Source organism: Trachypithecus francoisi, unplaced genomic scaffold (assembly GCF_009764315.1).
Source record: "Trachypithecus francoisi isolate TF-2019V2 unplaced genomic scaffold, Tfra_2.0 Lachesis_group5, whole genome shotgun sequence".
Lineage (NCBI taxonomy): Eukaryota > Metazoa > Chordata > Mammalia > Primates > Cercopithecidae > Trachypithecus > Trachypithecus francoisi.
This window is the reverse complement of record NW_022681470.1, coordinates 132708882-132769829: the sequence shown is the minus strand read 5'-3', so window position 1 is coordinate 132769829 and position 60948 is coordinate 132708882. Positions and strand designations below refer to the sequence as shown.

Genomic DNA, 60948 nt, shown 5'->3' with positions numbered 1-60948 from the left:
CAGCCTGGTCAACATGGTGAAAACCCGTCTCTACCAAAAATACATAATGAGCTAGGCATGGTGGTATATGCCTGTAATCCCAGCTCCTGGGGAGCCTGAGGCAGGAATCGCGTGGACCCGGGAGGCGGAGGTTGCAGTGAGCCAAGATTGAGACACTGCACTCCAGCCTGTGTCACAGAGCAAGACTCCATCTCAAAACAAACTGGTAAGATGGAGGGGGAAAACGGAGGAAAGGAAAAAAGAGGAAGCAGGGAAGAGAGGAGGAGGGCAGGGAGGAGGAGAGAAAAGGGCAGAAAGAAGAGAAGGAGGGAGAAAGAGAAGGAGGAAGTGGGATAAGAGAAGAGAGAATCAGAGCACAAGAAAGGTGGAGGGGAAGTTTAGGGAAGAAACAGTGGGAGGAGGAGGGACAGGGAACACTCAACTGACATTTATGAATGAATGAATCTCAACTCCAAGTTAGCATGATAGCTCCAGTCCTCAGTCTCTTTCTTTCTTCCTTTCTTTCTCTTTCTCTCTTTCTTTCCTCCCTCCCTCCCTCCCTCCCTCCCTCCCTCCCTCCCTCCTTCCTTCCTTCCTTCCTTCTTTCCTTCCTTCTTTTTTTAAGACATGGTCTTGCTTTGTCACCCAGGCTGGAGTATACTGATGTGATCTTGGCTCACTGGATCCTCTGCCTTCCAGGTTCAAGCAATTCTGCTCCCTCAGCCTCCTGAGTGTAAAGGTAAACTGAGGCTGGAGCCAAACCGGGAATGAAGACACAAGGCAAATGGCAGTGAGAATAGCCTTTTATTAGGGCTTGTGGGCGAGGTTCCTTGGTCCAAAGGCGTGGGCCGAGGAAGTCGCATTGAGGGAGGAGGGTACGGGCTTTTTATAGCCCGAGAGGTAGGGAAGCTGGTTGTGCAAACAGGGCCTGGGGGGTCTTGAAACTACTAGGGCAGGAGTTGAGTAAGGGTCATGAGGAAGGGGTCTTTGGAAACTGTTAACCGAAACTGCTGTTTACGAACTTGTGGAATGCAGGTGAGCTGCAGGTCATGGGGGAGTGTGGTTGCCCAGCCGGAACTCTGACGCATGTAAGTCTGCGGGTGTGTACAAGGGTGAAGGGAGTCTTTAACAAAAGGCCTGCTATGCTGGGTTACGCCGCCATGTTGGGTCTAGATTCCTGCCTAACATTCTGACCTCTTTCTAATAAGAAAATGGGGCGACGTGTTCATCTGGCTGCTTCCTGCTGGTATGGGTCGTCGTGGGGTTCTTCAGAGGTCGGAACTCGGGTATGGGGTGGAGCAGCATCTGATTGAAAGTGACCTGGAAGACTTCTTTCATGTGGTCCTGGATGAAGCGGACAACACAGGGAGCTATGAGTAGCAAGAAGCCAATGATTAGTAAGGGGCTTAGAAAGGGTAGGATTTAACTGGCCACAGACGACTGCCACCACCTAAGTGAGGGCCTTGATCCAAGGTTTTTCTGGTGGAGTCTTTCCCGAATCTTTTCTAGAGTGAGGAGATTGGTTTCTACTAGTCCTGACTCATTGATGTAGTGTTCAGCCGGGAAGGGGAAAGGAGGGGGTTAGGTTAGAGGAGTTAAAAGGGCTGGGTAAAGGTACCGCAACCAGTGGGGGCTATCTCGGAACCCTTGAGGCAAGACAGTCCAGGTCAGCTGGGAAGAAATATGAGTGTCTGGATCTTCCTATGTAAAAGCAAACAGAAAGTAACAGTCAGATGTAAGGGAATGGTGAAGAAGGCATCTTTTAGGTCAAGGACAATAAAGTGAGTGGTATCGGAGGGAATGTGCGAGAAAAGTGTATATGGGTTAGGAACAACTGGAAAGGTAGGGACTACTGCCTCATTGATGAGGCATAGGTCCTGCAAGAGGCGATAGGCTCCAGAGCTTTTCCGTACAGGCAGGATAGGAGTATTGCATGGTGAGTTGGCAGGGACTACAATGTATTGCTGGGGCAGGTGCATGATGATGGGTTTTAGTCCCTGTCAGTGTTCAAGGGAGATAGGGAACTGGGACCTAGAGGGAAACTTAGAAGGGTCTTTTAGCCGGATGCGGACCGGAGTGTGGTGCTGGGCAATGATCAGGGTGGAGGTGTCCCACACCTTAGGGTTAATGGGGACTGGAAACAGGAGTGGGGGGTCAGCCGGGCGGGGTTCGTCAGGTGAGAGGAGGGGGAAGAGGAATGTGAAGTGTGGGGAGGGGTTCGGCCGGAAATGAACTGAGGCCCTTAGCTTGGAGAGGAGATCTCGTCCTAACAAGGGGACTGGGCATGAAGGAATGATAAGAAATGAGTGCGAGAAGAGGGAGCCATCCAGGCAACAGGACAGAGGAGGAGTCTGGCGGTAGGTGGAGGGAGTACCGTCAATTCCCATGACTATGACAGTGGGGGGGTGGCTGGGGCCACTGAAGGAAGGCAAAACAGAGTAGGTAGCCCCTGTGTCCATAAGGAAGCATATGGACTTACCCGCTACCTGGAGCATGACCCTGGGCTCAGCGAGAGTGAGAGGGGTCCCCGAGTCTGGGCCTCTTCAATCTTCATCAGTGTCGACGAGCTGGAAGCCGCCTCCAGTACCCGGAGGAGGGTCGTCACGTGGAGGCGCAGCGACCGTCCTTAGTTCGGGGCAGTCTGACTTCCAGTGGCCTATCTGCCGACAGTTCGGACAGGGGTGAGTTGGCTCCTTTGGGTTAGGGCACTGACTCGCCCAGTGGCCGTCGTTGCCTCACTTGAAGCAGGCACCAGATGGCGTTCGGGGAGTACCTCCTTTCTGGGAGCTCCTGGAGCCAGCTGGCCTCAGGGCTGCTACCAAGGCCTGGATTTGGAGTTGTACCTTCTGTTTTAGCCTGGCCTGTCATTGAGCCTCAGCTGCTTCCTCCCTGGAGTTGTAGACCTTGAAGGCCAGTTTGACTAAGTCCTGGATGGGAGTTTGAAGGCCTTCCTCCGCCTTAAAAAAATTTTTTTTTTGGATATCAGGGGCTGACTGAGAAATGAAATATGAGGCCAAGACGGTTCCTCCTGCAGGGGAGGCAGGGTCAAGGCGGGTGTACTGAATAAGTGCCTCAGTCAGCCGGTTAAGAAAAACAGCCGGATTTTCATCTGCGCCTTGGACTACCTCCTTTAGTTTGTTAAAGTTGACTGATTTGTTAGAGGCTACCTGCATGCCGGCAAGAAGGCACTGAACCATCATGTCTCGGCAGCGGCGGCCTGCCCGCCCTACCTGATAGTCCCAGTTGGGCTCAGTCGAGGGCACTGCCTCGGTGCCGACTGGCATGGCAGGGTCAGTTAAATGAACCCGATTAGCATGCTGCCTGGCTGCCACTAGGATGTGTTCCTGCTCCTCAGGAGACAGGGTTGAGGTCATAACGACATGAAGGTCGTGCCAGGTGAGATCATATGCCTGGCATAGATACCTAAACTCCTTGATATAACGAGTAGGATTGGCCGAAAAGGAGCCTGCACGCTCCTCAACCTTAGACAAGTCTGCCAATGAAAACGGCACATGGACCCGGACTACTCCTTCGGCACCTGCCACCTCTCGTAAGGGACACAGGAGGTCAGTTCTGGACCGAGTATGGGCTGAGACAGGCAAGGAAGGGGAGGAGGTGGAGGTAGGGGAGACAGAATCTGTCAGGTTTGGTAAGGGCACAGGAGGGGGAGAAGGGTGGGGAGGCATTGGTGAGGACGGAGATAACGGTGGGTCAGGGTAAGGAGGAGGTTGGGCAGGAGACCAGAGGGGTGGCCGGGATAGGGTGTCAGGAGGCTCAGAAAAAGAGGAGGAATCATCCTTCTCCTTGCTCGAGGGAAGAGACTTTGCGAGCAGAACTTGAGCTAACGAGCATTGGGCGCAGAGATCTGGGCGAGAACTCAAGTCCCAAAAGGCCTGAACATACGGTATCTCGGACCATTTGCCTAGTCTCTTGCAGCAGTTGGTCAGATCCGTGAGGATGTTAAAGTCTAGAGTGCCTTCTGCAGGCCACTGAGACTGATTATCCAATTTATATTGCGGCCATGCTATTGTGCAGAAGAAAATGAGCTACTTTCGTTTTATGTCTTGGCTGAGACTTAAAGTCTGGAGATTCGTCAAGAGGCACCCCAGTGGAGGTTCTCAGTTTGGTTTGGACTGGGTAGTTCCCATGGTCTTAGGCGGGCAGTCCAGAGGCAATGGGAGCGTCCTCTCACTGCCACGCAGAGTGCGGGGTACGGTGGCTTCTGGGGAGGTTGGACGTCTCCTAGTCCCCAGTGCCGAGGTCACAGCTGACCGGAGAGAGCCCCTGACGTAGCCGCACGTTTCGGACAGGGACTCCTGGAGGGAGCCGTCAGGACCGGGGGAAAACTTACCCAGCAGTGATCGAATTGAGTCTTAAATTTGGTGAGATGGCTCCAGGCTTGAGGAGGGGATCCTGGCTCGGGGAGAGGAGAGAGCCTGCCCGACCTAGCAGGGGTCCAAAGAGGGGTCTCCTCCCGGGTTTCGGCACTAAATGTAAAGGTAAACTGAGGCTGGAGCCAAACCGGGAATGAAGACACAAGGCAACTGGCAGTGAGAATAGCCTTTTATTAGGGCTTGCGGGTGAGGATCCTCAGTCCAAAGGCGTGGGCCGAGGAAGTCGCGCTGAGGGAGGAGGGTAGGGGCTTTTTATAGCCCGAGAGGTAGGGAAGCTGGTTGTGCAAACAGGGCCTGGGGGGTCTTGAAACTACTAGGGCAGGAGTTGAGTAAGGGTCATGAAGAAGGGGTCTTTGGAAACTGTTAACCGAAACTGCTACTTACGAACTTGTGGAATGCAGGTGAGCTGCAGGTCATGGGGGAGTGTGGTTGCCCAGCTGGAACTCTGATGCATATAAGTCTGCGGGTGTGTACAAGGGTGAAGGGAGTCTTTAACAAAAGGCCTGCTATGCTGGGTAATGCCACCATGTTGGGTCTAGATTCCTGCCTAACACTGAGTAGTTGGGATTACAGGTGTGCTCCACCACGCCCAGCTAATTTTTGTATTTTTAGTAGAGACAGGGTTTCGCCACGTTGGTCAGGCTGGTTTTGAACTTCTGGCCTCAAGTGATCCACCCAATTCGGCCTCCCAAAATGCTGGGATTACTGGCGTGAGTCACCGCACCCCAGCCTGCCCTCAATTTCTTTACCTGTCAACTGGGGTGATCACAGCGGTGCTCCCTGGCTAGGTAAGAGTGCAACTGTAGTTATTGGCCATTGCTGACTCTTCCAGGCCCAGAAAGCAGCAGGCCAGTGGCTGGCTCTGGGCCTGTTCTCCGGATCTTCCTCGTGATCTCCCATTCCAGCCACCCTGCTGCCAGCAGGGACCAATGGCAGGGTAGGGGGTGAGCTCCTGCCCAGCCCTGTCCTCCAAATACATTGGAAGAAGGCCTGGGCCGCCTCCCAAGGAGAACGCTGGAAAGGTCGGCCAAGCAGAGCAGAAAACAAGCAGTGGTGGAGTTGGCAGTGGGGCAGAGGAGAGGGAGCTGGAAGGAAAGGACCCCAAAGCAGAAGCCTGCACAGTGGGCACAGTGCACCCAAGAAGGGTCCAGGAGTCTGCAGAAACAAAGGGTCCCTGGCCTCAGCCTCCTACTCCCTGCCTGCCTCCTGCCTGAGCTTCCGGGAGACTGAAGGCACCACTTGCAGCTTCAGGTCAGCCAGAGAACAGGGTTGTGGGTGCCCCCAGGCCAGCGCTGGCAGGCGCCCAAGGCAGCATCTAGGACCCTGGGGTGCAAGTAAAGGGCCTGTAGGTGCTTCTAGGAAGGATGGGGACCTAGCATGTGGATTTTGTCCTCCCCAGGATCCTGGGGTATGACGTTGAGACTTAATCGACAAGGCTTCGGGACATGGATTAAGAATTAGCTGTGTCCTTGAATCACACGTGTTTAAGACCGCGACGGTGTTTACAATTAGAGACTTCTGAGGCCCCCACAGTGTGAGTTGAGCACTCCCCCGGGGCCCTGGAATGTGTTTTTAAGACCGAAGAGGTTTTGGGGCTTGGATTTAGGACAAGCTGGGGCAAGAATTCAGCCCACGGGGGCCTGGGTGTGGACTGGGATCTTTTCGGTCCCCGAGGGTAGAGAGTCTGCACGCCATCTAGGGCTCGGGTCCTGCTATCTTGCGAGCCGTGCCCCACGGCTGCAGGACACGTGTGTTTCCTATAAGGAGAGGGGCGGGGCAAGGCCTGGTTGTCATGGAGACAGCGGCTGTCCCTGGCGGGCCGTTCTAGCCCCATGTCTCCTTGACCGTCGCCTCTCTGGTCCGGTTGCCTCTCTATGGTCGTGGCTCCTGGAAGAGGGCCCACCTCAGCTCTGCGGGCTGAGCGGCTTCGAGGTAGACAGGTGGGAAGAGGGGCGGGGCCTAGGTCCTATGGGGGCCGGAGTGAAACCCAGGAGGTGGCGACGAGCCGAAGCCTGAGGGCGGGGCCAGTGACCAGGATAGAACCTGAGCCTGGGAGCATGGGCTAGGCCCGGAACTGGGGTGGGGCTTGAACGGATGGGAGGGGTCTAGTTCCGGGAGGGGCGAGGGGTGTGTGTGCTTCTGGATGGGGCCATATAATCTAGCGTAGGGGATGGAGCCTGACTGAGAGGGGCGGGACCGGGGGAGAGGGCCTGTGCCTGTGGGCGGGGCTAGAAGGTTATTATAACCTAAGGGCGGGGCCCCATGAGTGGCGAGAAGGCCACGGGGTAGAGGCAGGACCAGGAGGAAAGGGGACAGCACGTGAAGGGTAATTCGGGGATCGAGGATAGAGGCTAAATGCAGGCATATGGCGAGGCCGGACAGTGAGGACAGGGTGGACTTGCTGGCTCTGGGGGCGGGGACTGTTGTAAGATTGGCAGGGAAGGATGGACTCAAAAATATGGACTAGAGCTGACCCAGGGTCCGAGGCGGAGCCTGGCCAGGACCTGGCCAATCCCAGGCCTGGGGCCGGGGTCTGGTTCCTAGTTAGTGGGCGGGTGTTAAAGCCTGGAAAGGGGGCGATGCCTGGCCTGAGGAGTTGACCAATCCCAGGTCTGGGGGCGGAGTCTGACCCGGAGCTCCCTTCCCGGGCTCGCGGCGGGGCGGAGCCGAGGCCTGGGGGCAGGGCTCACTGTAGGGGCGGGGGCGGTCGTGGGGTGGAGCCGGAGTGGCCGGTGGCCTCAGCGCTCTCTGTCTCCCCAGGATGCGGGCTCCGGGTGCGGGCGCGGCCTCGGTGGTCTCGCTGGCGCTGTTGTGGCTGCTGGGGCTGCCATGGACCTGGAGCGCGGTAGCGGCGCTCGGCGTGTACGTGGGCAGCGGCGGCTGGCGCTTCCTTCGCATCGTTTGCAAGACCGCGAGGCGAGACCTCTTGTGAGTGTTGACGGGATCGGCCAGTGCCGGGAGTGGGGCTGAGGGCTCTGGGGGCGCACGGTGTGGGGCTGGGTTGCGAAGACAGCTTGGAGGGTCCGGAGAGCTGAGGGTGCTTTGTAGGTTGGGGGTGGGGCTGGGCCGAGGGGCGGGGCCTGAAGGGTGACCAGTTGGGGGGCTCTGAGGGCGCTACAGGGGACACTTTAAGGATTTCTCGAGGGAGATGAGTAGCCTCCAAGGTACTCGGAGCGTTGCAGGCTGCTTAGGAGACGATCTCAGGGGGCTGGGGGGGCAACTTGGGGCTCCTTGGGATGCTGGTGGAAGTTCCAGGGAGCTGGGGCTGACTGGAAAGCCGTGGCGGTGCAGGGGTCTCTTTGGAGCCTTGTTAACTGTGAGAGACTTCAAGGGGCTCTCCAGTAGGTCACCGGGGCTCACAGGGACGACCCAATAGTCTCTGGGGGTTGCCAAGACACTTTGGGTCTATCTAGGGCTTTCTCTGAGGGGTGAGCGAGCTGCTTAGGAAGTCTATAAAGGACTTGCCGGGTTTCTGAAGGTGTGTATTTCCTCAGGACCGTTTCCAGCTGGGGCACTGTTTGAGATTTTGGGGTCTGTGTGGGTCTTTGGGTTTGGGAGTTGTTCGGAGTGTGTAGGGAGGCTGCTGTGTATTCCAGGTCTTGTCTGGGGGTGTATTCTGGAGACCGGGACACTGGGTTCATGCTAGAGGGGCAGATTCTGGTGTCCTGTGCAAGGATCGTTGGAGGGTTTTTGCCGTGTCTCTGAGGGGCTTACTCAAACGAGCCATTGGGGTCCTTCTGGGGTGAAACAGGCATTGCTGGGGGTTCCTATCAGAGCAGATCTCAGGAACAGCACCACGTGGGAGCAGGTGAGCCCTGGCTAGCCGGGCAGGATTCAACACCTTCACAGCTCCTCGTAAGACGGAGTTGCAAGAGGGACTGAACCCATTGTAAGGAGGGCACAGAGGCTGTGGAGATGGGAAGGATCCCACCGTAAGTTGACTGGTTCTGAACTTTCTAAAACTCACCCCTTCTCCATGCCATGGCCCCCTATCCCCGGCCCCTTGGTTGTTCTGATGTGGAAATCTGACTGTGCCCTCTGCTCAGACACCTTCCACAGCCAAACCATGCTTGGCAGAAGGAAGACTCAGCCCCTAGCTGGGCACTCAAGGTCCTACCATCTGTTCCCTGCCCACCTGCCACTCCCCCCATCCATATGTTCACCTGGTCTTCAGAAAGACTTGCAGTGTCAAGCTCAAGCTGCCTAGAACATACTCTCCAGGAACGGAGGAAATAGAACATACTGGGCCCCTTTTAGCCAGGGCCGGTTCTCCCTCTGGGAACCTTTGCTGAATTTTCCTGCTCAGCACCCTCCCATAGCTTCTTGTTGCCCTTAGAATTGAGGCCATACTGGCCGGGCACGGTGGCTCACACCTGTAATCCCAGCACTTTGGGAGGCCGAGGCAGGCAGATCACAAGGTCAGGAGATCAAGACCATCCTGGCTAACATGGTGAAACCTCATTTCTAATAAAAATACAAAAAATTAGCCGGGTGTGGTGGTGGGTGCCTGTAGTCCCAGCTACTCAGGAGGCTGAGGCAGGACAATGGCGTGAACCTGGGAGGTCGAGCTTACAGTAAGCGGAGATCCCGCCACTGCACCCCAACCTGGGGGCGACAGAGTGAGACTCCATCTAAAAAATAATAAATAAATAGAATTGAGGCCATACTCCTGAGCATGGCACACGAGGTCCCTGACCATGTCCCAGCCTCCGCTTTCTTCCCTTTTGTCACCCTTCCAGCTGCACTTACCTCTTATCTATTGTTTGTCTGTTTGTTTGTTTGAGACAAGAGTCTCGCTCTGTCGCCCCGGCTGGAGTGCAATGGTGCGATCTCGGCTCACTGCAACCTCCACTTCCCAGGTTCAAGTGATTCTCCTGCCTCAGCCTCCTGAGTAGCTGGGACTACAGGCACGTGCCACCGTGCCTAGCTAATTTTTGTATTTTTAGTACAGATGGGGTTTCATCATGTTAACCAGGCTGGTCTCAAACTCCTGACCTCAGGTAATCCACCTGCCTTGGCCTCCTAAAGTGTTGGAATTACAGGCTTGAGCCACCATGCCTCGCCCCATCTTTTTTTTTTTTTTTTTTTTTTTGAGACAGGGTGTCCCCTCTGTTGCCCAAGCTGGAGCAGCCTCCATCTCCTGGGCTCAAGCAATCCTCCCGCCTCAGCCTCCTGACTAACTGGGACTACAAGCACCTGCTACCGCTCCTGGATAGTTAAAAGAATGTTTTTTATAGAGATGGGGTGTCACTATATTGCCCAGTCTGGTCTGGAACAACTAGCTTTAAGCGATTCTCCTACCTCAGCCTCCTGAGTAGCTGGGATGACAGGTGCACACCACCACACCCGGCTAATTTTTGTATTTTTTGTAGAGATGTGGTTCTGCCATGTTGCCCAGGTTAGTCTTGAACTCCTGGCCTCAAGCGATTGCCCAATTTCAGCCTCCTAAAGTGCTGGGATTACCACACCCAGTGTGAACTGCTTTGAACCATGTTGTCTGCTTGAGGACTTTCAGACACCCAGATTGTATGGTTGGAGTTGCACACTCATGTGAGGTTATGAGTCATCGATTGAGATTTCACCCCTTCCTCCTAACAGCAAGGCCTGAGATACCAAATTTCCTTTTCACTCCTAAGGTGTGTATGTTAAGGAAAGATCTTATTTTGATTTCCAATTCACCTTTACATTGAATGGGCATGCTTTGAGGTCTTATCAGACTCAAACCTGCCTTGTCTGACACCTAAGCTCTCCCCCTCCTGGGGCTACAATGACATTTTGGCCTCTGGTTGGTCCCTATTTTCTGGTCACTTTGTTGCTACATTAATAAAAATTTAACTCGGCTGGGTGCAGTGGCTCACGCCTGTAATCCCAGCACTTTGGGAGGCCGAAGTGGGTGGATCACCTGAGGTGAGGAGTTTGAGACCAGCCTGGCCAACATGGTGAAACCTCGTCTCTACTAAAAATACAAAAATTAGCCAGGTGTGGTGGTGCACGCCTGTATTCTGAGCTGCTTGGGAGGCTTAGGTAAGAGAATCACTTGAACCCAGGAGGCGGAGGTTGCAGTGAACCAAGATAGCACCATTGCACTCCAGCCGGGGCAACGAGAGCAAAACTCCATCTCAAAAAAACAGAACAAAACAAAAGATTTAACTCATTTAACCCAGTGTTTTTAGTTGTTTTCTTTTCTTTTCTTTCTTTGCTTTGGGATTAGACGTTTCTTGTTTTTTTGATGAAGTCTCACTCTGTCACCCAGGCTGGAGTGCAGTGGTGTGATCACAGCTCACTGTAGCCTCAACTTCCTGGGCTCAAATGATCCTCCCACCACAGCCTCCCAAATAGCTGGGACAACAGATGCGTGCCACAACATCCGGCAGATTTTGTTTATTTTTTGTAGAGGAGAGGTCTCGCTATGTTGCCCAGGTTGGTCTTGAACTCCTGAGGTCAAGAGATCCTCCTGCCTCAGCCTCCCAAACTGCTAGGATTACAGCTGTGAACCACCACATCTGGCCTGTTTTCTTGCCTTTTAATCTTGGGCCTCTTTCTAGACTGTGGGCCCTATAGGGGCACAGAAGGAGACTGTGTCAGTCTCGGTGCCACTTTGTTCCTGTGCCCCACTCAGGATTGGCGCACAGCAGTAGCTCAGGACATGTTTGTTAGGGTAGGTGGAAGGCCATCCCTTCCTTCTTGAGTTCACCCAGGCCCATCTCTCCCTCCTTTCCAGCTTTGCTCCCATGGGCCCTGTGGGTGTCCATGCCTGGTTCTGTCTCCCCTGGGGACAGGGGAGGAGGTGGGTCCACTCTGAGTTCCTGACATGGCTTGACATATTTGCCTGTGGGTGCCAGCTTTGAAGATGGCCCCGGGGATCCCTGTCTCCTCCTATTCCTACTTTCATGGTCCCCTCCCTTTGAGTGTGGGCTGGACCTAGTGACCTTTGAGTGTGGGCTGGACCTAGTGACCCCCTTCTTTTTTTTTTGGAAACGGATTTTCGCTCTGTCACCCAGGCTGGAGTGCAATGGTGTGATCTCAGCTCACTGCAACCTTCACCTTCCGGGTTCAAGTGATTCTCCTGCCTTAGCCTCCTGAGTAGCTGGGATTACAAACATGCACCACCATACCTGGCTAATTTTGTATTTTTAGTAGAGACGGGGTTTCTCCATGTTGGCCAGGCTGGTCTCAAACTCGCAACCTCAGGTGATCCGCCTGCCTGGGCCTCCCAAAGTGCTTGGATTACAGGTGTGAACCACCTAGCCCTGCCTTTTTTTTTTTTCTTTTTTTTTTTGAGTTTTGAGACGGAGTCTCACGCTGCCACCCAGGCTGGAGTGCAGTGGTGCGATCTCGGCTCACTGCAACCTCCAGCTCCCAGGTTCAAGCGATTCTCCTGTCTCAGCCTCCCAAGTAGCTGGGATTACAGGTGCCCGTCACCACACCTGTATAATTTTTATATTTTTGGTTGAGAGGGGGTTTCACCATGTTGGCCAGGCTGGTCTCAAACTCCTAACCTCATGTGATCCACCCGCCTTGGCCTCCCAAAGTGCTGGTATTATAGGCTGAACCACCGCGCCCGGCCCTAGTGACTCCCTGCTAGTGAATAAAATACATCAGAAGTGATGGAGGCTGGGTGCAGAGGCTCATGCATGTAATTCCAGCACTTTGGGAGCCCAAGATGAGAGGATTGCCTGAGGTCAGGAGTTCAAGACCAGCCTGGGCAACATGGTGAGACTCCATCTCTACACACAAAAAATTAGCTGGGGGACTGGGGCTCTCCTGTGGTCCCAGCTACTCAGAAGGCTGAGGTGGGAGGATTGCTTGAGTCCAGGAGGTCAAGGCTGCAGTGAGCCATGATTGCCCCACTGCACTCCAGCCTGGGTGAGGGAGCAAGACTCTGTCTTGAAAAATGAAGGGATGCTGACAAATCCCATTTAACATGTGAGAGAACCAAGGCACAGAGAGGGGAGGTCATTTGCCCAGGAACACACAGCTGAGGAGGCACAAGACTCCAGAGCATGTGCTCTTTAGCCACTGTGCCACACTGGAGTGGTGGGGGTGCTACATTTAGACCTTGGCTTCAAAAACTATTTCAGCACCCTGCCCTGACTCTCCTAACGTGTCCTGTACTTCCTGCATGAAATCTGATCGTATTCATCCTTGTTGATTTCTTCCGCCCCGGAGTCCTGGGCCCAGAGCTGGACAGTGGGCTTATTGTCCCCAGGCTGGGGGTGGCTTGAGCAGCTGCCAGGCAGGGCTGCCCAGGCATGTGGCTGGAACCATGTACCGGAATCCACTGCCTGCCGGTGTGGGCGTCCTTGAGAGAGAATGAGCGAGACCAAGAGACCGGGAGGCTGGGGGTGAATCCTCATGTTCCCACATCTAGCCCTCGTGTTTAGTCCAACAGTGACCAGCTGTAGCCTCAGTTCCTGTTTCTTGTTGTTGTGCTGCCTCTGGACGGGTAGTCTGCTGGCAGGGGCTGTTTCCTGTGGTAACTCCCTCAATAACGCCCCTCTCCCCATGGGTGTAACATTTGTACCCCATCATGGGGTTCTTGGGGTATCTGTCAAATTCACTCACAGGAAGCCCTTAGAGCAGAATTGGGTGTATAATAGGTGCTCCAGGCCAGGCACGGTGGCTCATGCCTGTAATCCCATCACTTTGGGAGGCCGAGGTGGGCTGATCGCCTGAGGTCAGGAGTTCGAGACCAGCCTGGCCAACATGGTGAAACCCCGTCACTACTAAAAATACAAAATATTAGCCGGGCATGGTGGCGGGCACCTGTAATGCCAGCTACTCAGGAGGCGGAGGCAGGAGAATCACTTGAATCTGGGAGGCAGAGGTTGCAGTGAGCTGAGGTGGCATCACTACATTCCAACCCGGGCAACAGAGCGAGACTCCGTCTCAAAAAAAAAAAAAAAAAAAAAAAGGAAAAAAAGATGCAGGCATTGGGCACCTGCTGTGTGCCTCAGGGGCACTTGGCCTGCCACTGGGTACATTGCCAACACTTGATAAATGCTTTGTAGTAAGTCTGCCAGGGATTAGAGGGACCCTGTGAGGGGGCTTCGTTTCTGGGTTCTGTCCTCAAATTGCTCTGTGACCTTGGACGTGTTAATTCCCCACTCTGAGCCCGCAGTTCATTCGTTATTTGACAGATGGGATCTCAGGCACCTATTTTGGAGGATGGATGTAAGGTTAGCACAAGGCATGGCAGATAGTAGGTGCTTGATAAACACTGAGAATGATCATCTCTTTTTTTCTTTTTTTTGAGACATGGTCTTGCTCTGTTACCCAGGCTGGAGTGCAGTGGTACAATCTTGGCTCACAGCAACTTCCACCTCCTGGGTTCAAACAATTCTCATGGCTCAGCCTCCCAAATAGCTAAGACTATAAGTGCCCACCACCACGCCCGGCTAAGTTTTGTATTTTTAGTAGAGATAGTGTTTTGCCATGTTGGCCAGGCTGGTCTCGAGCTCCTGGCCTCAAGTGACCCACCCACCTTGGCCTACCAAAGTGCTGGGATTACAGGTGTGAGCTACCACGTATAGCTGAGAATGATTATCTTGGCTGCTCTATTTATTGGTTGAAGGGATGAGCAGTGCCTTTTTTTTTTTTTTTTTTTTTTTGAGACCTAATCTTGCTCGGTTGCCCAGGCTGGAGTGCAGTGGTGCAATCTCAGCTCACTGCAGCCTCCACCTCATGGGTTCATTCTCCTGCCTCAGCCTCCTGAGTAGCTGGGATTACAGGCGCACACCACCATGCCTGGCTACTTTTTTTGTGTTTTTAGTAGAGACGGGGTTTCACCATGTTGACCAGGCTGGTCTTAAACTCCTGACCTCAGGTGATCCACCTGCCTTGGCCTCCCAAAATGCTGGGATTACAGGTGTGACCCACCGTGCCTGGCCCTCTTTCTTTCTTTCTTTTTTTTTTTCTTTTTTCTTTTTTTTCTTTTTTCTTTTTTTTTTTTTTCTTTTTTTTTTTTTTGAGACAGAGTCTCGCTCTTGTTGCCCAGGCTGGAGTGCAGTGGCGCAATCTCAGCTCACTGCAACCTCCACCTCCTGAGTTCAAGCAATTCTCCTGCCTCAGCCTCCCGAGTAACTGGGATTACAGGCGCCTGCCACCACACCTGGCTAATTTTTTGTATTTTTAGTAGAGACAGGGTTTCACCATGTTGGCCCGGCTGGTCTCGAACTCCTGACCTCAGGTGATCCACTCACCTCGGCCTCCCAAAGTGCTAGGATTACAGGTGTGAGCCACTGCGCCTGGCCTAAAACATTTCTTGTTTGTTTTTAAAATTCATTCTTGGCTGGGCATGGTGGCTCACACCTGTAATCCCAATACTTTGGGAGGCCGGGGCTGGTGGATCACCTGTCAGGAGTTTGAGACCGACCTGACCAATATGATGAAACCCCATCTCTACTAAAAACACAAAAATTAGCCGGGTATGGTGGTGGGTGCCTGTAATCTCAGCAACTCCGGAGGCTGAGGCAGGAGAATTGCTTAAACCCAGGAGGCGGAGGGTGAGCCAAGATTGCGCCACTGCACCCCAGCCTGGGTGACAGAGTGAGACTCCGTCTCATAAAACAAAACAAAAAACATTTTATTCTCATTCATCTAATAGCAAGTGGTGGCCTGCCTGCCTCCACACAGTCATTCAGGGACCTGACTCCTTTCACTGGGGGCTCTGCAGTTCCCTGGGGTCTCTGCCCCTTATATCTACTAGCGAGTGAGGAAGGGGAACTTGGAACCCTCCATCTGGGCTTGGCATTTGTCCCTACACCCCCCATCCACTGGCACGTCTCCTGGCCCTACCTGGGGCAGGGGCACTCCCTCCCCAGTTGGGGGCACATGCTAGATGCTTCAGCCATCTGTCCCTGGTGCCACCCAGTGACCTGGGGGCGAAGCAGCTGCCCAGCTCGGGGCTGGACCCCAGGGGTCCTGGTTGGGGTGGTCTGAGCATGAAGAGTCCAGGCTGGGGGCAGTGGGGGATGGTGTCAGGTGCTCCAGACTTCCCAGGGGACAGAAAGGAGGATGGGATCAGGTCCCAGCTCCCCCAGGGCCACCAAGCCAGCTGGAGTATGGGGGAGGACAGGGTGACTGGTTTATTATGCTTTGAGAATCTACCTACTTCCTGACTGGTTGGTAAATGGCCTTTGCCCTTGGTCCCCTGAGAGACCCAGCCACCAAAAGAGTTTCACCATAGACCTCATCAAAGCCCCTGGCTGCCCTGGGGTCCTCCAGGGGGGAGACTGAAGCTCCCGAAGTCCAGGCCGAGCAGGGCACCAGTGACGCTGTCCCCTCCGTCCTCCCTCCCAGCGGTCTCTCTGTGCTGATCCGCGTGCGCCTGGAGCTGCGGCGGCACCAGCGTGCTGGCCACACCATCCCGCGCATCTTTCAGGCGGTGGTGCAGCGACAGCCCGAGCGTCTGGCGCTGGTGGATGCCGGGACCGGCGAGTGCTGGACCTTCGTGCAGCTGGACGCCTACTCCAATGCGGTAGCCAACCTCTTCCGCCAGCTGGGCTTCGCACCGGGCGACGTGGTGGCCGTCTTCCTGGAGGGCCGGCCCGAGTTTGTGGGGCTGTGGCTGGGCCTGGCCAAAGCAGGCATGGAGGCCGCGCTGCTCAACGTGAACCTGCGGCGCGAGCCCCTGGCCTTCTGCCTGGGCACCTCGGGCGCTAAGGCCCTGATCTTTGGAGGAGAAATGGCGGCGGGTGAGGCCAGGCGTGGGCATCAGGTGGGCGGGGACCCAGGACTGGCCCCTGGGCGGGCGGGGGGATGCTGCGCCCCAGGCCTCGGAAGACGGCCGCCCTGGAAGTGGCCATGAGGTGCACGGTCTGGGTATGCCCCAGGCAGGGAGTTGGTGCATCCCAGGCCTCGGGAGGGGGCCTGTCCGGCGGTGACCATTATCCCTATGTTGGGGACCACAGCTGTGGCCGAAGTGAGCGGGCATCTGGGGAAAAGTTTGATCAAGTTCTGCTCTGGAGACTTGGGGCCCGAGGGCATCTTGCCGGACACCCACCTCCTGGACCCGCTGCTGAAGGAGGCCTCTACTGCCCCCTTGGCACAGATCCCCAGCAAGGGCATGGACGGTGAGTCAAGGGTGGGACCCTTGCCCTATCCCCTGCCCTATCTCCTGGTTCCCTACCCGCCCAGGCCCCGCCCCCAACCTCCAGGCCCCACCCCTAATGCTCAGGCCCGGTCCCTAACACCTGTATCTCCTACAGATCGTCTTTTCTACATCTACACGTCGGGGACCACTGGGCTGCCCAAGGCTGCCATTGTCGTGCACAGCAGGTGAGGGGCCCACAGGCATAATGCCCTCAGCTGCTGAGAGTGACCCAGGCTATCTTGCCAGCCCGACCTGCCGCTCAGCTCCTGTGGGCATCTCCACCTTACCCTGGGGATAGAGAGGGCAGCCAGTGTTTCCTGAGCACTTGCTCTGTGTCCAGACCAGGGCCAAGCCCTCCATGTGTAAACTCATTGCAACCCTGGTAACTGCTTGGGGCTGGACAAAGGCATCACACCCATTTTCACACCCATCTTGGGACCCGGTTGCCCTGTGCCCACTACTCTGGGGCCTCTCTTATCCCCCCACCTGTTCACCACATCCATCCCATCAGAAAAACTCATCCCCTCCATCTGTCTATTTTCCATGCCCCCTACCTGGACCTGTGCCAGCCCCTCCTCGGGCTCCTCCTGCTCCCCCTGCTCCCCCCACTCTCCTCCACCCACGATAGCCCGGCTCCTGTCAGCAGCTACAGGAGGGCTGAAAATCCTAAATCAGACCTCCCCTGCCCCAGTCCTCCCTGCACCTGCCGTGACCCTCAGAATAAAACCCTCTCTCGGGCCAGGCACGATGGCTCACGCCTGTAATCCCAGCACTTTGGGAGGCTGGGGCAGGCGGGTCACTTGACGTCAGGAGTTCGAGACCATCCTGGTCAATGTGGTGAAACCCCGTCTCTACTAAAAATACAAAAATTAGCCGTGTGTGGTGGCACATGACTGTAATCCCAGCTACTCAAGAGGCTGAGGCAGGAGAATCGCTTGAACCCGGAGGCGGAGATTATAGTGAGCTGAGATCACGCCACAGCACTCCAACCTGGGTGACACAGCAAGACTCCCTCTCAAAAACAACAACAACAACAATAAAAACAAAACAAACAAAAAAACCTCTCTCAGATCGTGTGGCCTCTGCCACTTCCCTGATGTCATTTTCCTCCCCTTCACCCCTTGCTCACTCCTCAGCCCCCCAAACTCTTCAGACCCATACACTCCTTCCGGCCTCAGGGCCCTTGCTGTGCTGTGCCTGGGCACTCTTCCATAGCTCACCGCCACAGCTCTTTCTTGCTGGGTCTCAGATCACACTTTACCTCCCCAGACAGGATTCCCAAACCCCCCTGGTTGCGTCACCATCAGCCCCTCTATGCCTTTTGACCCTGTTATATCCCTCGTGACACCTAACAACCAACACGTGTTCGTTGCGTGTTTCCTTCCTGCCAGCCTGTGAACCCATGCGAACTGGGCTGGCTTTGCCTGAGTCCACACCCAGCATGCTTCCCCATGCCTGTACCCTGGGGGATTTAGGTCCCAGCCTCTGCCCTCCCGGCTCCCCCTCCCCCTGCAGGTACTACCGCATGGCAGCCTTCGGCCACCACGCCTACCGCATGCAGGCGGCTGACGTGCTCTATGACTGCCTGCCCCTGTACCACTCTGCAGGTACTACGGGGCGGCCTGGGTAGGGAACGGTGGGTGGGGGCGGGGGACCCCTTACCGAGGCCACCCTCTGCAGGAAACATCATCGGCGTGGGGCAGTGTCTCATCTATGGGCTGACAGTCGTCCTCCGCAAGAAATTCTCGGCCAGCCGCTTCTGGGACGACTGCATCAAGTATAACTGCACGGTCAGGCCCTGCCCTGTTCTGTCTAGACCCCGCCCCTCCCAGCCAGGCCTCACCTCCTCCCAATCAGGCCCCACCACCTTCTGGTGAGGCCCCTCCCCTCCCAGCAAAGCCCCACCTCCTCCTCGTCAGGCCCCGCCCTCTCCCAGCCAGGCCCCGCCCCCGACCAGGCTCTATTCCCTTAACTCCCTTCTGTGCGCTCTCCTGCCCACCTGCTGGCGCAACCTGCTCCCCCGTCTCTGGGGGTGGGGTGGGGTGGGGAGCGGGTTCTAGGGAATGACTGTCCAGGATGGGGACAGAGAGGGCAAGCAGTGTTTCCTGAGTGCCTGCTCTGTGTCCAGACCAGGGCTAAACCCTCCATGTGTAAACTCAATGCAATCCTATAACTGCTTGAAGGGTGGACCCATTTTGCAGCTGGGGAAACTGAGGCTTGTAATGCGGCTGGGATTGGGCCCAGGGTGCCTGAGCTCCTTAAGGCAATGCCTTTCCCATGCCTTGTGCCCTGTGGGTCTTCCCTGCTACTGACTGTAGAGAATTGAGACCCGCCGGGCGCGGTGGCTCAAGCCTGTAATCCCAGCACTTTGGGAGGCCGAGACGGGTGGATCACGAGGTCAGGAGATCGAGACCATCCTGGCTAACACGGTGAAACCCCGCCTCTACTAAAAAATACAAAAAACTAGCCGGGCGAGATGGCGGGTGCCTGTAGTCCCAGCTACTCGGGAGGCTGAGGCAGGAGAATGGCGGGAACCCGGGAGGCGGAGCTTGCAGTGAGCCGAGATCGCGCCACTGCACTCCAGCCTGGGCTACAGAGCGGGACTCCGTCTCAAAAAAAAAAAAAAAAAAAAAAAGAGAATTGAGACCCTGGGACGAGAAGGGCGATGAGGCTGGGGCTTCCAGGTGAGGAATGCATGAGTCGGAGGTGGAGGCATCTGCTGTCCCGGAGAGGAGAGCAGGCAGAGGTTAAAAGCGGGAATTCTCCTTTCCCCTCCATGGTGAGAGGAAACCAGGCTGAGGGTTTCAATGCTGTAACTGGGGGCAGGATACAGGAAATACAGGTGGGAGGTACAGGAAACAGGTATGGAGCCCCGAGGGAATAGCAAGGCTGGCCGGGAAGGATTGGGTGTGAGGTTGTCCAGGGACTGTGGCAAGTTGGCAGATGCAGCTTGGGCAGATGGGACCCAGAGAGGTTCAACCACTTGTCCAGGTCACACAGTTGAGCAGGGGTTGGGGGCTCCGGGCTGAGCATCCTGGGGTACACCACAAGGTCCACAGCTGTGGTTGGCTCTGCTTTTAAGGAGTTTCGGTTCTGGTTGGCGGGCAGGCGGGGTTAGTCTTGGGAAAATTACTAATCTGCATGTTGAAATGCAAAAGTATATTTTTATTTTGTTTATTATATTTTTTTTGAGACAGGATCTCACTCTGTCACCCAGGCTGGAGTGCAGTGGCACCATCATGGCGCACTGCAGCTTTGACCTCCTGGGCTCAAGTGATCCTCCAGCATCGGCCTCCCAAGTAGCTGGGACTACAGGTGCACACCCCCACGCCTGGCTCATTTTTGAATTTTTTTTGTAGAGAAGGGATTTTGCCATGTTGCCCAGGCTGCTCTCAAACTCCTGGGTTCAAGCAATCCACCCACCTCAGCCTCCCAAAGTGCTGGGATTATAGGTGTGAGCCATTGGACCCAGCCCAAAAGTATCTTTAAAAAAAAATTATAGAGAGTAGCAAATACACATAAAAGTGGACAGAAAAGTATACAGAGTTCTGGTGCACCCCTCAGCTGGACCCAGGGGCCATCAGATACCCTGTCCTGCCCCTCCCCCCCCACATCCTCCCCTCGGCAATGGCATAAAGCATCCCTCAGACAGCATCATGTTTCCTGTGTAGCTGTTTCGGTATAACCTTTGAAAGATGAGTATGTGTTTTTTCAAATTAAAGTGAAATTCATATAAATTAGCCATACTAAAGTGAATAATTTGGCCAGGCACAGTGGCTCACGCCTGTAATCCCTGCACTTTGGGAGGCTGAGGTGGGCAGATCACTTGAGGTCAAGAGTTTGAGACCAGCCTGTCCAACATGGTGAAACCCCATCTCTACTAAAAGTACAGAAATGTAGCCTGGCGTGGTGGTTGGTGCCTGTAATCCCAGCTACTTGGGAGGCTGAGGCAGGAGAATCGCTTGAACCTGGGAAGCCGAGGCTGCAGTGAGCTGAGATCATGCCACTGCACTCCAGCCTGGGTGGCAGAGTGAGATTCCATCTTTAAAAAAAAAAAAAAGGTCAGTAATTTGGTGGCATTTACAATGTACAATCACCATGTCTACCTAGATCCAGAACATTCTCATGCTCCCCAAAGGAAATCCCATCCCCAGTTACTCCCCATTCCTCCACCCCCAGCCCCTGGCAACCACTAATCTGCTTCCCGCCTCTATGATTTGCCTGTTCTGGACATTTCAGATCAGTGGAGTCAGACACTGTAGCCTTTTGTGTCTGGTAAGGATTGTTTTTAAGTGACAGTGATTTATCAGTGTCATCAGGAATCTGGGCAGTGGCTCAATCCTGCTTCACAATGTCAAAAATGTGTTTTTTCTTATTTCCATAATTAAATACACAACCAGCATTATGACTGGTTGATGTGTCTTGTAAGAATTCTTGGCTAAGCACAATGGCTCATGCCTGTAATCCCAGCACTTTGGGAAGCCAAGGTGGGAGGATCACTTGAGCCCAAGAGTTGGAGACCAGCCTGGGCAACATAGCGAGTCCCTCATCTCTACAAAAAAATTGAAAATCTCGCTGGTTGTGGTGGGTTGTGCCTGTAGTCCCAGCTGCTTGGGAGGCTGAGGTGGGAGGATTGCTTGAGCCCAGGAGGTCAAGGCTGCTATGAGCCGTGATTGTGCCAGTGTACCCCAGCCTGGGCAACAGAACAAGCCCCTATCTCAAAAAAAAAAAAAAAAAAAGAAAGAAAAAAAGAAACATTTCATATGTAGGTGCCTTTTCTCTTTCTGTCTGTCTCTCTTCCCTCTTGGAGTTTATTACAGAAATTGAGATAGTGTCCAGACCAGGTTTGACTCTTAACATTTGGGGCTGGATCATTCCCTGGGGTGGGAGGTGTCTTGTGCATTGTAGCATATATTTAGCAACATACCTGGCCTCCACGCACCGGATGCCAGTGGCAGTCCCTTTCCCCCAAGTCGTGACAATTAAAAAAAAATGTGTCTAGACATTGCTAAGGGTCCCTGGGGGACAGAATGGTCCCCGCTTGAGAATCATGGGTCTATATATTTTATCGGCTTCAAACTCAACGTTTTTTGGCAAAGGTTCCTTATGGGTGGTGCGGTGTCCTCCCACTGGGAAGCCCGTCACGTCTGATGGTCTCTCTTTGTCCTTGACATACCATCTTGCATTGGTTACTACTTACTATCTCCGGGCCCTTGGAAGCTCATTCTGTCAGTTTCCTAGAAGTGGAATTTCTGTGTCAAATAAGGCACACAGTGAACATTGAGAGGCTCTTTAAGAAATATAGGATGGGAAGTTAGCCAGGCGTGGTGGCAGGCGCCTGTAGTCCCAGCTGTTTGGGAGGCTGAGGCAGGAGAATCCTGTGAACCCAGGAAGTGGAGGTTGCAGTGAGCCAAGATCATGCCACTGCACTCCAGCCTGGGCAACAGAGTGAAACTCCATCTCAAACCAAAAAACCAAACCAAACCAGAGGACAGAATCTCTAAACATGATGTTTGACAAGGACACAAGGAGAAAACAAGAGCATGCATTTATTTGGATTCAGAAATTACATCTCTTGATTGCAGCATAGGGAAACTGCTTGCTGCTGTGTTATCTGTAAATGCAGTTGCAGTGTAGCCATTCTCATGGGGGCAGCAGGTTATAATCTAGAAGCTTACTGACTTTTTTTTTTTTTTTTTGAGACAGTTTTGCTGCATCTCCCAGGCTGGAATGGAGTGATGTGATCTCGGTTCGCTGCAACCTCCTTCTCCTCCTGGGTTCAAGTGATTCCCCTGCCTCACTCTCCCGAGTAGCTAGGATTACAGGGGTCCACCACCAAGCCTGGCTAATTTTTTGTATTTTTAGTAGAGACAGGGTTTTGCCATGTTGGCCAGGCTGGTCTTGAACTCCTGACCTCAGGTGATCTGCCTGCCCCTGCCTCCCAAACTGCTGGGATTACAGCCATGAGCCACAGCACCCAGCTTTTGTTGCTTATTTCTTTCTTACTGTACATGTGCTAACAAGAAAGGGAAGGTGGAGCCCCCATGGTGGAGGCTGCCTGCCCAGCCCCAGCCCCGGGTAGCCCTTTCCTTTTTTTTTTTTTTTCTTTTTTGAGACGGAGTTTCACTCTGTTGCCCAGACCAGAGTGCAGTGGCGTGATCTTGGCTCACTACAACCTCCACCTCCCAGGTTCAAGTGATTCTCCTGCCTCAGGCTCCTGAATAGCTGAGATTCAGGCATGTGCCACCACTCCCGGCTAATTTTGTATTTTTAGTAGAGATGGGGTTTCACTATGTTGGCCAGGCTGGTCTCGAACTCGTGACCTCAGATGATCCACCCGCCTTGGCCTCCCAAAGTGCTGGGATTATGGGCGTGAGCCACCCTGCCCAGCCCCGGGTAGCCCTTTTTGTCGGTGCAGCTACTGGCATCCCCCCTGTGCAAGCTTCCAGCTTCCTTATCTCTGTTTGCAGCCCGATCTTCCAGGCTGCTTTTGGTTAGAAAATAAGTGATTTCTTGGGCTGCTTTTTGTTAGAAGGGAAGTTCTACCAAGAACTCTTTTTTTTTTTTTTTTCCCAATAGAAAAGAAATAGGCAACGTGGAGTAGCTACCCACGTGCATAATAAGAGATTGGGTTGGGGGCTACCAGAGACTTGTACCCTATGTGGATGGCACACCTGGTCCTCACCGGTTTTTCGCTGTCTATTTAGATCAGATACAGCCTACTTGCTAGCTTGTCTATAAAAATCCTTGCTTTTTTTTTTTTTTTTCCTGAGGCGGAGTCTTGCTCTTGTCCCCAGGCTGGAGTGCAACGGAGCAATCTTGGCTTACTGCGACCTCTGCCTCTTGGGTTCAAGAGATTCTCCTGCCTCAGCCTCCCGAGTAGCTGGGATTACAGGCACATGCCACCAAGCCTGGCTAAATTTTCTTGTATTTTTGTAGAGATGAGGTGTCACTACATTGGCCAGGCTGGTCTCAAACTTCTGACCTGAAGTGATCTGCCTACCTTGGCCTCCCAAACTGCTGGGTTTACAGGCGTGAGCCACCGTGCCCAGCCATATGCCCATTCTTAAACCAGTCATATTAGCTGAGGAGGGGCTGGGCTGATTGGCCAGGTTCTCTCCTGGAGATGGTGTGGACTGCACCACACCTAAGGCAGTGGCCCAAGTCTGAGAATGGAGGGAGAGGACCCTCCTTCTTAGGTCCCCACTGTTGGTCAGCAGCCAGTGATCTCGGGTGCCACTGTGTTTCCTCTCTGGGCCTCAGTACCTTCATCTCCAAGCCCAGCTCAGAGCATGGCGGTGGTGTCTGCTGATCATATTGGTTTAATCATCAGCTATTTAGTCAGTACCCTCTCAGGGGCTCAGCTGGGGGCACAGGGGATGCCTCAGTGACGTTTGAGCTGAGACTGAAGAGTTCAGGCAAATGCATCTGGGGGAAGACTGCTTCAGGCAAAAGGCTAGTGTGTGCAAAGTCCCTGAAGAGGCAGAGTGTTCAGCAGAGATGGAGGGAGAGGAGGCAGCAGGGGCGGCAGGGCCAGATCCACTTGGCCACAGGAAGAAATGTGGGTTTCATCCTGTGAGTGAGCGGGAAGCCCAGAGCACATTTGCAGCTGTTACGATCCATGTAGTGGGTAATCCCTGGCATGCAACTGTTTTATTCCGACTCTAGGGCCAGGATGCCTGGCTTCAAATCAGATTCTGCCACTTCCCAGCTCTGTGATCTCATTCCAGTTCCCTGCCATCTGTGAGCCTCGGTTTCTCCATCTGTAAAGTTGGGGGGGGGCGCGGGGACAGTCATTCCTAAGCCCACCTGGAGAAGAGAACTCAAAGGCACCGTGGAGCATCTGGCGGATGACCCCAGGAAGCCCTTGCAGGGCTGGAGAATGTGTGGCAGGGAGGGAAGATGTCCTGCAGGGGGAGCCCATGAGCAGGTGGCTCCGTGGGCACCTGAGGCTCTTGTCTAGATGCAGAGCAGCATAGTGCGTGCACCTGGGAGTGGTCTGCCCAGGGGTGACGCTCTGGCCAGCCCAGGCTCAGCCAGGGGGCTCTAGGTAACAGTGTAGGCTCCAGGCCGAGGATTGCCCTGCGGGCTGTCAACTCTCCTGCTAGTCCTGCCCTGTGTGCCTGCTGAGGCTAAGACAGGGATGTGTTATCTCCAGGAAGCTGTCTGGCAGAATCGAGGGGCCATGAAGGGGTGCGGGTAGGGAGAGGGGGAAGAAGACACTGACTGCATCTGCTTGGATAGAAGTTGCCTCCGGCCAGGCACACGTGGCTCACACCTGGAATCTCACACTTTGGGAGGCTGAGGCAGGAGGATTGCTTGAGGCCAGGAGTTCAAGACCAGCCCGGGCAACAGAGTGAGATCCCCCATCTCTACAAAAAAATCTGTAGTCCCAGCTACTCGGGAGGCTAAGGCTGGAGGATCACTTGAACCCAGGAGTTCGAGGCTGCAGTGGGCCCTGATCACGCTACTGCACTCCAGCAGCCTGGACGGCACAGGGAGACCCCAACTTAAAAAAAAACAAAAAAAACCCACCTGCATCCTAGGTCCTTTGCAAGAGACTGAAGGAGCCCTAGGAGTCAATGTGAACCCTAATGGAGTGTGGACGATTCTGCAGCTATCATCATCCTTAAGCTGTTTCGCTCACAGGATTAGCTCCCTGGGTGGGCCGGTCTCGGGGTCTCTCCTCTGATCTGGGCTCCCCACCGCCTGCCGGTCCCATCACCCACTTCCTCACCCCGCCCCCCAGGTGGTTCAGTACATCGGTGAGATCTGCCGCTACCTGCTGAAGCAGCCGGTGCGCGAGACGGAGAGGCGACACCGCGTGCGCCTGGCAGTGGGGAACGGGCTGCGTCCAGCCATCTGGGAGGAGTTCACGCAGCGCTTCGGCGTGCGCCAGATCGGGGAGTTCTACGGCGCCACTGAGTGCAACTGCAGCATTGCCAACATGGACGGCAAGGTGCGCACCGGCAGGGCCCCGGGGCAGGTCTCGGAGTTCAGGGACGGCCACTGCCTTCTCTTCCTGGGGCCCCTGGGATCCATAAAGCAGCCTAGACTAGCGCGGAAGGTTCCGCCAAGGCGGGCGCAGGACGGACGTAAGGAGAGTTCCTGGGAGTGCCAGTGCACCACCAGAGGATCAATGCACGGCATGCAGGAAGAATCCTCCAGCCTGCACAGATAGTCATGTGACTGTGATCCTTGAGTCAGGAGAGTTGGAGGATAGGTATGGCTGTGCGCCCTGGCAAGTGCCTCAGCCTTTCTGAGCCTCAGTTTCTGCGTGTGGAGATTAGTTAGGAGAATAGGGCTCTGGGTACCTTGCTGTTATTTTTGTTGTTGTTGTCTTTGTTTGAGACAGAGTCTCGTTCTGTCGCCCAGGCTGGAGTGCAGCCCTGTGATCATAGCTCACTGTAGCCTTCAGTTCCTGAGCTCGAGCGATCTTCCTGCCTCAGCCTCCCAACTAGCAGCAAACAGATACCTTCATAATTAGCAACGACTTACTCTATTAATCATCTCCATTCTGCGCTTGCATGAATCTCCCTCTCCTTTCCCAAGCGCCTCCCATCCAAGGCCAAGAGCAGACCATAATAATGATCGTAAAGCAAATATTGGCCAGGCATGGTGGCTCACACCTGTAATCCTAACACTTTGGGAGGCTGAGGCAGGAGGATCACTTGAGGCCAGGAGTTTGAGACCAGCATAGGCAATGTAGTGAGATTCCCTTCTCTACAAAAAATAAAAAATTAGCCAGGCATGGTGGTGGGTGCCTGTAGTCACTGCTACTAGGGAGGCTGAGGCGGGAGGATCACTTGAGCTCACGAGATTGAGGCTGCAGTGAGCTATGACTGCACCACTGGACTCCAGCCTGGGCAACAGAGTGAGACTCCATGTCTCTAAAAAGGAAAAAAATAAAAAAGAAAGCAGCAAGTGCCATGGGGGCTGGGTCCCCAATGCCAAGAACAATGCTCCTTCCTCACTGTGCTTGGTGTTGGATGGCCAGCTACATGACACTTTTGCTCATGTAGCTCAGATTCCTGCATAGGAAACACACCAGGCCAGGCACGGTGGCTTACGTCTGTAATCCCAGCACCTTGGGAGGCCGAGGCAGGCGGATCACTTGAGGTCACGAGTTTGAGACCAGTCTGGCCAACATGCCAAAACCCCGTCTCTACTAAAAATACAAAAAAAAAAAAAAAAAAAAAATGGCCGGGCGCAGTGGCTCAAGCCTGTAATCGCAGCACTTTGGGAGGCCGAGACGGGGGGATCACGAGGTCAGGAGATCGAGACCATCCTGGCTAACATGGTGAAACCCCGTCTCTACTAAAAATACAAAAAACTAGCCAGGCGAGGTGGCGGGCGCCTGTAGTCCCAGCTACTCGGGAGGCTGAGGCAGGAGAATGGCATGAACCCGGGAGGCGGAGCTTGCAGTGAGCTGAGATCCGGCCACCGCACTCCAGCCTGGGTGACAGAGCAAGACTCCGTCTCAAAAAAAAAAAAAATTAGCTGGGCTCAGTGGCATGCGCCCATAATCCCAGACTCAGGAGGCTGAGGCATGAGAACCACTTGAACCTGGAAGGCAGAGGTTACAGTGAGCGAATTTGCACTACTGCATTCCAGCCTAGGCAACAGAGTGAGACTCTGTCAAAAAAAAAAAAAAAGTGGGAAAGGGGAAAGGCAGAAAGAAACACACCAGATAGGGTGTAGTGGCTCAAACATGTTGGATGAGCATTTGCGTTCATAGAACCATGCCAAGCAGGGTGGCAGGCAGCAGGGGGAGCTCTGCAGTATCTCACGTAGCTGTAGGGCCCACACTGAGGCATCCACTTCCTGCCAGCATGGACGGTTTTGTGGCCTAGGAAGTGGGTGCCAGCGGCAGGTCTTCTCTTGACTGAATGCAGGCTGGGAAAGTGGGAGGAGGGGCCCTGAGTTGGAGGCGGCACTTACTACCCTGCTTTTGCAGATCAGCCGAGGTCACAGAGCTTAAAGTGACACTGGAGGTGCTAGTTCCAAGCCCCGGGGCAAGGCAGGCAAAGTGTTAGTGAGAAGGACCCCGCATATCCCTGGCTCCTTCCAACTCGGTTCACCCCATCCCAGGTTGGCTCCTGTGGTTTCAACAGCCGCATCCTGCCCCACGTGTACCCCATCCGGCTGGTGAAGGTCAATGAGGATACGATGGAGCTGCTGCGGGATGCCCAGGGCCTCTGCATCCCCTGCCAGGCCGGTGAGCAGGGCCCCCGCGTGGTCCCCCCAGGAGCTTGGGTCCCCACGTGCTGCCTGCCTAGCACAGCCTGAGCGTGGCCTCCTCCCTAGGGGAGCCTGGCCTCCTCGTGGGCCAGATCAACCAACAGGACCCGCTGCGCCGCTTTGACGGTTATGTCAGCGAGAGCGCCACCAGCAAGAAGATCGCCCACAGCGTCTTCAGCAAGGGCGACAGCGCCTACCTCTCAGGTGCGCAGCCTGCTAGGCCTGGGTGACTGGCTGTGCAGATGGGGATCCGCCACCCATCTGCCCCCTTTCCCCTCTGCCAGGTGACGTGCTAGTGATGGATGAGCTGGGCTACATGTACTTCCGGGACCGTAGTGGGGATACCTTCCGCTGGCGAGGGGAAAATGTCTCCACCACCGAGGTGGAGGGCGTGCTGAGCCGCCTGCTGGGCCAGACAGACGTGGCCGTCTATGGGGTGGCTGTTCCAGGCAAGCTGGGGTTGCAGGGGGTGGTCCTGAGGCATGGTTCCAAGGGAGCTCAGCCAAAAGGGGCTTGGAGGTACAGGTGCCCTTGGGCAGTGCACAACCTGGACAACTGCTCATGGCAGCCCAGGAGGAAGCACTGGATCTGGAGCCAGTTCACCTGGGGGATGCTGAGTCTCAGTTTTGTCATCCAGAAAATGGGATCATGAAAGCCCACCTGTCTCAGGGCTTCAACAAGCCAAGCAGGAGCTCCATAAAATGTGTGCTGCTTCCATAAATGTCAGCCCAGGTGGGGAGAGACTGGAAATTAGAGACCACGGGCTAGTGCTTGACAGTGTATTTGGTCCTGTTGGTGGGGAGGATGAGGGGTGCGGTGTCCTCAGCTGAACCTCTGCCTTCAGGAGTGGAGGGTAAGGCAGGGATGGCAGCCATCGCAGACCCCCACAGCCTGCTGGACCCCAACGCGATGTACCAGGAACTGCAGAAGGTGCTGGCACCCTATGCCCGGCCCATCTTCCTGCGCCTCCTGCCCCAGGTGGACACCACAGGTGCGAGTCTCCCCCACCCCAACCTCTCTCTTCATCCATCAGCATGTCTGTTGATTCGTGTCTTGGTCCATCTCGTGTTGCTCTAAAAGAATATCTGGCTGGGTGCGGTGGCTCACGCTTGTAATCCCAGCACTTTGGGAGGCAGAGGCGGGTGGCTCACCTGAGGTCAGGAGTTCGAGACCAGCCTGGCCAACGTGGTGAAACCGTCTCTCTACTAAAAATACAAAAAAATTAGCTGGGTGTGGTGGTTCGTGTCTGTAATCCCAGCTACTTGAGAAACTGAGGCAGGAGAGTTGCTTGAACCGGGAGGCAGAGCTTGCAGTGAGCCGAGATGGCGCCACTGCACTCCAGCCTGGGTGACAGAGTAAGACACTGTCTCAAAGAAAAAATAATAATAATAAATAATTTCCACATGATTTTTGGTGTGGACAGACAAATCGTATCCAAACCATTTACTTATTCACGCTAGTGCAGGACACAGTCCTGGGACTGACACAGGGGTTCACGGCCAGCTAGCACTGTGGGCTCACGCAGGTCCTTTCTGCTGTTTTATTTTAGTAGTTACTTATTTCCATTCCTCACTTCCACTGCCACTAAGCATTCTGAAATAGTCAGTGTATCTTCCTTTTTTTTTTTGAGATGGAGTCTCTCTCTATCACCCAGGCTGGAGTATAGTGGCACGATCTCGGCTCACTGCAACCTCACTTCAGACTCCCGGGTTCAAGTGATTCTCCCACCTCAGCCTCCCAAGTAGCTGGAACTACAGGCACATGCCATGACACTGGCTATTACAAAAAAAAAAAAAAAAAAAAAATTGTTGGCCAGGTGCGATGGCTCACGCCTGTAATCCCAACACTTTGAGAGACTGAGGCAGGAGGATCACTTGAGGTCAGGAGTTCGAGACCAGCCTGGCCAACACCAGTGAAACCCTGTCTCTATTAAAATTACAAAAATTAGGCAGGCATGGTGGCATGCTCCTGTAATCCCAGCTACTTGGGAGGCTGAGGCAGGAGAATTGCTTGAACCTGGGAGGTGGAGGTTGCAGTAGGCCAAGATTATGCCATTGCACTCAAGCCTAGGTGACAGAGCAAGGCTACGTCTCAAAAAAAAAAAAAAGAAGAAAGAAAAATTGTTTCTGTAGAGACAGGGTCTATGTTGCCCAGGCTGGTCTCAAACTCCTGGGCGCAAGTGACCCTCTTGCCTTGGCCTCCCAAAGCATTGAAATTATAGGCATGAGCCATTATTATGCCCAGCCCCAATAAAACTTTATTTACAAAAACAGATGGAGGGCCAAATTTGGCCCACAGGATGTAAGTTGCTAAACTCTGATCCGTTGTGTAATAGACACAGCCCTGCCTGTCATGTGGCAAATGGACACATGACCAGGCAGGGTGCACAGTTTCTTGCTCTGGTGAGGAGTGGTCAGGGAGTCCCCCCTGGAGGAGGGGGCATGAAACCAGGATCTGACAGACAAGGGGGAATCAGGCAGGCAAAATGGGGAAGAACATTCCTGCCCAGGGGACAGCCTGTGGGGAGGCCCAGAGGTTCAGGAGAGGAGTTGAGGCCTCCCAGAAGCCACCTGCTCAGTCCTTATCTGCCCCTATCCCCACTATAGGCACCTTCAAGATCCAGAAGACGAGGCTGCAGCGAGAGGGCTTTGACCCGCGCCAGACCTCGGACCAGCTCTTCTTCCTGGACCTGAAGCAGGGCCACTACCTGCCCTTAAACGAGGTGGTCTACACTCGCATCTGCTCGGGCGCCTTCTCCCTCTGAAGCTGTTTCCCTACTGGCCAGAAACTTCGGGCCTGGTGGGAAAGGCCGGCTTGAGCCAGACAGCCCTGCCTAGGGGTGGTCACCTCCTACACACCCACCTGGCCAAGCTGTACCTGGCAGGGCCCATCCTTGACTGAGAAACTGGAGCCTCAGAGGAACCCATGCCTTTCTGCTGCCTTGGTGACCCTGTCTGTCTCCCTCCCTGCTTTTCGGCCTCTGTCTCCTTCCATCCCTGTCCCTATCTGGCCTTAAGTCTTCCCTCTTTTTCTCCCCCCCTCCCTTTTTTTTTTTGAGACAGAGTCTTGCTCTGTTGCCCGGGTTAGAGGGCAGTGGTGGGATCTCGGCTCACTGCAACCTCTGCCTCCTGGGTTCAAGTGATCCGCCCACCTCAGCCTCCTGAGTAGCTGGGATTACAGGCACCCACCACCACGTCCAGCTAATTTTTATATTTTTAGTAGAGACGGGGTTTCACCATGTTGGTCAGGCTGGTCTTGAACTCCTGACCTCAGGTGATCCGCTGGCTTCGGCCTCCCAGAGTGCTGGGATTACAGGCGTGAGCCACCGGGCCCAGCCTTTCCTTTTTCCTCTCTTCTGCTGAGAGTGGAACACGCATGTCCTGGGAGCTGTGTCTTGTGCAGGGCCCAGCTGCTCTCGGGGGCTGCATGAATCATCTCCCCTGGGCCCTGGACTCAGACTGGGGCCTCCCCACCTCTCTCTCGGCTGTGCCTTACAGAGCCCAGGCCTCCTGCGGCTGTTGGGTTCCAGATGCTGCAGCTCCATGTGACTTCCAAGCAGGCCCTCCACCCTCCCTGCTGAATGGAGGAACTGGGGGTCCCCCAGGCCAACTGGAAACATCTCCCAGGCTAGGCCAATTGCCTTTTGCACTTCCCTGTTCCTGTCGCATTTCCCCAGCCCCACCTTCCCCTCCTGATGCCCTGAAAGCTTCCGGAATTGACTGTGACCGCTTGGATGTCGCCACTGTCAGCCCCTGCCTTGATGTCCCCATTTAGCCATCTCCATGGAGCTCTTGCTGGAGGTCCCCGAACCCTGCACTAGGTGGCTGCTCAGCCGGCTGCTTCCTGTCCTAGGAGGACGCCTCCTGGGTGTCCTCATGTGCTGTGGCTACCGGAGGATCCCACAGGAGAGGCAGCAGAGGGGTCAGGGGAGGTCTCCTGCCAAGGATTGGCCTCTCAAGCCTCAGGGGTTCTAGCCTGTTAAAATATCTCCCAGCTCATGGTGGCCCCTCCAATGTCCCCACTGATGGCTCTGACACTGTGTTGGTGGCGATGTCCCAGACAATCCCACCAGGACGGCCCAGACAGCCCTACTGGCCTCGCTAGTGACTCATCTCGGACACCCATGCCAGCCTTTCTGGGGCCGGCCACCCAGGTCGCCTGTCCATCTGTCCTCCCTCCAGCAGCACCCCCGGCCCCTGGAGTGGTGGGGCCATGGCAAGAGACACCATGGCGTCTCATGCGAACTTCCCTGGGCACTGTGGTTTTATTTCCTAATTGATTTAAGAAATAAACCTGAAGACCATCTGGTGCCTGCTGGGAGCCCATTCATTGAGTGTCCCCACGTGGCACAGAACTCTTGCTGAGTTTCAGAAGGCAGGACTCGGCCGGCCCGGCATAGTGGCTCATGCCTGTAATCCCAGCACTTTGGGAGGCTGAGGTGGGTGAATACTTGAGCCCAGGAGTTCAAGACCAGCCAACATGGTGAAACCCTGTCTCTACTAAAAACACACAAAAAAATAATTAGCTGGGCTTGGTGGCTCACACCTGTCATCCCAGCTACTCGGGAGGCTGAGGCAGGAGAATCGCTGGAACCCAGGAGGCAGAGGTTGCAGTGCACTCTAACCTGGGTGGCAGAGCGAGACTCTGGTTCAAAATAGAAAAAGAGAGAGAGGGAAGGAGGGAAAGAGAGAGGGAGGAAAGAAATACAAAAAGTAGTCAGGCGTGGTGGTGTGGGAGAAAAGGAGAAAGGAAGGGAGAGAGGGAGGAAGGAAGGAAGGAAATACAAAAAACAGCCAGGCGTGGTGGTGCGCACCTGTAATCCCAGCAACCCCGGAGGCTGAGGCAGGAGAATTGCTTGAGCCCAGGAGGTGGAGGTTGCAGTGAGCCGAGATGGTGCCACTGCACTCCATCCTGGGTGACAGAGCGAGACTTTGTCTCAAAAAACAAAAAAGGCGGGACCTCGTACCATGCGGCCCCATCTGCAAGACCGAAGGGACCTTGGGGCAGGGGCACTCCCTGCAGGGTCTGGGCCTCACAGGCCTGCACTGGCCTCTGTGGTTGCAGGGGAGGGATGGCCAATCTGCCTGTGAGTTCCTGCAGGTGTTGCAGGATGGCTCCGATCACGGTGTGTCCTGGCACCTGTGGCTGCCCTGGGAGTGTCCTCTTCCGTGTACAGGCCGGCTGCTGTGAGAGCTCTGGGTGAAAGTCGCTAGGCCTGCTGGGGTGGCCATCTGAGCTGGGATTCGAACCCAGGACTCCAAGCTCAGGAGTCTATATAGTATTCCTCCCAATCCCTGGGGGATATGTTCCAAGACCCCAAATCGATGCCTGAAACTGACCATAATACTGAGCCGTAAATATGTTTCTTTTCTTTCTTCCTTTCCTTTCCTTCTCTTTTTCTTTCCCTTCCTCCCTCCCTCCTTTCCTTTCTTTCCTTCATCCTTTCCTCCCTTTCTAATTTTAATTTTATTTATTTATTTTTGAGACGGAGTCCTGCTGTCTCCCAGGCTGGAGTGCGGTGGCACGATCTCAGCTCACTACAAGCTCTGCCTCCTGGGCTCACACCATTCTCCTGTCTCAGCCTCCCAAGTAGCTGGGACTAATTTTTTGTATTTTTAGTAGAGACAGGGTTTCACCGTGTTAGCCAAGATGAGTCTCGATCTCCTCACCTCGTGATCCGCCCGCCTCGGCCTCCCAAAGTGCTGGAATTACAGGCGTCAGCCACTGCACCCGGCCTAATTTATTTATTTTTAAGACAAGGTCTTATTCCGTTGCCCAGACCGGAGTACAGTGGCATGATCATGGCTCACTGCAGCCTTGACCTCCCACACTCAAGCAATCATCCATCAGCCTCCTGCGTGGCTGAGACTACAGATGTGCACCATCACGCCCAGCTGATTTTTTTATTTGTTTGCAGAGATAAGGTCCCACTGTATTGCCCAGACCGGTCTATAACTCCTGGGCTCAAGCCATCCTCCTGCCTTGGCCTCCCAAAGTGCTGGGATAACAGGTGTGAGTCACCGTGCCCAATTTATACTGGTTTTTCGATCTCATAACCAGGAGGCTACTAAGTGACAAATGAGTGGGCGTGGAGGGATTGGTGTGTTCAGCATGGATCTGCTGGACAAAGGGGTGATTCATGACCCTGGGCGCGACAGAGAGGGACGGAGCAAGGCAGTCCAAGATTTCATCATGCTCCTCAGAACAGCACGCAATTTAAAACTTATGAATTGCTTATTTCTGGAATTTTCCATTTAATGTTTGAACTGTGGAAACCTCGGAAAGAAACTCTGACTAAGCGGGGACTACTGTACTCTCAACTGACTCTCTCCTCTGCTGTCCCCCTCTCGTGTCATAATGTTGGCCTCCTGTTTGTTGTCTCTATCTCGGGACAGGAGGTGGCAGAGCTTTTGCTGGGAGAGGGCACTGAGTGGGTGACCCTTGTGTGCAGGTGAGCAAGTGAATTCTTTTTGGGGTTTTTTTTTTTTGACAGAGTTTCGCTCTGTCACCCAGGCTGGAGTGCAGTGGTGCAATCTGACTCACTTCAGCCTCCGCTTCCCAGGTTCAAGCCATTCTCCTGCTTCAGCCTCCTGAGTAGCTGGGATTGCAGGCATGCGCCGCCACGCCGGGCTAATTTTTTGTATTTTTAGTAGAGACGGTGTTTCTCCATGTTGGTCAGGCTGGTCTTGAACTCCCGACCTCAGGTGATCCGCCCACCTCGGCCTCCCAGAGTGCTGGAATTACAGGTGTGAGCCACCACACACAGCCCTCCTTTCTTTTTGAATAGTCCTGGCACAGTTGCCAAAAATGAGTTGACCATATATGTATGGGTTTATTTCTGCATCAGTTCCAATCATTTATTCATATGTCTATCCTTATGCCAATATCACACTGTTCTGATTACTTTTTTTAGTAAGTTTGAAATGAGAAAGTATGAGTCCTCCTATTCAAGATTGTTTTGGCTATTTGGGGGTCATTTGCAATTTATTATGAATTTTAGGATCAATTTGTCAATTTCAACAAAAACACTAAATTTTAAAGGGATTACATTGCATCTATAGACCAATTTGTGGAGTACTGCCATCTTAACAATATTATGCTTTCCAATCCATGAACGTGGAAGTCTTACCATTTATTTAGATCATCTTTAATATTTTTTTCAGCAAAGTTTTAGTTCTTTCGCTTGTTTTGAGACAGGGTCTCACTCTATTGCCCAGGCTGGAGTGGAGTGGCAGGAACATAGCTCACTGCAGCCTTAGCCTCCTGGGTTCAAGTGATCCTCCCACCACAGCCTCCCAAGTAGCTGGGACCACAGGCAGCTGCCACCAGGTCCAGCCTTGGCTTCCCAAAGTGCTGGGATTACAGGTGTGAGCCACCAAGCCCAGCTACAGTTCTCAATGAACAAGGTCTTGTACTTCTTTCATTAAATTTATTCCTGCTTTATTCTTTATGATGCTAAGGTAAATGGAATCGTTTTCTTAATTTGCTACTGATTTTAAAATCCACTACCTGTGTGAGTTGAACTGTGCCTACACACGTCACTAAAATGTCCCACTCTCAAAAGTGGCCCTGCCTCCCCAGGTCCACCAGGCCTTCTTCCACTTCCAGCCCTCTGTCCAGGCAAGAACTCGACTGGAGGCCTTTCTGGGCACTCAGAGGTACACAACAGCACATTAGGAGCGTTAGCTGAAGAAATTCAACAGGCATGGCCAGGCGCGGTAGCTCTTGCCTGAATGCTACTACTTTGGGAGGCCGAGGTGGGAAAATCGCTTGAACCCAGGATTCAAGACCAGCCTAGACCATATATATATGGAGCCCGTCCTCTGGAAAAAGTAAAAAAAAAAAAAAAAAAAAATTCAACAAGCATATTTTCATCCCCTACTTTTTTCTGAGATGGAGTCTTGCTCTGTCGCCCGAGCTGGAGTGCAGTGGCATGATCTCAGCTCACTGCAACCTCCGCCTCCGGGGTTCAAGCGATTCGCCTGCCTCAGCCTCCCGAGTAGCTGTGATTACAGGCACGCGCCACTACACCGGCTAATTTTTTTAATTTTTAGTAGAGACGGGATTTCACCATGTTGGCCAGGCTGGTCTCGAACCCCCGACCTCGGGTGATCCGCCCACTTCGGCTTCCCAAAGGGCTGGGATTACAAGCAAGAGCCACTGTGCTCGGCCTCATACCCTACTTTGTGCCAGGCATAGTTCAGGAAGCTTACGAGGCATTAAGTGAAAAAAACAATATCCTTACGTTTATAGGGCTTATATTTTAATTAACGGGGGTGGACAACAACTAGCAACAAGATAAATATGTTTAAAGGTGCAGAAATTTTAAAACTCGTCAAAATACGCCCTCCTCCAGAAAATCCCTGCCACCTCGAAAGGATGTCCTCTTCTTGAGCTCCCCTCTCTGGCCCTCCCTGATACCGCAAGATTGAGCATTCAGGCACTGGCTTCCCGAACTCACTTGGGCTCAGTCACAGCAGATAAAGATTCAATGGGTAGGGCCGGACCGACGCCGTGGTGCTTCACTTGCCTCATTGCGCATGTACCAAAGGCAATCGCCCAAAGTACTCGAAGACAAGCGGTAGGGCCGGCCCTTGCGCAGGCGTGCTAGCGGCCGTCGGGAGCGCTTCCGCCTCCCCACCGCCGCCCTCGCCATGGCCGCGCCGGCCCCGGGCCTCATCTCGGTGTTCTCGAGCCCCCAGGAGCTGGGTGCGTCGCTAGCGCAGCTGGTGGCCCAGCGCGCAGCATGCTGCCTGGCGGGGGCCCGCGCCCGTTTCGCGCTCGGCCTGTCGGGCGGGAGCCTCGTCTCGATGCTAGCCCGCGAGTTGCCCGCCGCCGTCGCCCCTGCCGGGCCAGTCAGCCTAGCGCGCTGGACGCTGGGCTTCTGCGACGAGCGCCTCGTGCCCTTCGATCACGCCGAGAGCACGTACGGCCTCTACCGGGTGAGAGCTACGGGGGCCGCCGGGGGTCACGCCGAGAGGGCCACAGCTGCCACCTACACCCCAGCTACGGAGGCCGCCGGGGGCCATGCCGAGAGGGCCGCGCCCACTGCCTGCACCTCGGTTACGGGGGCCGCTGGGAGTCACGCCGAGCGGGCCGCGCCCACTGCCTGCACCTCGGCTACGGGGGCCAGTGGGTATCATGCCAAGAGGGCCGTGCCCACTGCCTGCACCTCGGCTACGGGGGCCACTGGGAGTCACGGCGAGAGGGCCGCGCCCACTGCCTGCACCTCGACTACATGGGCCGCTGGGGGTCATGCCAAGAAGGCCGCGCCCACCGCTTGCATCTCGGCTACGGGGCTCCTGGGGGGTCATGCTGAGAGTGCCACGCCCACTGCCTGCACCTCGGCTACGGGGGCCGCTGGGGGTCTTGCCGACTGGGCTCGCCCTCCGCCTGAACTCCGCCTACAGTGGATCCCGCAGGATCTCACTGCGCCCTCTGCATTTATCTGGGCAGGGCTAGAAATGGTCTACTTGTAGTCCGTCTTCATGCTTCATCCGGTGGCCAGGCAGAGGGAACGGCACGGGCAAGGGCCTGGAATGGAATCCGAGTGGCCCATGTCAATACGATGCCCATAACTCAGCCCCCTAGCGGACGGGGGCACGAGGAAATCAGGTGTAGAGCCTGAGTCTCAGGGTCATGATCTCTAACCCCGGCGAGGCGAGTTCTCGAGGATCCCTGGGCAGCTTTGCCGCTCTGATGGCTCTGCTTCCAGGCTCTTTATCTTTGGCCTTGAGCCTAAGGATTCTATAGAATCAGAGGAACGCGCTCTTTTTATAGACAGGGAAACAGGCTTGGAGGAGCCTTGGTCTGGTCGAGGGAAGAGTGGGAGGGGCGGGCTCAAAGACCAGGAACCTCAAGTCACCTGAGCCTGGCAGCGTCAAGGGACACTCCATGCTGGGTGTGTCGTCTTCTCTTTGCATAGAATCTTGAGCTGATGATGGGTTTGTGGGTTTTTTATTAATAAGAAAAAAGGCTTACTGAATGCTTTATATGCATCAATTCATGAATCCGTACCACAGCCTATGAGATGTTACACCCATTTCACAGATGGAGAAACTGAGGCCAGAAGAGGAGAGTTTACCTGCCCAAGGCATCTAGTGACCAGAGGGGCAGCCAGGGTGTGACCCTGCCTCATCTGACTTCGTAGTTGGGTACACATTTAACTTCCACCTTCCTGTGTGTGTTTTCCAAGAGCATCATTAAAAAGCGGGTTTTGCCCGGGCGTGGTGGCTCACGCCTGTAATCCCAGCACTTTGGGAGGCTGAGGTGGGTGGATCACCTGAGGTCAGGATTTCGAGACCAGCCTGGCCAACGTGGCAAAACCCCATCTCTACTAAAAAAAAAAATACAAAAATTGGCTGGGCACGGTGGCTAACGCTTGTAATCCCAGCACTTTGGGAGGCTGAGGCAGGCAGATCACAAGGTCAGGAGTTTGAGACCAACGTGACCAATATGGTGAAACCTGTCTCTACTAAAAATACAAAAATTAGCCAGGTGTGGTGGTGCGTGCCTGTAATCCCAGCTGCTTGGTAGACTGAGACAGGAGAATCGCTTGAACCCGGGAGGTGGAGATTGCAGTGAGCCGAGATTATGCCATTACACTCCAACCTGGGCAACAGAGCGAGACTTTGTCTTAAAGGAAAAAAAAGCGGGTTTTTGGCCGGGTGTGGTGGCTTGTGCCTGTAATCCCAGCACTTTGGGAGGCCGAGGAGGGCGGATCTCCTGAGGTCAGGTGTTGGAGACCAGCCTAGCCAACATGGTGAGACCCCATCTCTACTAAAAATACAAAAGTTAGCTGGGTGTGGTGGCGCGTGCCTGTAATCCCAGCTACGGGGAGGTTGAGGCAGGAGAATCGCTTGAATGTAGGAGCAGTGAGCTGAGATTGTGCCACTGCACTCCAGCCTGGGCGACAGTTGAGACTATGTCTCTAAATAAATAAATAAATAAATGTGAAATGCTGCAGAGTGCTAGGGAATAGGGAGTGGGCATTCATCAAGGGCTATGGGGTGGGGGGTCCTGAGAAGGTGCCATTTGAGCTGAGAGCTGGAGCACGTGCAGGAGCTGGCCATGGTCAAGCTGTGGCCAGAGGGCTCAGCCAAGGCCAAGGCTGTGTGATGGGAACAAATCTGGACTTGCTCCTTCTGCCAGTTCTCTGTGAGGGGAATTGTGTTGGTTCCCTAGGGCTACATAACAAATGACCACAAACTGAGCGGCTTAAAACCACAGGAATTTATTCTCTCACCGTTCTAGAGGCCAGAAGTCTGAAATCAAGGCGTTGATGGGGTCATGCCCCATCTGAAAGCTCTTTGGGAGGATCCTTCATTTTCTCCTCCATCTTCTGGGGGCCCTGGGCGTTCCTTGGCTTGGGGTCACATCATTCAGTTCCTGCCTCTGTCTGCACATGGCCTTCTCGGATTCTGTGTGTCTTCTCATCTTATATAAGGATGCCAGTCATTGGATTTAGGACATACACTAATCCACTATGACTTGTTCTTAACTAATTACATCTGGAAAGACCCTGTTTCCTTTCCCTCCCTCCTCCCTCCCTCCTTCCTTCCTCCCTTCCTTCCCTCCCTCCCTCCTTCCCTCCCTCCCTCCTTCCTTCCTTCCCTCCCTCCTTCCTTCCTATACTTTCTTTCCTTTTCCTTTCCTTTTCTTTCTTTTTTCGAGATAGGATCTTGCTGTGTTGCCCAGGCTAGAGTGCAGAGGCACGATCATGGCTTACTGCAACTTTCAACTCCTGGGCTCTATCAATCCTCCTGCCTCAGCCTCCTCATTAGCTGGGACCACAGGTGTACACCACCAGGCTCAGCTATGTTTTTTTTTTTTGAGTTGGAGTTTTGCCCTTGTTGCCCAGGCTGGAGTGCAATGGCACGATCTCAGCTCACCGCAACCTCTTTCTCCCGGGTTCAAGTGATTCTCCTGCTTCAACCTCCCAAGTAGCTGGGATTGCAGGCATTCACCACCACGCCCAGCTAATTTTGTATTTTTAGTAGAGACAGAGTTTCTCCATGTTGGTCAGGCTGGTCTCGAACTCCTGACCTCAGGTGATCCGCCCGCCTTGGCCTCCCAAAATGCTGGGATTACAGGCATTAGCCACCGCTTGAGGCTGCTAATTTTTTATTTTAAGTAAATATGAAGTCTCACTATGCTGCCCAGGCTGGTCTCAAACTCCTGGGCTCAACTGATTGTCCCACCTCAGCCTCCCAAAGTGCTGGGATTACAGCCGTGAGCCACCGTGCCTGGCCATTTTCTGGTGTTTATAAGCCTCAGGTTTATGGTGTTTTGTGATAGCAGCCTGCATAGACTAACACAGGGAACTTGGACAAAGCAGAGTGGTCTTTCCAACTATGGATACGATTGTGTCCCTCCCCAGCTTACACACCCTCCTTGGCTCCCCAGTGCCCTCAATGTGGAGCTCATACTCCTCAGCATTCAAGGCAGTCAGCCCCTGCGTTTACTTTGTGGCTCACCTTAGCATTGCCTCAGCTCACTGAACTAGACTCTGCACAACAGTGAGGCACCGAGACATGGAAGCCATCTCAGAGCAGATCAGGACTCCCTGGGCACATCTCAGCAGGATAGGGCTGCAGCTTTCTCCTTGCAGGAGGCCTGACTCCAAGTGCTTTTGAGTTAAATCTGCTGCCAACTCCTCCACCATTCACAGGCCAGGGCATCTACTGTGCGTTGTCCACAAGTGCTGGGCCTGGGCAAACCTGGCCCCCACTCCCTATAGTGGGGCAGGTGCAGGCGGGGGTGGCTTCTCGGAGGAAGTGGCCTGAGAGATGTGTAGAAGTTTCCCAGGCAGCGTCAGGAGGGAGGGTGGGGATGAAGAAGGTCACCCTTCTCCATGGAGGGCGGTGAGGGGCTGAGTTTTATCCCAAGGGCTGTGGGACCCTGGAGGCTTTGAAACAGGACAATGGGCTGGCTAGACACGTGCAGGCTGTGGCCAGGAAACCCCCCAAATACAACGGAATTGAAAGACTCCTGTAATGCTGGCCCCAGCAGGAACCACCACGATCTCGATTCACCCAGGAGAGCCGCCCTCCTGTCCAGCCCCCCAAGAGCAGCAGGGCTCCCTCTTGCCCTTGAACCTCCTGTGCCCTGAGAGGCAGCATCACCCAGGGCTTAGGATCCTGGCTTCCAGCATCCCAGAGGTGACTCACCAACCAAAGTATCACTCACCAACCGAAGGACCTTGCACAAATGCGCCAGCCTCCCCATGCCTTAGTCTCCCCATCTGTAAATGAGTGTTACGATAGTAATGTCATAGCCTCCCTGGAGGATCCAGGTGGTCACGTTACTGTTGGTGACACTGTCTCTCTGTTGGCTGCAGACGCATCTTCTCTCCAGATTGCCGATCCCAGAAAGCCAGGTGATCACCATTAACCCCGAGCTGCCTGTGGAGGAGGCGGCTGAGGACTACGCCAAGAAGCTGAGACAGGTGAGCCCCAAGGAGCAGCTGCAAGGGAGTCACATCCACGAAGTGGCCACACCCCAGGCAACAGAGCGGACTTCTGATTGTCACCAGCAGGAACTGCCCCAGGGATAACTGGCAGATCCCTTTGAGGAATCCCCTCTTCAAGGCCACAGCCCTGCCCTGGGAAGCCTGAAGGCCACCCAGCCTCTGTTGCCCAGGTAACAGGCCTGGGTCCTCACATCTTAGTGAAATATGATGGGTGTGGCTTTGATCACAGGCTAGGCTGAGCACAGTTTCCTGTGTTACAGCTACTTGTATTTCATTCATTCTTTGTTTTTTTTTTTTGAGACGGAGTATTGCTTTGTCGCCCAGGCTGGAGTGCAGTGGTGCGATCTTGGCTCACTGCAAGCTCCACCTCCCGGGTTCATGCTGTTCTCCTGCCTCAGCCTCCTGAGTAGCTGGGACTACAGATGCTGGCCACCGCACCCGGCTAATTTTTTATATTTTTTAGTAGAGACGGGGTTTCACCGTGTTAGCCAGGATGGTCTCGATCTCCTGACCTCATGATCCACCCGTCTCAGCCTCCCAAAGTGCTGGGATTACAGGTGTGAGCCACCGTGCCCGGCCTTGTTTTTTTTTTTTTTGAGACGGAGTCTCACTCTGTCACCTAGGCTGGAGTGCAGTGATGCAATTTTGGCTCACTGCAACCTCTGCCTCCCGAGCTCAAGTAATTCTGCCTCAGCCTCCCGAGTATCTGGGACTACAGGTGCTCGCCACCATGCCTGGCTAATTTTTGTATTTTTAGTAGAGACAGGGTTTCACTATGTTGGCCAAGCTGGTCTTGAACTCCTGACCTTGTGATCCGCCCACCTCAGCCTCCCAAATTGCTGAGATTTCAGGTGTGAGCCACCACACCCAGCCACAGCTACTTGTATTTTTTTATTTGACAACGGTCTCTGTGTCCTCTGAGTCTCCCCTGCCCCTGCCACCTGCAGCCTCTCAAGACTGTCTTCTCCCTACGCCCAGGCATTCCAAGGGGACTCCATCCCAGTTTTCGACCTGCTAATCCTGGGGGTGGGCCCTGATGGCCACACCTGCTCACTCTTCCCAGACCACCCCCTCCTGCAGGTGAGCACTCCAATGCGGGGTTCTGCCCTAGTCCTGAGCCCAGTCCCTAACATCTGGGACTTCCAGGGGGAGGGCCACCTGCAGAGTGGGGTATCTAGAGCCGGGGTTCAAGTCAGCCTCCACCAGCGTACCTGCCTGCTGGGCTCAACCCTTCCAGGTCTCAGTTCAGCCCCCTAAAACAAGGACCTTAAACTACCCACCATGGGATTGTTAGGATGGGATGGAACGGTGGCTGGACCAGGCCTGGTGTATGTAAGTGTCCAAGAAGCTGAAGTGACATTGTCCTTCTGCCTCCATCCCTGGGCTTCCTCCCCAAGGAGCGGGAGAAGATTGTGGCTCCCATCAGTGACTCCCCGAAGCCACCGCCACAGCGTGTGACCCTCACGCTACCTGTCCTGAATGCAGCACGAACTGTCATCTTTGTGGCAACTGGAGAAGGCAAGGCGGCTGTTCTGAAGGTAACAGCAGAGGGTTCTAGTCCTGGGAAGTTCATGGGCATGTGGGCCCCAGGGACAGATAATGGCCTCAGACATTATTGTGCTGAAGCATCAGATCTGAAGAAAACTCAAGTCATTCTTGGGTTGAAAGGGAACTTGAAATTGCAATTAGAAAAAAAGGAAAAAGGCCGGGCGCGGTGGCTCAAGCCTGTAATCCCAGCACTTTGGGAGGCCGAGACGGGCGGATCACGAGGTCAGGAGATCAAGACCATCCTGGCTAACATGGTGAAACCCCGTCTCTACTAAAAAAAAAAAATACAAAAAACTAGCCGGGCGAGGTGGCGGGCGCCTGTAGTCCCAGCTACTCGGGAGGCTGAGGGAGGAGAATGGCGTAAACCCAGGAGGCGGAGCTTGCAGTGAGCTGAGATCCGGCCACTGCACTCCAGCCTGGGCGGCAGAGCGAGACTCCGTCTCAAAAAAAAAAAAAAAAAAAAAAGAAAAAAAAAAAAGAAAAAAAGGAAAAAAATAAAAGGAAATTACAATTAAAGGCTAGTTAGGTATTACCACTATGAAATGAACTTGATGAGATGAGGCCAAAGCTGCACTCAGGGGTAAATTAATAGCATTCAAATGCATTTTTAAAAAAGTATTAAGTAGCAAATCATTGAAATAAAAATTAAGTGCTTTCCTGTAGAATTAGAAAAAGGACAATAATAGGCTGGGCGTGGTGGCTCATACCTATAAGCCCAGCATTTGAGAGGCCAAGGCGGGTGGATCACCTGAGGTCAGGAGTTCCAGACCAGCCTGGCCAACCTGGTGAAACCCCATCTCTGCTAAAAAAACAAAAATTAGCTGGGCATGGTGGTGGGCGCCTGTAATCCCAGCTACTCAGGAAGCTGAGGCAGGAGAATCGCTTGAACCTGGGAGGCGGAGGTTGCAGTGAGCTGAGATCACTACTGGCACTCCAGCCTGGGCAACAGAGTGAGATTCCATCTCAAAAAAAAAGAAAAAAACTAGAAAAAGGACAATAATATAAATCTACAAAAGTCAGTGGCAGGACTAAGTGAAATTAAAATCAGAAATTAATGAGTTAGTTAATATATTTTAAACTTTAATGGTAAGTAGATCTAAAAGATAGACAAGCTCCTGACAAGGCTAATCAAGAGAAAAGAAAGTCACGAGGTATTATGAATAAAAAGGCACAGCCGGGCATGGTGGCTCACACCTGTAATCCCAGCACTTTGGTAAGCCTAGGCGGGTGGATCACCTAAGGTCAGGAGTTCTAGACCAGCCTGGCCAACATGGTGAAACCATCTCTATTAAAATTACAAAAATTAGCCGGGTGTGGTGGCAGGAACCTATAATCCCAGCAATGCGGGGGGCCGAGGCAGGAGAATCGCTTGAACCCAGGAGGCGGAGGTTGCAGTGAGCCAAGATCGCGCCATTGCACTCCAGCCTGGGGAACAAGATTGAGACTTTGTCTCAAAAAAAAAAAAAAAGTTAGCCGGGCGTGGTGGCACTTGCCTGTAATCCCAGTTACTTGGGAGGCTGAGGCAGAAGATCACTTGAACCTGGGAGGCGGAGGTTGCAGTAAGTCAAGATCGCATCACTGCACTCCAGCCTGGGCAACAGAGCAAGACTCCATCTCAAAAAAGTAAATTAATTAAAATAGTTATAGTGGATAGAAAGGAAGGGACTCTGTCCCTGCTGTTTGGCACTAGGACAGCTGAGCTGGGCATCGTCACATTTTGAGGATACAAGAGTCTTATTTCTCCTTGGCAGGGGAGCCAGGAGCATGCTGAGGGGCAGCGCCTGGGGCGCAGGCAGGGCTTTACTCTTCTTTCCTCTTCTGCAGCGCATTTTGGAGGACCAGGAGGAAAACCCGGTGCCTGCCGCCCTGGTCCAGCCCCACACCGGGAAACTGTGCTGGTTCTTGGACGAGGCAGCCTCCCGACTCCTGACCGTACCCTTCGAGAAGCATTCCACTTTGTAGCTGGCCAGAGGGACGCTGCAGCTGGGACCAGGCGCACGGCCCCAGGGGCTGGGCCCCTGCTGGCTGCCACGCTCTCGGTTCTCCTTTCAAAAAGCTGGTGGTGGTGCTGTTGCTGGAAAACAACAGTGTCCAGCCACCAGCCCTGCCCGGGGCTTAACACACAGGCTGTGGCTCTGGGCATCCGGATATTAAAAGGAGCGTTGCTGGAAGTCTGCACTATCTCGTGGTCTTTGATGGCAGCAGGCCTGAGGGCGCCCTGGCCCAGGTTCTGATCCACAGCCCTCATCGTGGGGAGGAGGGTGGAGCCTGCTCCCCTGGGGCATAGCCGCCATGGATGAATTTCCTAAGACAACAGGCTGGGCGAGGTGGCTCACACCTGTCATCCCAGCACTTTGGGAGAATGAGGTGGGCAGATCACTTGAGGTCAGGAGTTTGAAACTAGCCTGGCCAACATGGTGAAATCTCGTCTCTACTAAAAATACAAAAATTAGCTGGGTGTGGTGGTGCGCACCTGTAGTCCCAGCTACTTGGGAGGCTGAGGCACAACAATCACTTGAACCAGGGAGGTAGAGGTTGCAGTGAGCTGAGATCGTGTCACTGCACTCCACCCTGGGTGACAGAGCGAGACTCCGTCTCAAAAAAAAAAAAAAAAAAAGCTGGGCATGATGGCTCACTCCACCCAGCACTTTGGGAGGCCGAGGCGGGCGGATTACCCGAGGTCAGGAGTTTGAGACCAGCCTGATCAATATGGCAAAACCCCGTCTCTACTGAAAATACAAAAATTAGCAGGGTGTGGTGGCATGCGCCTGTAATCCCAGCTACTTGGGTAGCTGAGACAGGAGAATTGCTTGAACCCGGGAGGCGGAGATTGCAGTGACCAAGATTCTGCCATTGCACTTCAGCCTGGGCAACAAAAGTGAAACTCCGTCTAAAAAAAAAAAAAAAAAAAAAAAGCACACACACAATGTATTCTCTCTTAGCTGTAGAGATCAGAAATCCAAGGTCAAGGTGATGGCAGGGCTGGTTCCCTCTGGAAGCTCTGAGGCAGAGCCCATCCCAGGCCCCTCCTGTCCTTAGCATTCCTTAGCTTGTGACCGTGTCACTCCAGTCTCCTGTCTTTACTTGGACTTCTTTCTCTTGTGTGTTCTCTCCTCCTATTTATTTATTTTTTTGAGACAGGGTCTCTGTGTGTCACCCAGGCTGGAGGGCAGTAGTGCAATCACAGCTCACTGCAGCCTCCGTCTCCTGAGCTAAAGCGATCCTCTCACCTCAGCCTCCCAAGTAGCTGGCACTACAGATGCGCACCACCACGCCTGGCTACTTGTACAAATTTTTTGTAGAGACAGGGTCTTGGTATGTTGCCCAGGTTGGTCGTGAATCCCTGAGATCAAGCGATCCTCCAGCCTCAGCCTGCCAAAGTGTTGGGATTACAGGCATAAGCCATTGTGCCCAGCCCTCTTTTCTTAAAAGGACACCTCTCATTGGATTTAGGATTGCTCAAGATACCAAATGAGTATTGCAAATAAGTTCCAAATAAATGCTTATTTGGAATAAGCGTTCTGAATAAGGTCACATGCTGAGTTTCCTGGGTCAGGATGTAGACATGTCCTTTGGGGGACATAAGTCAACCCTCTGCTGAGCTCCAACTGCACTGACAGGGCCACACACTGGATTCAGCCGCGCTGCTGACCTCCTCAGAGCCTTGAAAGCACCAGAGAGTCTAGTTTCCATGTGCTGGGCTCCTGCACATTTTCTCAGAGTGCATCTGCTCATGGCCCACGCTTCAGCTTTCTCCGGGCCCCAGGGATGACAGTGTGGGAGGCTGGTGGGTGCATGGGGGCTGCCCAGCCATGTGCAGGCTTCTGCTGGGGGATCCAGAGGAGGCACCCGGCTGAGCAGGAGGTGGGAATTGAAACCTACGCAGAGGCGGCTATGCGGGGCGAGAGTGGAGCCGAAACCACAGAAAGTGAAGTTTCCTTCACCATCTTGTCCCGGTGGGCCACTCAGATGTGAGAGTGAGGAAGTGGGACGGGGCCTGACCGGAAGGAGGTTGGTAAACAGCAAAGAGAGCTGAGTGTAAGCTCAGCTGTGGGCCTGGGTGAGGGCAGGTGGCCGTGGCCCCCAGAGCCATGGGCACAGGGCTGAGAAGCGAAGGGAAATTGAGCAGCCAGCGCAGGGACCCCACCTAGATGGTTCTGACTGGAGCTGTCACCATCTCCTACCCTTCCCGAGAGTGACAACTCTTCCTGCTCCGTTTTGCCTTTGGAGTGAAATCCACCCATCCCACAAGGCTCCACGAGGCCCCTTTCACCTCCCCCTCTCCCCAGCAACATCAGCCCCTCACTCAGTCTCCCTGCAGCACACCCACTTCTGCTGTTCCTGGAGCCCGCTGAGCACATTCCCACCCCAGGGCCTTTGCCTGTGCTGAGCCCGCTGCCTGATATCTCCTTTCCTGCAGCTTTTTGCATGGCTTGGACCCTCGCTTTCTTTTCTGGGGGGACACGGTCTTGCTGTGTTGTCCAGGCTGGAGTGCAGTGGTGTGATCTCAGCTCACTGCAACCTCCACCTCATGGATTCACATGATTCTCCTGCCTCGGCCTCCCAAGTAGTTGGTTCTACAGGCATCCGCCACCACTCCCAGCTAATTTTGGTATTTTTAGTAGAAACATCAAGTTTCACCATACTGGCCAGGCTGGACTCGAACTCCTGACCTCAAGTGATCCACTTGCCTCAACCTCCCAAAGTGCTGGGATTACAGGCATGAACCACAGAGCCTGACTCCTTGCTTCCTTTCATTTAGGTCTTTGGTAACATCACCTCCGTGACCCCTCCATGCCCATCCTGTATGTTGCATTTTTTCTTCCTTGTCAGTCTCATAATCTGATGGTTTTCTTTTTTCTTTTTTTTTTGAGATACAGTCTTGCCCTGTTGCTCAGACTCCAGTGCAGTGGTCCGATTTCAGCTCACTGCAACCTCCGCCTCCTGGGTTCAAGTGATTCTCCTGACTCAGCCTCCTGAGTAGCTAGGATTACAGGCGCCCACCATGACGCCCAGCTATTTTTTGTATTTTTAGTAGAGACAGGGTTTCACCATGTTGGCCAGGCTGGTCTCGGATTCCTGACCTCAGGTGATCCACCTGCCGTGGCCTCCCAAAGTGCTGGGATTACAGGCTTGAGCCATAATGACCGGCTGAAAAAAACATAATTTTGTTTTGTTTTTTTTGAGATGGAGTCTCGCTCTGTCACCCAAGCTGGAGTGCATGGCGCAATCTCGGCTCACTGTAAGCTCCGCCTCCCGGGTTCACACCATTCTCCTGCCTCAGCCTCCCGAGTAGCTGGGACTGCAGGCGCCCGCCACCATGCCTGGCTAATTTTTTGTATTTTCAGTAGAGACGGGGTTTCACTGTGTTAGCCAGGATGGTCTCGATCTCCTGACCTCGTGATCCGCCTGCCTTGGCCTCCCAGAGTGCTGGGATTACAGGTGTGAGCCACCGCACCTGGCCAAAACATAATTTTTTTTTTTTTTTTTTTTTTTGAGACAGAGTCTCACTCTGTCGCCCAGGCTAGAGTGCAGTGGCCGGATCTCAGCTCACTGCAAGCTCCGCCTCCCGGGTTGACGCCATTCTCCTGCCTCAGCCTCCCAAGTAGCTGGTACTACAGGCACCCGCCACCTCGCCCAGCTAGTTTTTCTGTATTTTTTTAGTAGAGACGGGGTTTCACTGTGTTAGCCAGGATGGTCTTGATCTCCTGACCTCGTGATCCCCCCGTCTCAGCCTCCCAAAGTGCTGGGATTACAGGCTTGAGCCACCGTGCCCGGCCAACATACATTTTTTTTAAAAGAAGAAATGAATCCTGGGGTGTTAGTGAAGATTATATTCAGATATTACTAGAGGCTTAAGCAAAATGGAGGTTTAGCTCTTTCTCTGGAGAGACACTGTTCAGGGCTGGTAAAGCAATGCCACACATTCTTCAGGAACCCTAGCTCCTTCTACATCATTACTTTGCCCTGTCATCAGCTGGATTCTGCCTCATGGCCCAAGGTGGCTGCTTGTGCTCTAGCCATTGTGTCCACATTCCAGCCCTAGCATGAAGAAGCTTCCCAGGATTCACCCAAGACACTTCTGCTCACTCCTTTTTGGCCAGCCTGGGTTGCACAGCCCCACACAGCAGCAGGGAAGTCTGGAAGATGAGTATCCACTGGACAGCCATGGGCTCTGTTATGATCAAGGATTCTACTACTGAAGCCAATAGGAGCAATGGACATTGAGGGACACGTGTTCTCTATTCATTGATGAGCTGCCCGCCTGCCTCAGGGGCTCCCTGGGGATCTTGCCATCTGAGGGGCCACGCTCTGGGCTTTCCTTCCTCCAGCCTGGAGCCCCTGGCTGCTGGGAAGTGTTCAGTGTCCTTGAGAGGTCTTCAGGGACCTACCCCACTCCCCAGCCAACGCTGGATCCACAGCTCAGTGCTTGACACTCCCCTCATCAGAAAACCTGTGATGGCTCCATTTGATCACATTTCAGCTTGGAGTGTAGACTGCATGCCCTCCCTCCATTCATTCATTCATTCATTCATTCATGCATTCATTCAGCAAACATCAAGGGCTGCTCTGTGCCAGGCACAAAACAGGTGAAGGGGTGGAGACACCCAACTAACCAAACCAGGTGAAATGCTGGGACATAAAGGTCGTGCCCAACCAGTCCAGGGGCACTGGGAAGGCTCTCCAAGGGGCTGGTATCTGGTCTCTTCACCTGAGGGGTGAAGCTTGGACGACCACGTGCAGGAGGCAGGAGCAAGAATTCAGGCACTGGACAAGACCGCGGGGGTCAGAGGGATATGGGGCTTCGGGAGCTACAGGGGGCTGAGCAGAGCACTCAGAGCGATGAAGCTGGGGCCTCAGTGGTGCTTTCTCAGAGGGCAGCGGGACAGCTTCGGGAGGTCAGCACTGAGGATTTGGGGGTGCTGGAGATGGGGTCTGGGCCCGAGAAAAGGGACACCGCTGGGTGAGGTGGCTCACACCTGTAATCCCAGCACTTTGGGAGGCTGAGGGGAGAGGATCACCTGAGGTCAGGAGTTTGAGACCAGCCTGGCCAATATGGCGAAACCTCATCTCTACAAAACAAAACAAAACAAAATTAGCCAGAAATCACTTGAACCCAGGAGGCGGAGGTGGCAGTGAGCCAAGATCATGCCACTGCACTCCAGCCTGGGCAACAGAGTGAGACACCATCTTAAAAAAAAAAAAAAAAAGGCCGGGCGCGGTGGCTCAAGCCTATAATCCCAGCACTTTGGGAGGCCGAGGCAGGTGGATCATGAGATCAGGAGATTAAGACCATCCTGGCTAACACGGTGAAACTCAGTCTCTACTAAAAATACAAAAAAAAAAAAAAATTAGCCGGGTGTGGTGGCGGCGGGCACCTGTAGTCCCAGCTACTCAGGAGGCTGAGGCAGGAGAATGGCGTGAACCTGGGAGGCGGAGCTTGCAGTGAGCCGAGATCGCGCCACTGCACTCCAGCCTGGGCGACAGAGCAAGACTCTGTCTCAAAAAAAAAAAAACACTTTAGGAGGTCAAAGTGGGCGGATCACGAGGTCAGGAGTTCGAGACCAGCCTGGCCAGCATAATGAAACACCGTCTCTACTGAAAATACAAAAAATTAGCTGGGTGTGGTGGCGGGCGCCTGTAATCTCAGCTACTCGGGAGGCTGAAGCAGGAGAATCGCTTGAACTCAGGAGGTGGAGGTTGCAGTGAGTCAAGATCGCACCATTGCACTTGAGTCCGGGCGACGGTTCTAGACTCCATCTCAAAAAAAAAAAAAAAGGACACCTTTAAGAGACACTTAAGTGAACTGTGCCAGGTGTGGTGACTCACACCTGTAATCCTAACATTTTGGGAGGCCAAGGTAGGTGGATCACTTGAATCCAGAAATTTGAGACCAGCCTGGGCAACATAGGAAGACCCTGTATCTACAAAAAATACAAAAATTAGCCAGGCATGGTGGTGGCATGTGCCTGTGGGCCCAGCTACTCTGGAGGCTGAGGCGAGAGGGTCGCTTGAGCACAGGAGTTCCAGGCTGCAGTGAGCCGTGATCGTGCCACTGCACTCCAGCCTGAGCGACAGAGCAAGACTCTGTCTCTAAAAAAAAAAAAGGAAAAAGAAATGGAGTCCAGGTGATGGACTGGTAGAGGGACAGTGTTGGCCTGAGGAAGGAATCAAGGATGAAGCTTCAATGCCCCCCAAGTCTCTGCTCAACCCTGCCAGACCCCCCCATCCTCTAAGACCTTGACATCTGTCCCCTGCCCCAGCACTGACCCCAGAGACAGTCTGGGAGTGCCTGTCCAGCTCTGTCTCCTGGCCTGGGGACACCTAGGAGCTGGGCCAGGGCTGTATCCTCTCTGGGGTCCAGCCTCACCAGGCACAGGGTAGGCACAGTGGTGGGGGTGTGTGTGCCACCAGGAACTAGATGCCCCATCCCTGCCCATCCCCCTGTTCCAGCCCCCAGCCCCTATACACGGTGACTGCTGGCCGGTCCTGCCAGATGTCTGCCCTGCCACCCTCCTCCAAAATGAGCTATGATTTTCTTTCTCCCACACCCCACAACCTACCCCTGGGGCTGTCCCCACAGCCTCTACAGAAACCACTGGCTCTGGGCAACATTGGCCCCAAGGGAGTGGGGAGGACGCAGGTGCAGCATGGGGTGGGGCCGGGGTGGGGCTTCTGAACCCACTGCGTCCAAATCTCTCACCCGTCACCCAGGTGCCCCTGAACCGAGGAACGCAGGCGGTGGTCGTAGGAAGGGGAAGGGGAGCCCCAGGAGACGGCAGCAGCATGGGCGGGCGACCCTCGAGCCCTCTGGACAAGCAGCAGCGGCAGCACCTAAGGGGTGAGCAGCCGGGATGGGGACGGGGTGGGAGTCTGGGTGAGTGGGGTCTCCAGCCATTGCATCCACATGCTCCATGCAGCAGATGGGGTTGGAGTTCAGACCTAGGACTGTCAAACACACAGGATGCCTTCTTAATGTAAATTTCTCACAGTGAATCTTTTGTTATTGTTGAGGCAGGATCTTGTCTGTTGCCCAAGCTGGAGTGCAGTGGTATGATCATGGCTCACTTCAACCTTGGCCTCCTGGGCTCAAGCGATTCTCCCGCCTCCACCTCCCAAGTAGCTGGGACCACAGGCGTGCACCACTATGCCCAGCTAATTATTTTATTTTGTTATTACTATTATTTTTTAATAGGAACAGGGTGTCCCTATGGTGCCCAGTTTGCTTTTGAACTTGTGGGCTTGAGTGATCCTCTCCCTTCAGCCCGAATAGCTGGGACCGCAGGCGTGCACCACCACACCTGGCTAATTTTTTTATTTTTGTTTTCGTAGAAACAGGGTCTCACTATGTTGCTCAGGCTGGTCTTGAACTCCTGAGCTCAAGCGATCCTCCCACATCAACCTCCCAAAATGCTGGGATTACAGGCAAGAGCCACTGTGCCTGGCCTGCATCTTATTTTTAGTATAAGTATACCCCAAATTTTGCATAGTGCACACTTATACTGAAAACCGATCACCCCTTTATCTTTTTTTTTTTTTTTTTTTTTTTGAGATGGAGTCTCCCTCTGTTGCCCAGGCTAGAGTGCAGTGGTGCAATCTTGGCTCACTGCAACCTCCACCTCCAGGATTCAAGTGATTCTCCTGCTTCAGCCTCCCAAGTAGCTGGTATTACAAGCATGTGCCACCACGCCTGACTAATTTTTGTATTTTTAGTAGAAATGGGGGTTCACCGTGTTGGCCAGGTTGGTCTCGAACTCCTGACCTCAGGTGATCTGCTCGCCTCAGCCTCCCAAAGTGCTGGGATTACAGGTGTGAGCCACTGTGCCCGGCCTGTGTCTTCTATTTTTATTTGGTAAATCTGGTGACCTGATTTAGGGCAGAGGTTCAGGTGGGAGGCATGGAGCCAAGTGGAGGGTGTCCCAGACCCAGCCAGGCCCTGAGGGATGTCTTCCTGAGTGGGCGGGGAACAGCAGGCCCCTCAGCAGGACCCTGGGGATGGAGGCTCAGTTCCCAATTTGAGACTAAGAGGGGCCAGTGCCAGATTCAGTGCCATTCAGGTCCCTCTGTCCTCATATGCGGGGTGACCACCTGTGCTGGGTGCTGGGGACATTGTGGGGTTGGTATTGTCCTTACCCTTGCAGGCTCATGGTCTAAACACCTTCCATTTCATGGCTCTGCTATGTGGGGCTTCTGTGCCCAAGGTGACTTCATGGCACAGAACATCTGCTGGAGCTCCAACCATTGGGTCTACATTCTATGCAGCAGCTTGGAACAATGTTTTTTTTGGTTTTGGGTCAAGTCGTGACCCAAAATTGTGTGGTGAGAATGATGGGAGAGAGCTCACATGTTCCTCGAGTGTGGGGAAGAGCAGAGGTGGGTGACTGCCCGCTGAGGAGACAATGATCAAGCTGGGGCTGGAGGGATGTGATGGCGTTGGTAGGAAGGAGATACCAGAAGAGCATTTTGGACAGGAGAAACAGCATGTGCTAAGACCAGTGATGTATCTTGTAAAGAAACAATTCACATTCACACCCTGATCATTCCCTCATTTGCTGTGTGCCCTTTGGTAAGTGACTTCACCTCCCTGGGCTTCATTCTCTTATATGTAAAATGGAGATAGCAACAATACCTAGCTCATGGGGGCATTGTAAGGATTCAAAGAGTTACTCTATGTAGCACTGGGAATTTTTTTTTTTTTTCCCTGATAGTGGCTTAAACAAGATAAGGACTTTTTTTTCCCCTCAATCTGAGAGGTGTGGAGGCAGGCAGGCTAGTAAAAGACACCTGAAGTCCTTCCATCTCATGGCTCTGCCGTGTGTGGATTCCTGTGTCCGAGATAGCCTCATGACACAGAATGGCCACTGGAGCTCCAGCCATTGGGTCCACATTCCGGGCAGCAAAATGGAAGTATGTTTTATGTACAGTCAAGTGTACATGCCTTATGCTAGAGCCCCATGTGACCACTTCCTAGATAGATCAGGATACAGGACACCTCCATCACTCACAGAAAGTTCCCTTGTGTGATTTGGAGCTTTAAAAGCTTTTGAAAAGCTCCCTGGGCTGGGCGCGGTGGCTCAAGCCTGTAATCCCAGCACTTTGGGAGGCCGAGACGGGTGGATCACGAGGTCAGGAGATCGAGACCATCCTGGCTAACGCGGTGAAACCCCGTCTCTACTAAAAAAAAAATACAAAAAAAAACTAGCCGGGCGAGGAGGCAGGCGCCTGTAGTCCCAGTTACTCGGGAGGCTGAGGCAGGAGAATGGCGTGGGCCCAGGAGGCGGAGCTTGCAGTGAGCTGAGATCCGGCCACTGCACTATAGCCTGGGCGACAGAGCGAGACTCCGTCTCAAAAAAAAAAAAAAAAAAAAAAAGAAAAGCTCCCTGGGTAAAGCATATGGGGACACTTTGGGTGTGATGGATCCGCTCATTATCTTGATTGTGGTGAGGGTTTCACGGATGTGTGATTGTGTCAAAGCTCAGCAAACCATGTGCTTACATGGTACATGAGCTCTCAGTGAAGGTGTGGCTCAACCTGTATTCCCAGCACTTTGAGAATCCAAGGTGGGAGGATTGCTTGAGGCCAGGAGTTTGAGACCAGCCTGGATAACACAGCAAGACCCTGTCTCTACAAAAATTTAAAAAAAATTAGCTGGGCATGGTGGCACGTGCGCAAGATCCCAGCTACTGGAGTAGGGCTGAGGTGGGAGGATCACTTGAGCCCAGGAGGTCAAGGCTGCAGTGAGCTGAGATTGCACCACTGCACTCCTGCCTGGGGGACAGAGACCCTGTCTCCAAAAAAAAAAAAAAAAAAAAAGGGACAACACAGCGAAGGAGCCGGGAGTTCAAGACCAGCCTGAGCAACATGGTGAAACCTCGTCTCTACTGAAAACAGAAAAATTAGTCAGGTGTGGTGGTGGGCGCCTGTAGTCTCTGTAGTCCCAGCTACTTGGGAGACTGAGATGGGAGAATCACCTGAGCCCAGGAAGTGGAGGTTGCAGTGAGCTGTGATAGTGCCACTGCACTCCAGCCTGACAACAGAGTGAGACTGCATCAAAACAACAACAACGACAAAACCATCTCTACTAAAAATACAATAATTAGCCGGGCGCCGTGGCGGGCGCCTGTAGTCCCAGCTACTCGGGAGGCTGAGGCAGGAGAATGGCTTGAACCTGGGAGGCGGAGCTTCCAGTGAGCCGGGATAGTGCCACTGCTCTCCAGCCTGGCAACACAGCGAGACTCCATCTCAAAAAATAAAAATAAAGAAGCTCCCTCATCCAGCCACATGGATGGAAAGAGGCACGGAGGGTGAAGGGCAAATGGAATTTGGTGGCAACTTGTCCGGCAGCTCAGGATGACTGTAGGAGCCCCCAGGTGGCTTCCCTGTCTGTTTTGCCCTCCCCAAGCAGGTCTCCTGGGCAGATTCAATTTGCTGAGTTCACCGTCTCCTTGTCCCTGCAGGTCAGGTGGACACCCTGATGAGGAACTTCCTGCCCTGCTACCGCGGGCAGCTGGCAGCGTCTATCCTGCGGCAGATCTCCCGAGAGGTGGGCCCTCAGGAGCCGGCTGGAAGCCAGTTGCTACGCAGCAAAGTGGGTGTTGTAGGGGCGGAGGACGTTTGAGTGTGGGGAGAGGGTCCTGGAGGAGCCCTCCCTAGGCCATGCTTCCAACCTCAGGCCTTTGCCATTGCCATAGGGTGACTTTAAATATTCATCGTTTGAATAAACATTCACTGAGAAGCCGGGCAAGGTGGCTCACATCTGTAATTTCAGCACTTTGGGAGGCTGAGGCAGGCGGATCCCCAGAGGTCAGGAGTTCAAGACTAGCCTGGCCAACATGGTAAAACTCCAAAACCCCATCTCTACTAAAAATACAAAAAAAAAAAAAAAAATTAGCCAGACCCTGTGGTGCGCACCTGTAGTCCCAGCTACTCGGGAGGCTGAGGCAGGAGAATCGTTTGAACCTGGGAGGTGGAGGTTGCAGTGAGCCCAGATTGCACCACTGCACTCCAGCCTGGGTGACAGAGCTAGACTCTGTCAAAATACACACACACACACACACACACACACAAACACACAAAACCATTCACTGAGCATGTAATTCATGCCACATCATGGGCTGGGCATGAAGACACACAGGCCTTGTCCAGTGACAAGGACAGATCCTGCCGTAACCCCTGGGGTTCACAATCTGATAGGTGATAGAATATTCCAAACAAGTTAGCGTATCATGATGTGGAATGGAGTAACTCTTTTTTTAGATTGAGTTTTGCTCTGTCTCCCAGGCTGGAGTGCAGTGGCGCGATCTTAGCTCACTGCCACCTCCACCTCCCAGGTTCAAGCGATTCTCGTGTCTTAGCCTCCCGAGTAGCTGGGACCACAGGCGCCTGCCACCATGCCTGGGTAATTTTTGTATTTTTAGTAGAGATGGGGTTTCACCATGTTGACCAGGCTGGTCTCAAACTCCTGAACTCAAGTGATCTCCCCACCTCAGCCTCCCAAAGTGCTGGAATTACAAGCGTGAACCACTGCGCCTGGCCTCCAGATGTCTCTGGAGCCATGAAGTTGCGTGCCCCACACAACTCACTCAGTCTTCGCCCTCTTGGTAGACGGGTCTTTGACCGATGAGGAAACTGAGGCACAGAGAGGCCAAATGGCCTGCCCGAGGTCACACTGCAGAGGTGTGATCTGAACCTGGGATCCATGCTTATTACTAATGCTAGGTCCCATGCTCCAATCCGGCCTGTGATTTTTTGCCTCTCCGGAACGCCCCACCTTCCAGCTGTGCCCACCCAGGGTGGGGGGCTCCAGGAGCTGTGGACACAGAGCCCCTTCCCGCCTGGGACTCTCCCTGTCCAGTCTGGGGCATTACGGGACCTGAGCATCATCCCAGGATACAGCGGGAGCTGTCTGGGTGGTCGTGCCACAGGGACATCAGCCCACAGCCCCCTGACACCCACTGGTCCCTCTTCCTGCAGAAGCTGCCCCGAGTCCGTGAGCACCGAGGACCCCTGACCCAGCTTCGGGGCCACCCACCCCGGTGGCAGCCGATCTTCTGTGTTCTGCGTGGGGACGGCCGCCTGGAGTGGTTCAGCCACAAGGAGGTGTGTGATTGGCACGTGGTCTTTCTGCTTCTGGGTCCTTCCTTCCCACTCCCACCAGCCTCGAGGTTTGTGGGGTCCATCTCTCAGCATAGCCCCACCTCTATCAATCACCCAGGATGAATCTTGGGCCCCTATGTGTCTGGCCTGTTATAGGCAACCATCTGGTCCCATCCCCTGCTGTGCTGCGTAGGTAAACTGAGACCCAGGCCAGGGATAGGATCGTGGTCAGTATCAGAGCTGTGGCTCCAACTTCTTGGAGCCTTTGCAAGTCATGCCTCTGACCGCTCTGTTTTCTGGCTGGGGAGCTTGGAGCGATCACTACCTTTCTGAAACTCAGTTTTCACTTCTGTGAAATGGGATGATGATGTTTCACACCACGTAGGGCTTTGAGGGTTCAACAAGAAGGTCCTCAGACAGCACTTGGGACTGGCCCAGCACATGGGGAGTCAGTGGGTGCTGGGAGCTCAGGGACTGAGGGAGGAAGGGAGGGAAAAGGGAAAGGGGAAAGGGAAGGAGGGAGAGAGAGGGCAGGAACAGGAGGAAGGAAGGGAAGGAGGGAGGAAGGGAGGAAGTCATGGGGACAGACGGAGGATGGATGGAGAGAGGAGGGAAAAAAAGGAGGGAGAGCCAGGCCGGTGGCTTATGCCTGTAATACTGGCCCTTTGGGAGGCTGAGGTGAGTGGATCCCTTCAGCCCAGGAATTCAAGATCAGCCTGGCCAACATGGTGAAACTCCGTCTTTACTAAAAATACAAAACCTAGGGCCAGGCACGGTGGCTCATGCCTGTAATCCCAAAACTTTGGGAGGCCGAGGCGGGGTGGATCACCTGAGGTCAGGAGTTCAAGACCAGCCTGGCCAACATGGCCAAACCCCATCTCAATTAAAAATACAAAAATTAGCCTGGTGTGGTGACGGGTGCCTGTAATCCCAGCTACTCAGGAGGCTGAGGCAGGAGAATCGCTTGAACCTGGGAGGCGGAGGTTGCAGTGAGCTGAGATCATGCCACTGCACTCCAGCCTGGGCGGCAGAGTGAGACTCTATCTCAAAAACAAAAAAAAAGACAGAGGGAGGAACGGAGGAAAGGAGAGGGAGGGAGGAGTGGGGAGGGGCAGAGGATTTTTCAGCTCATCTGAAATCTTCCCTTGATAGTACAGTTGGGACACAGAAGCCACCGTTCAGACCCGTCCCATGTTGATTCTCTGGGTGCCTTTTGTAGGAATATGAAAACGGGGGTCACCCCCTTGGCTCCACAGCCCTGACGGGATACACACTCCTGACTTCCCAGCGAGAATATCTCCGCCTTTTAGACGCTCTCTGCTCGGACTCCTTGGGTAAGAGTCCCGGGGTTCCCAGGAACAGGTTTCTCCACCCCAGGATCATTAACATGTGGGGCTAGCTCATTCTCTGCGGTGGGGGCATCCCGTGTACAGCAGGGTGTTAAGCAGCATTCCCAGCTTCCACCCACTCCATGCCAGCAGCAGCCCCCACCCTGGGTGCGACAACCACCAACGTCTCCAGCATTGCCAAGTGTCTTCCGGGGGTCAGCGTTGCCCCGGGTGAGCATCCCCGCTTTGGAAAACAAACAAACACTCTTGCAAGGGTGAGAGGGAGAGTTAGGTCATGGGACCAGAATCAAAATAGCAAATGATAAAAACAGCCAAATCTGGGATGGGTGCAGTGTCTCATGCCTGTAGTCCCAGCTTCTCTTCCTCCTCCTCCTCCTCCTCCTCTTCTTCTTCTGCTTCTGCTTCTGCTTCTGCTTCTTCTTCTTATCCTCCTTCCTCTTCCTCTTCTTCTGACAGACTCTTGCTCTGTTGCCTAGGCTGGAGTGCAGTGCCGTGATCTCTGCTCACTGCAACCTCCCCCTCTCAGGCTCAAGCGATTCTCCTGCCTCAGCCTTCTGAGTAGCTGAGACTATAGGCACCTGCCACCACACCCTGCTAATTATTGTGTTTTAGTAGAGACAGGGTTTCACCACGTTGACCAGGTTGGTCTCGAACTCCCGACCTCAAGTGATCCGCCTGCCTCGGGCTCCCAAAGTGCTGAGATTACAGGCAGGAGCTACCGCACCCGGCCTGGATTGTTGGGTTTTATCACAGTCTGTGTATATCATCCTGGAAAGTGGAACAAAACACTGGAGACTTAGGAGACCCTAAATATTTCTTTTCATTTATATATGTTTTTTTTATTTTTTTTATTTATTTTTTTTATTTTTTATTTTTTATTTTTTATTTTTTTTTGAGACAGAGTCTGGCTCTGTCGCCCAGGCTGGAGTGCAGTGGCCGGATCTCAGCTCACTGCAAGCTCCGCCTCCCGGGTTTACGCCATTCTCCTGCCTCAGCCTCCCGAGTAGCTGGGACTACAGGCGCCTGCCACCTCGCCCGGCTAGTTTTTTGTATTTTTTAGTAGAGACGGGGTTTCACTGTGTTAGCCAGGATGGTCTCGATCTCCTGACCTCGTGATCCGCCCGTCTCGGCCTCCCAAAGTGCTGGGATTACAGGCTTGAGCCACCGCGCCCGGCCGTTTTTTTTTTTTTTGAGACGGGGTCTGGCTCTGTCGCCCACGCTGGAGTGCAGTGGCCGGATCTCAGCTCACTGCAAGCTCCACCTCCCGGGTTTACACCATTCTCCTGCCTCAGCCTCCGTATTTATGTTTTTAATAAAAAATACCTGTGCAGGCTGGTTTGGCACTCTTGGGCCCAAGGGATCCTCCCACTTCGGCCTCCCAAGGTGCTGGGATTACAGGCATGAGCCACCGCAGCTGGCCCCCAAATAAATTAACCAAAGCTGAATTCACTTATTTTGTCTTGTCAAGAATTCTAGGTCATCGGTATCACTGTTAACCCCATTTGGGCAGGAAAATCTCAGCTCATGGAAACGTGTGCCCTAGTCGTAGAGCTAGAAAGTAGCTTGGCCAGGCTGGGCACAGTGGCTCAAACCTGTAATCCCAGCACTTTGGGAGGCTGAGGCGGGCAGATCACTTGAGCTCAGGAGTTCGAGACCAGTCTGGGTGACATGGTGAGACCCTGCCCCTTTTGTTAAAAAAAGAAAGAAAGAAAATGAAAGTGGTTTGGTCACGTTGGAACCTGGGCCTGATTGACTCCAAAACCCCACTTAAAGCCAGGCTCAGATAACATCCCAGCTTCGATGGATTGGTGGTGGCTGCCAGGAGGACTGTATTAAGAATGCTGAGGCTGGAAAACAATGCTGGGATGGATTGGTGATGTCTGCCTTGGGCATGCAATGGAAGAAGGTGACCCTGCCTTCCCCAAAACTGTGCCCCGCCCAGTGCTGTTGGAATAAGGATGGGGGCAAGTATCATGGTGTGGCTCCTATTGATCAAGCAACTGCCCATGCCAGGGACTGCTGTATGCATTTCAGGGGTATTTTCTCCTAGTGAATGAACATCTAGAAGATGCGACCTCCCATTTGTTTTCAGAAGACCATACTCAGGAAGAGCCTGACTCCCTCTTGGAAGTGCCTGTGAGCTTCCCGCTGTTCCTGCAGCACCCCTTCCGCCGGCACCTCTGCTTCTCTGCAGCCACCAGGGAGGCACAGCATGCCTGGAGGCTGGCCCTGCAGGGTGGCATCCGGCTTCGGGGCACAGGTGGGTCTCAGGACTCGTCAGACATTTGTGAGGCTAATGGTCTGGGGTCAGACAGCTCAGCCTCTGTTGGCTTGGGACCTCTTCAGGTCTCACTTTCCTTACCCAGAAAATGGATTGTTAGGCCAGGTGTGATGGTTCATGCCTGTAATTCTAGCACTTTGGGAGGCCGAGGCAGGCAGATCACCCGATGTCAGGAGTTCTAGACAAGCCTGGACAACATGGCGAAATCCTGTCTCTACTAAAAATATAAAAATTAGCTGGGCATGGTGGAAGGAACCTGTAATCCCAGCCACCTGGGAGGCTGAGGCAGGAGAATCACTGGAACCTAGGAGGTGGAGGCTGCAGTGAGCCAAGATCGCGCCACTGCACTCCAGCCTGGGCGACAAGAGCAAAACTCCATCACATACATACACACACACACACACACACACACACACACACACACACACAGAAAGAAAAGAAAATGGGTTGTTGGAGGAGCCGGAAGGAACTCCAGGCAGTTGTGAGTGACTAGG

At 53.8% G+C, this 60948-nt stretch overlaps 3 protein-coding genes across 16 annotated transcripts in view; all 3 read left to right on the top strand.

Moving 5' to 3' along the window:
• Positions 1 to 5382: 5382 nt before the first annotated feature.
• Positions 5383 to 32018, top strand: SLC27A1 (solute carrier family 27 member 1). Of its 8 annotated transcripts, none has more exons than XM_033200022.1 (13): positions 5383 to 5624; positions 7134 to 7301; positions 15757 to 16069; positions 16286 to 16447; positions 16583 to 16652; positions 17983 to 18074; positions 18148 to 18257; positions 25217 to 25426; positions 27559 to 27685; positions 27775 to 27912; positions 27993 to 28157; positions 28553 to 28699; positions 30315 to 32018. In XM_033200022.1, exons 2-13 carry the CDS (start codon positions 7203 to 7205, stop codon positions 30470 to 30472), a joined length of 1791 nt encoding a protein of 596 aa, XP_033055913.1. In that variant the 5' UTR covers positions 5383 to 5624; positions 7134 to 7202; the 3' UTR covers positions 30473 to 32018. The 8 variants fall into 8 exon arrangements, with proteins under 8 accessions (XP_033055913.1, XP_033055908.1, XP_033055911.1 ...); XM_033200017.1 differs by having other exon boundaries at positions 15675 to 16069; XM_033200020.1 differs by lacking the exon at positions 5383 to 5624 and adding an exon at positions 6146 to 6305 and having other exon boundaries at positions 15675 to 16069.
• A 3952-nt stretch (positions 32019 to 35970) lies between these two features.
• Positions 35971 to 44898, top strand: PGLS (6-phosphogluconolactonase). Its single transcript, XM_033200016.1, has 5 exons — positions 35971 to 36650; positions 41048 to 41155; positions 42158 to 42259; positions 42577 to 42717; positions 44552 to 44898. The coding sequence occupies exons 1-5, from the start codon at positions 36363 to 36365 to the stop codon at positions 44687 to 44689; spliced, it is 777 nt and encodes a 258-aa protein (XP_033055907.1). The 5' UTR covers positions 35971 to 36362; the 3' UTR covers positions 44690 to 44898.
• A 6444-nt stretch (positions 44899 to 51342) lies between these two features.
• The window catches only part of NIBAN3 (niban apoptosis regulator 3), a 24074-nt gene continuing 14468 nt past the window's right edge, over positions 51343 to 60948 (top strand). For 3 of the 7 annotated variants that reach the window (XM_033200011.1, XM_033200013.1, XM_033200010.1), the window contains exons 1-5: positions 51409 to 51569; positions 55186 to 55316; positions 56702 to 56827; positions 58044 to 58158; positions 60224 to 60433. In XM_033200011.1, the coding sequence (XP_033055902.1) occupies positions 51515 to 51569; positions 55186 to 55316; positions 56702 to 56827; positions 58044 to 58158; positions 60224 to 60433 (637 nt within the window). In that variant the 5' untranslated portion in view covers positions 51409 to 51514. Of the gene's footprint in view, positions 51570 to 55185; positions 55317 to 56701; positions 56828 to 58043; positions 58159 to 60223; positions 60434 to 60948 lie in introns of all 7 variants that reach the window. The other 4 variants (XM_033200014.1, XM_033200015.1, XR_004434373.1 and 1 more) reach the window with 4 other exon arrangements.

What these genes read in the sequence shown, in the direction of transcription:
- PGLS (XM_033200016.1), top strand. Translation starts at nt 36,363, where the DNA reads ATGGCCGCGCCGGCCCCGGGCCTCATCTCGGTGTTCTCGAGCCCCCAG. An exon ending in CAGACCACCCCCTCCTGCAG is followed by an intron (nt 42,260 to 42,576) that starts GTGAGCACTCCA and finishes TTCCTCCCCAAG; the next exon opens with GAGCGGGAGAAGATTGTGGC. An exon ending in GCAAGGCGGCTGTTCTGAAG is followed by an intron (nt 42,718 to 44,551) that starts GTAACAGCAGAG and finishes CCTCTTCTGCAG; the next exon opens with CGCATTTTGGAGGACCAGGA.
- SLC27A1 (XM_033200017.1), top strand. Translation starts at nt 7,135, where the DNA reads ATGCGGGCTCCGGGTGCGGGCGCGGCCTCGGTGGTCTCGCTGGCGCTG. An exon ending in TTGCCAACATGGACGGCAAG is followed by an intron (nt 25,427 to 27,558) that starts GTGCGCACCGGC and finishes ACCCCATCCCAG; the next exon opens with GTTGGCTCCTGTGGTTTCAA. An exon ending in GCCCCAGGTGGACACCACAG is followed by an intron (nt 28,700 to 30,314) that starts GTGCGAGTCTCC and finishes TCCCCACTATAG; the next exon opens with GCACCTTCAAGATCCAGAAG.